Source organism: Lycium barbarum, chromosome 11, assembly GCF_019175385.1.
Source record: "Lycium barbarum isolate Lr01 chromosome 11, ASM1917538v2, whole genome shotgun sequence".
NCBI classification, from domain to species: Eukaryota; Viridiplantae; Streptophyta; class Magnoliopsida; order Solanales; family Solanaceae; genus Lycium; species Lycium barbarum.
Window position 1 is genome coordinate 29353676 of NC_083347.1, and position 72089 is coordinate 29425764.

A 72089-nucleotide genomic window follows, 5' to 3' on the forward strand; every position below is an offset into this window, starting at 1 on the left:
CGGATAATATACCTGTAACCACATTCAGAGATGACTTTAAGTCCTGACGGTCCGATAATGCATATCTACGGTTCTGCTGACCGCCTGAACTAGACGCTCCTCCTCTGCCTCTACCCTTGCCAGTCGATGTCTACCTACTCTGCCCAGAAGGGCGCACTGAAGAAGAAGAAGCCGTTGCAGATGCTGTCGGCTGAGCCATACCACCTCCGCCTCTCCTCGGACAATATCTCATAATATGACCCGGCTGTCCATACGTATAACATACATCAGCACCTTGATGACACAGCCCAAAATGAGCCCTACCACATCGATCACAACGGGGCACCGGAGGCCTGATCTGGCTAAACTCACCTCTAAACTGCGGGCTTGATGTCCGTGAACTCTGACCCTGACCAGAATAAGTGGTCCAATCAAGTCGCTGACCCTGAAACTGCGGTGGTGCACTGGCTTCCGGATAAGATAAACATCTAGAAAGTTGTGGCCTGACTCCACCTCTAAAATCCCCCGAATCACCCGCAGATCGGGCCCTCTTATGCTGACCTCTATCCCGATCTCGATCAACCTGCTGCTACCTCTTACGATCCTCTAAGTTCTGCGCATAGGCTTGTATCCGAGCAATATCCATTCCCAGATTCAGAGCAGCTGTGGTATAATCATTAATCAAATGCGGTCCTAAATCACCTCACGAATCAGTACAGTCAATTGGTCATATCAACTAAAACAGTAGGAGCGTATCTAGCCATAGAGTTGAACTGCATGCTATACTCCCTAACACTCATATTACCTTGCTCTAAACGCAGAAACTGATCCTGTCGGGCACGACAAATCTCAATAGGTAGATACTGCTGCATAAATGCCTCAGAAAATTCTCTCCATGTCGCCGGTAGAGCACGGGGTCCCCGGGACTGCTCCCAGGTCTCGTACCAATCTATAGCAACATCCCGCATCCTATAAGAAGCAAGCTCTACCGACTCAGTATCAGTAGCATGCGTAAGCCTCAGAGTCCGCTGCATAAGATCTAGGAAATCCTGTAGATCAGCATTTGGGTCCGTCCCCGTAAATTTTGGAGGTGCCAAGTTAATGAAGTCTCGTTCCCTTACCCTCACTGATCTGTCACCCGTATCTGGAGCTTGACATTGGGCTTGAAAGGCCACAAATCTAGTTAATAACTGCACTGCGCTCCGCATATCTAAATCCTGATCAGGTGTAACTGGAGGAGGAACCGGAGGTACATCGATTCTCCTCTGCCCCCTAAGAGGGGGTAGAGGTGCTGCTCTAGAAGCCTGAGAGTCAGCCTCATTCTGAGGCTCATGCTGATCTAGATTAGCGGGCAGCGCCTGACTGATGCCTCCTCCCGCCTCGTCATCTAATCTCTGTATAAATTGCATAGCCACCTGTCGTCTAATAATGTTAGGCATCGCTGAGAATATAAATAAAATGAAGGTTAGCAGTGAACACTTACGGATCAGCTCTATCACACGATCTAGATCAAGAAGAAAGGAATTTTTCCTAAATATCCTGCAGCCTCCTGTTTATAGGAGTGGTGCAAAACACACCCATAACCAAGACTCCACTAGATACGGCTTGCAAACTCCCTAGGACAGACCTTCTCTGACACCAAGTTTGTCACACCCCAACCTTGGGAGGTGTGGCCAGCACTCGACACCCGAAGGCCCGAGCGAACCAACCATGGCATCTGTGACATGTAATATGAATAATGGGCCGAAAAGACCTCTATATGACACTAACAAGAACCAACTGTATCAACCTGCATGTAGAAGAACCCAAAAACAACCTATATATATAAAACTAAGGCCAACAAGGCTATATCACGGTCATGCCAACTGTACAGGAGGCCGACAAGGCCAAGCAAAACATATATACACTGACAACTGGTCTGTAAGCCTCTAAAAGAGTAACACAATATCAACAGGTCGGGACAAGGCCCCCGAGATATCCCAAAACTATACGTATACATATGCATCTATACCTATGGACTCAGAACCAGCAACTCTAAAAAAGTGGAGTGCAATACTCAATCACTGATCTCGGTGTCCTACTGCGGAGGTGCGCAGGCCTGTCTATCAGCACCTGTGGGAATGAACACAGTGCACAAAAGGGCGTCAGTACGAAATATGTACTGAATATGTAGGGCGATAAGCGCAAGCACAAATAATGTAAATAATGTGAGAAGGGATTTAGAAACAACCTGAAACTCTGTTCAAGGCCACTGAGGGCAACCATAACCATAACATAAATGTAAATGCATGCTCGTAAAATCATTCCTCACTGTGGGGGCATATATCATATCATATAACAATAATAAATCCCTCTATGGGGTGAGCTTATCATCATAACATCCTCTCTGCCTAACTGATCAGTGACGATGCACAACTATGTGCCTACCTGGCCGCCTACAACACGGCTTGGTAAAGAAAGAAACATGTCTAGGTGCACATATAAGTACCTACCCCGCCGACTATAGCGCGGTTCGGTAATGAAAATAAATACATAGATAAGTGCAACGCAAGACTGACCTCAAAAGAGATATCATAAAAAGAGTCTGAGTGACCTATTGTCGTTATCCTCCGACTAACATTATTGTCGATACGTTCTTTGGTTTCCAATTATGAGATAACCAGCACAAGAAAGATGAAAGTTGCGTTTTAGGTATTTATTTGAAGTACACATCATGTTTAAGCTAGCAGTAGCCATGATCAATATAAACGTCGGAGAAAGAACGAACAAAAGAATCCTCATTATCTTGAGCGACACACGAGGGAAGATGAGAATACTTAAATCTTCTTCGATGTGAGTTATTCATGAGAAAAGAGCTGACTTAATCATATTTATCAATTTGAAGTGGAGCAATTTGAATTCGACGAAACAATTCAATAAACGTTCATTCAAGTTCTAGTCATGCCGAAAGATACAGAGAAAGCCCTACATACCTCGTTGATGGAGTTATACGCGTCTTCCGGGTCCTTGAATACCTTATGAACGACTTCCTACACAAAACGAACTATTCAAGATCAAAATCAAGTTCATAGCTCATGAAAATCTTCATTTAGACATTTAAGCGAGCAACTCACAAGCATAAGTTCATAGGCTCTTTTGTAGCTCAATTTCCATGTAAAACGCTACCAAATTCTACTTTCCTACTCCTCTTTATCAATAGGATCCTATCCATATTCTCACAAATTCAAACAGCACACCAAAACCATACAAAATAGCTCAACAATCAAACTATGTTCACAAGAGCTTCTTAAGTAATGGAAAGAACCTATCTTATGAAATTTTCAACCAATTCTTAGGATTAATTACTTGTAGAAGTTCAAAGAAATCAAAACGAGGTCAAAATATACCTTAGATTATGAAAATCACTTCAAACCCCAAGTTACTTCAAGCCACAAGGTGAAATAGTGAAGAAATCACAATTTCGAAGTTGCCATGTTGTTCTCCACGTTGAGGTTGTTTGATTTGCCCTTAGGTGTGTTTATGATTGATGAAAGATGATTAGAGAGGTTTTCCTAGGGTTTCTATGGCCCTTCAAGGTGAAGAAATGGAGAAAAAATCGTTCCAAGGCATCTATTTATACTTGGGCAAAATAAAGCTACCGAACTAGCACACTATTCCCGCGGCAGTTTGCGTCCCTGGACGGAAATGCGAATCTCTCTATTCCAATATCGTATCGACAAACGGTTAAATGTGCTGGAAACTAGACTCATAGACCTTCGATTTGATAGGTGGATAACCCCATAACTCCAATAGATTGAGAGAAAATTTCTTCGACATCTGACCCAAATTTCAGTGAACGTAACTTGCGACGACCTTTGTCGACTTTCGTATCTCAACTCGTTTGACTTCAAAACTTAACATACGACTATCATACTATTTAAATACCTCAAAACATTACCTTCTTAGCATGCTAGCCACCTTACAATACGATAACGCACGAAAACACGAGGTGTAACAATATAGACAACACATAATCAAAGATATTGATCAAACATAAAAATTGATACTTATCTCTTGAAGCGTGACCATGACCGTGAATCGAACCTTCAATAACGAGCAGAAACCATCTACCAAATAATCCTCCAGTTTCATGATCTTCTACTATGTATCCCGAATAATACCAGAATTTGCGAAATTCGTGTGGGCGATTTTCTATGGAAAAAGTATAGAAACTTGTAAAAGCCATCACCTCATTATGGAATAAGAGTCATTTTATAACTACAGGTTCTAGGGTTTATACCCTTTTTCCAAACCTGCTAGGTCTTACTTTTCCACCAAGAAATAGGGTTCCATTTAATTCTTTATTTTTCGGGCACAACAGAGACTACATAATTTAATTAACGAGGCTTCCTATTATGGAATTAATTCGAAATATCTGAATTAATCCTACCATAATAAATTGCGAATTATTCCACTAAAAATTCGTAATTGCACTCCTCAGTTCAATTTCGAAATCATACATTAAAACTTATTTAACTCCCCATATTAAGATTACACACAACAATCAATTAAATTAAATTACTGAAAATTTAATTCACTGACTAATTAAATCCTTTATATTTTCGCTTAACTTATATCATGTGACGGATACAAAATCCACTTGCAGGGCTTTCACATGAGACTTATAAGCATCCATAAAGGGGTATCATCAATATCAAAGTCGAGACATGGATTCTATCAACTAATTATTATTTCACAAATGTATTTTGCCATTATCCAATTTACCAGAAATACATAGACCCACAATTGAGTCGTACCTTTTAATAAATCAAAATAATGAACAAATCACATTGATCATAATAATCATAGCAAGATTAAGAGTATAAGTACATTTCATGAGCTAGAGAGGTTGTTTTATATATCCAGTACAAAAACACTTATCTCTACTTGGTCCGTTCAATACATACAAAATGTACTAACACAAGAAGACGGAACTATACCGTTCCCATAATGAAGATACATTATATTTAATCTTGTGCTACAATCATACCGATGGCTTTGTCTAATTTTCATCTTAGATTGCGAACATAAATTTTATACATATAAGAACCGATGATTTAATCTTTTGTGTATAAGCTAAACTTTATACACTAAATCATCTACTATATAAGTAAATGACACACATATTAGTTACATGATCTATTTAACTCTTTATTAAAAAAATGAAGGGATAAGACACTATTAACCCCCTGAACTATACCTGAAGTTGTTACGACACACCTTATCTTTTCCTGGATTTTATTACCCCCCCCCCCCCCCCCCCCCCCCAATGCTGATGGCCACTCTCATACGGGAGAGTGGCATACACTCTCCTTGCCACATGTGTATTTATTTGTTTTCTTCTTTTAAAAAAAAAATTCAACTTACGTGTCAATTTTTTTGTAAAAAAATAAAAACAGAATTTTCTTTACAAAAATAGATTTTTAAAACCCGTTTTTAAAAAAGAATAATTGAAAATTTGATTTTTTTAAAAAAAAACCTATTTAAAAAAAAAAACTAAAAACATGGATTAAAAAATATTTTAAAAACTAAATTTTCTTTTAAAAAAATGATTTTTAAAACCCGTTTTAAAAAAAATAAACTGAAAACATGATTTTTTTTTAAATATGAAAAAATGGATTTTTTAAAAATATGGAAAACTTGATTTTTTTTTTAAAATGTCTTAAAAAATATTTATTTTCATGATTTTATTTTCTTAGGACACTTTTATTTTTCAAATAAAATCCGGAAAAAGTATTTTTCTTGTCAAAATGTGAAAAAACTGATTTTTGATAAAATTTTGTAAAAATTAATTATTTTTTTTAAAATGTGGAAAACCCGTTTTTTAAAGCTAAATTTGGAAAACTAGATTTATTTTCATATATAGAAAAAAATAATCAGTTTTCTAGATTTAAAAAATGTCCAAATTTTTTAATAAGACTCAGTTTTCCAGATTTATTTTCTAAAAAAACAAATTTTCATATTTTTTTAAAAAACAATTCAGTTTTTCTTATTTGAAGAAAATACAGATTTTTTTTTTTAAAAAATAAATAAGTTTTCCCCTTTCCACGTCAGCGCTTACGGGGTAATTATTCTGTTTTAAATAAGTTTAGAGGATAATACGACCCAGGGAAAGGCAAGGTATGTCGTAACAACTTCGAGTATAGTTCCGGGGGGGGGGGGGGGGGGGGGGTTGTAATAGTGCCTTATCCCAAAAATAACTAAATAATTGTTTTATAATAAATATTATATCAAAACACATGGTTAATGGTATATACAGTCAAACCTCTGTATAACAGCATGGTTGGGTCCGAAATTTTTCAGCTGTTATAGAGAATGACTGTTATACACCTATAACAGCATTGCCATTTAAACAATACTTCACTGTTATAGGTAAAAAAGATCCATAAAATCAAATTTTCATTTTTAATTGTCAAATTCTAAGCTTAACCACACTTTGTATAACGGAGGAAAATCGTTTAATGATGAAAATATATATTAATATGATATTTTTTGTCATAAATAGTGTATTAAATGATCAAATATTTGGTCAAAATTTCTACTCTTATTATTGGTAATCATAGATATTCTATTTTTATAAAGATGGTTAATTATTATATTACCAAAAAAAGAAGATAGCTGTTATATGGAGGTAATTTTACAAAGAACGTACTGCTATAAAGTTGGTTGTTCCTGTTATAGATGAAATGTTGTTACAGAAAAATAAAATATAACATAAAAAATTGATTCCAAAAAATCTTATTTGTTATAGAGAGGTGCTGTTATCCCAATATTAAAGACCACAAGAACCGGCAACCACTGTTCTGGAGAGCTATAGCGATCTCGTTTACTTGGTCAACTGGTACGTTTCCTTGGCTTCCAAAACAGATTAGCACCACAGAATGTGGTTCGTCCAGCCAATTTTGTTATTTCTGCCTCCTCTTGTAACTAACTTGGATTTTGATTGGTTCAAAATTGCACCAATTGGATAAATGTGTGGCAGGGGGATCCATTCAGATCTTGATATATCATCGTTGTTGTTGTTGTTGTAAGCATCTAAGGCATGGATTTCCAGTTCAGCGGAAGTGTTGATGATGATGCCTTTTACTTTTCTATACCCACAAGCGAAATCAAGAAATCTCCCTAACCATGTGTATCTATCGACCAGGACCATTGGCAATACGCTAGGAGGAACCGGGTATGCGTAACTAGGAAACGATAACAGAGAAGTACTGTCAGAGTTCTTGAAATTAGAAACATCTTGACTGCACTCAGCTTCAAGAAACTGGAAATGAAGCATCAATCCAAGAAAAGCAGCTGGCGAGGTGAAAAACACATAGCTCGGTATCCCAAACTCGTCAGCTACATCCATTAACGGAGTGCATAACATGTCCACAACAAATCCAGCGAGTTTTTTTACCAGGGCGGTGACTTGTTAAGAATTCCCTGGTGTGAGATTTGTGGCTTTGTACTAACCGATAGACAAAGTGTCCTCGGGTTTTGGAGCTCCATTCTGGGGTTGGATCAGGATATGGTAATTCGACGAATTGGAGGCGATCGGAGGAGGATGAAGCAGCTACAGAATCGAAGAAAGGGCCACTAACCGCGTTGATGTAATCGGGGAGTTTCATAATGAGGACAGTGATTGAGAGATGATGATTTCGATTGAAAAGGAGTTTTGCTAACTCTAGCATCTGAGCTTCATGGCCCATTGCTGGAGAGGGTACGAGAATCAGTTCTACTAATTTCTCCATGTAAGCTGATGGTATTGGTTTTCTGCTAACTGAAGTTAAAAAATTTAACGGGAAGAAAATTAAAAAAGAAAATCAAATGTTAAGCTTAGTTTGTTCAAAAGTTAGCCTCCATTGACAAGCACCAACCCCAAGTTTCTGGTTTCTTCACTCTTTTCTTCTTCACCATATACCTCCTTATCTTCACCAGTTTCTTCTCCATCTCCAATACCTTTCCCTCACACCACTAAGATTCTTGCTTCTCGTCTTCATTAGCCTCATTTTTTTTTTCTATATTCTTAAAATTAAAATCTGTTAAGTTTTTAACTTCCGTTAATTTGAAGGATCAAAATCGAACGTTTATATTAATTGAAAGTTAATTATGCTCAATCGAATTACACAAGGACCAAAACTGAAATAAACCTATAATACAGGGACCAAAATCGCTATTTGCTCATTATCAATTAGATTAAACATAGTATGCATGAGTCACGTGTGTTGCCCCCTATTAAAAAACTTTGTAAATTAATTTATCTTAGATCAGCAATAAAGATAGGCGATAAAGAACCGATCCCGCACTCAACTCTTGTTCCAATAAAATGAATACGTATCTTTTATTATAAAATCTTCATATGGTTCATGTTTTATGGCAAAAGAAAGAAACATTTTTTTTTTTTTTTTTAAAAGTGCGTTGATGCATTTCATCTGGTCCGTCATTTATATATAGGGTATTTAGTCTTCTTTTACAAGAAAATATTTATTTAACTAAAAGCAGTATGATTGTATTTTCCCAATCATCATTCTACATTATTGCCACCCATTAACTGATAATTTGATCATTGCACAAAATAGGAACAATGTGAAGAGTGTAATCATTAAAATTGTCTTTGTTATCGAGAATTAGAATTAAATAAATTGGTCAATATTTGATACGACTGACCAATTGTTCATCCTTGATCCTACTTCATTATTACATCAAATAAGACTTTGCAAGTGAATATTTAAGTTGGGATGGAAAAATTAACATCCCATGTCATTAAAAGATTGACATCTACTATGGAGCTCAGTTATGCTTCCAAAGCAAAGAATGATAGTGTTGTTGGCATGCCAAGATAGATTACTTACCAAAGAAAGACTAACAAAGCTGAACATACATGTTGATGACCAAATATGCTGCCTTTGTGATGGGAATAGGAATGAAACACAAAGACACTTATTTGCTGACTGTAGTTGGATCACAGAAGTTAGAGATGCACTGATCACCTGGATGGGAATTACACTACAATGCAATGATGTGTACAACATAATCAAAAGGATCAAGAGAAGGAGGTGGAGGCAGTTCCAGAAAGAGATAGTTGCAGCAGTATGGGGAGCAATGCTATACTACACTTGGCAAGCAAGGAATTGGAAGGTTTTCAAGCAAGCAACTGTAATAAAGAGTATGCTATAATACAGATTCAGAAAGAGATTAGAGAAAGATTAGGCATGCTAAGTTGTTCTAGGAAAGTACATAGGTGTCAGGTTTTGATTCAGCAGTTACGTAACTAGTCTTGTGGTTTTTCTGATATGAGATCTAGTGGTCTGAGCAACCTTCCTAGAAGGTGGTCAAGGACTCTAGAGGCTCCTTAGGATGTAAATGTTTTTTGTTGGTATGGTAATATTTACACAATTTATTACCAAAAAAAAAATTGACCTTTATGGGCGCATGAAGATTGAAATGTTTAGAGATAACTTAGCGAATCCGTAGCAACTCAAAGCCATATATATATATATCTATATATATATATATATATATATATATATATATATATATATATATACATGATGTCATCTCTTGTTGTACATACAAAAATTATGATTGTGAAAATACTATAAAGCAATTAAACCTTTAATTGGACGAATGATCCTTAAGATCTTTAATCAAACTCTCCAGAAAATGGTAAGATGATCCTCCTTGTAACAAGGCTTTCCTGCTTTTTTCTTTCATCTCCTCCAATTTCTTTCTGATACCATTTTTCTCCTTTGTATCGTCCAATATCAATCACCTTATCGCGCTCTCTAGCTCCTCTGCCTTGACTAAAACAGGACTCTCACTCCGATACTCCATCTTTATATCCACGGCCATCTCCAAATCAACCACCAGCTCGAAAGCATTTACTTGTTGCTCTGCATACATAGGCCATGTTGCCATTGGAACTCCAAACCACAAGCTTTCCAGTATCGAATTCCAACCACAATGCGTAATAAATCCTCCAATTGACTTGTGAGATAGCACTGCCACTTGAGGTGCCCATCCGATCACTTTCCCTCTCTGCATAGTTCGTTCCAAGAAACCTTCTGGCAATACTTGCTCTGGAGCACCTATTTTGCCCTTGGCCTGTGGCTGCCGTAATGCCCACAAGAAATGGCAGCCATTTCGGTCAAGGGCTATTGCAATCTTCTTCAATTGTTCCTCGTCAAAGGAACTATAGCGCTCCAAAACAGAGGAAAAATACCGAAGAATCTTGTTGCTCATCTAACCAACTATTGATACCCTCGTCCGGTTCTTGCATCAGGTTTATTATAGGCCCGACCGGGTATAAAGACGGAACCCCATTATCATTAGGGAGGGATTTAATTGAATGAGGCTCGAGCACAATGAAAGTGTTAATTATAATTCCTTTTGCTTGACGCATCACTGGAGCAGTAGACAGAGGTAGGTGCAAACGGCCATGTTTATCAAGCATGGCATTTGGCAAAACCTTTGCAGGAAGAGGATGTAAGTACGTCGAAACGGGCAGTAACGTGTCCGAGTCCTTGAAATTGGATATATCACGATTGTGCTCATCTTTAATGGTCTGTGCATAAAACATGAGTGTTGGGTTTAATTGATAGGTTGAATGGGAAATGGAGGAAAGAGAAATGGAGGGAAAAATGAGTTGTTCCCTCTTGCTTTATGAAATAAGCATTTGTCCCTCATAGGTAGTGGAAAGAAAAGTTCTCCTACTTAAAAGTAGAAGCACTACTTCGTGTTGCTAAAGGGTCAAGAAGAGGGTCTCCCCTCGTGCCGTCGTCGTCGCTCGGCTTCGGATTTGGATTTGGATTTGGTCAAATGATCTGATTGATTGATAATCTTTTTGGACCAAATTTCCTTTAATTTTAATTATTTAATTAATTATTAATTAATTAATTAAAGATCCTGACCCGCGACCCGACTCGTTTTATTTCTTTCCCGGATTAATTTAAAACATTTCCCTCCGTTTTTCCAACGGAATTTTTCTGAAAGGTTGCAAACTTTTCTGAAAAGTTGCAAACCTTTTCCCAAACAGGCTATATATTTCTGTTGATCCTCAGAATTTTTCCTTACGAAATTTTCTGATATTCATCTTCTCCTTTCTCTGCACTTCTTAAAAACTCTCGTGTGATATACTACCTTTGGGTGGTTCGCAGTCACCTGAATTTTTTGTACCGCTATTTTGGTGAGTAAATCGTTCTACCTTGGGAGGAAAGATTCCAAAACCTCGGGTACATTGAGGGGAATAATTTCCTTAAGGACACACTGTGAATTCAGTGGGCTCGATTTGTTTTTTCATAAACTGTTCATACTATTTTTCAGTTTCTGTTAATTTCGGTTTCTACAGTTTTGCAGAAACTGGACAGATTCTGTTTTCTGTTTCAGGAATTAGTCTAACTTACTGGTTCAAAGTATTCTTTGCAATACAGATTTAATAACAATCTTAAGGAAATTATTGCTTATATATTTTAATATGTATTCTGTTTTGGAGACTAAAACCTTCTGGTTTTCTACTCCGTTGGAATTTTTCTAGTCCAACTTGAAGAACATAAAAACTTCGTTGGATTATTAGAGTTCATAACAGTGACACGATTTGAAGAACATAAAAACTTCATCGTGAAACAGATTCTGGAAAAAGAATATATATATATATATATATCTTCTCTGTTAACTGTTCTGTTTTATTTGCCATTTATTAAGCAGTTTGTCAATTATTGACAGTGAAGAATGAAAACAGAAAGTGATGTTAATGCTCCTAATGGAACTGCAACTGTTGGTACGACTGCTGGTACTACTGTTGGCGTGACTGTTGGGCCGACAAATGTTGCATCGTCAAGCCGTCCAACTGCTGCACACGCGATGGCACCGACAGAGAAACCAGGGAAGTTTTCTGGTATCAACTTCAAAGGATGGGCAAAGAATGTTCTTCTGGCTGACTACTCTAGGCATACAGAAGTTCATAAATGAAAATCCTCCTGCTACTGAAGAAGGAATGCCTGAAAACCAGCGCTTTATAATTACTGAGGCTTGGAAGTATGCAGATTTTTTGTGCAAAGGATACATCCTTAGTGCACTAGATGATGATCTGTATAATGTCTACAGTTCTGCCAAAACTTCAAAAGAATTATGGCTTGCACTCGAAAAGAAGTATAAAACTGAAGATGCATGCTTGAAAAAATTCGTGGTTGCCAAGTTTCTTGACTACAAGATGACAGACAGTAAAACTGTTGGAACCCAAGTTTAAGAACTCCAAGTCCTTATCCATGTGCTTATTGCTGAAGGTATAGTGATCAACGAGGCATTTCAAGTAGCTGCTGTGATTGAGAAGTTCCCTCCTTCATGGTGAGACTTCAAGAACTATCTGAAACACAAGCGTAAGGAAATGTCGCTGGAAGATCTTATGATTCGCTTGAAGATTGAGGAAGATAATAAAGTTGTTGAAAAGAAGTCGCGTGGAAATTCAACGATTATGGGAGCGAACATCGTTGAAGAAGCTTCTCCAAAGAATAAGAAAAGGAAGAAACCTTTTGGAAAGAGTAAGGAGCAGAACAAGAAAAAATTCAAGGGCAATTGCTATAATTGTGGGAAAGCTGGCCACAAAGCCCCAGATTGTCGTCTCCCGAAAAAGGACAAAGGAAAGGGACAAGCCAATATAGTGGAGAAGAATGATGACATGGATGATCTGTGTGCAATGCTATCGGAGTGTAATTTGGTTGGAAACCTAAAGGAGTGATGGCTTGATTCTGGTGCCACTCGACATGTTTGCGCTGTAAAAGAAACATTTGCAACCTATGCTCCCGCTGGACCCGAAGAGGAACTGTTTATGTGAAATACTGCAACAGCCAAGGTTGAAGGATATGGGAAGATACTTCTGAAGATGACTTCCGGCAAGGTGCTGACTCTCAACAACGTTCTGCACATTCCAACAATTAGGAAGAATTTAGTTTCAGCCGGACTACTCGTAAAAAACGAGTTTAAGTGTGTGCTGGTTAGTGAGAAAATTGTAATAATTAAGAATGATATGTTCATAGGAAAGGGCTACCTCACCGAGGGCCTTTTCAAACTCAATGTAATGGTTGTTGACAGTATTAATAAGAATTCAACTTCGTCTTACTTATTGGAGTCAAATGATTTATGGCATGTTCGTTTAGGACATGTTAACTACAAAACCTTGCGAAAATTGATTAATTTAGAAGTATTGCCTAAATTCGAGTGTAATAAATCAAAATGTGAAATCTATGTTGAATCTAAGTTTGTTAAACATCCATATAAGTCTATTGATAGGAGTTCAAATCCTTTAGACTTAATCCACACAGATATATGTGATATGAAGTCAATACCATCACGCAGTGGGAAAAAGTATTTTATAACTTTTATTGACGATTGCACTCGATATTGTTATGTGTATTTGCTTAATAGTAAGGATGAAGCAATTGACGCATTTAAGCAATACAAGAACGAAGTGGAAAATCAATTGAATAAAAATATAAAAATGATTAGAAGTGATAGGGGTGGAGAATACGATTCTCCTTTTGCAGAGATATGTTTAGAATATGGAATTATTCATAAACTACTGCCCCCTACACACCACAATCAAATGGAATTGCGAAAAGGAAAAACCGAACATTAAAGGAAATGATGAATGCTTTATTAATAAGTTTCGGTTTACCGCAGAACTTGTGGGGGGAAGCTATCCTTACAGCTAATCGAATACTCAACAGGATGCCCCACAGCAAAACACAATCTATTCCATATGAACTATAGAAAGGAAGAAAACCCAACTTGAAATATTTCAAAGTGTGGGGGTGTTTAGCAAATGTCCAAGTTCCTTTGCCCAAAAGGGTAAAAATCGGACCAAAAACTGTGGATTGTGTTTTTATTGGCTATGCTACAAACAGCAAAGCCTGTCGGTTTTTGGTTCACAAATCGAACAATCCCGAAATTCATTTTAATACGGTAATTGAATCAGATAATGCTGAATTCTTTGAAAACATTTATCCGTATAAAACTGAATGTGAGTCGTCAAGTGAAAGATCTAAATGGCCGCGAGAAGAACCAAAGGAAAGTAAACCAAGTGAAGAGGATCCAAGGCGTAGCAAACATCAAAGGATATCTACTTCCTTTGGACCAGATTTTGTGACATTCTTGCTTGAAAATGAGCCTCAAACGTTTAAAGCACCAATGTCTTCTTCTGATTCAGCATTTTGGAAAGAGGCAGTCAATAGTGAGATTGAATCAATTTTGAACAACCATACATAGGAATTGGTTGATCTTCCTTCTGGAAATAAACCTTTAGGATCAAAATGGATTTTTAAAAGGAAAATGAAAGCTGATGGCACTATTGACAAATATAAGGCAAGACTTGTGGTCAAAGGTTATAGATAAAAAGAAGGCCTTGATTACTTTGACACATATTCGCCAGTAACAAGGATAACATCTATTTGGGTGTTAGTGGCACTGGCAGCCGTGTATGGTCTTAAAATCCATCAAATGGATGTCAAGACAGCTTTCTTAAATGGAGAATTGGAGGAAAAAATTTACATGGAACAACCTGAGAGTTTTGTGGTTCCTGGTAAAGAAAGGAAAATGTGCAAACTTGTTAAGTCACTTTATGGACTTAAACAAGCACCCAAACAATGTTGGCAAATGGATTTAAGATTAATGAGTGTGACAAATGTGTTTACATTGAAAATACTCCAAATCATGAAGTCATTGTTTGTTTATATGTTGATGACATGTTGATAATGAGTAGAGATATTGCCGATGTAAATGCTATGAAGCGTATGCTCGCTAGCAAATTTGACATGAAAGACTTAGGGGTTGCTGATTTGATCTTAGGAAGTAGGATCCATAAAACTCCACAAGGTCTAGCATTATCACAGTCACATTATATTGAAAAGGTACTTGACAAGTTCAAGTATTTAAATTTCAATGTTGCAAAGACTCCAATTGATGTAAGTTTTGCACTTCAAAAAAATGAAGGTGAAAGTGACTCACAATTGGACTATGCACGAGTTTTGGGAAGTTTGATGTATATTATGAATTGTACATGACCAGATATAGCATGTGCTATTAGCAAGCTGAGTCGATTCACGAGTAATCCCAATCAAACTCATTGGATGGCAATGAAACGAGTCTTGGGGTATTTGAAACACACCCAAAACTATGCTTTGCATTATAATAAATATCCCGCAGTAATTGAGGGATATAGTGATGCAAACTGGATCACCGGATCATCTGAAGTTAAATCCACGAGTGGATATGTTTTCAGCGTTGGTGGAGGAGCAGTGTCTTGGAAATCATCAAAACAGACATGCATCGCCCGCTCTACAATGGAATCTGAATTTATAGCTTTAGACAAGGCCGGTGAAGAAGCTGAATGGCTCCGAAATTTCTTGGAAGATATTCCATTTTGGCCCAAACCTTTGGCACCTATATGTATACATTGTGATAGCCAAGCGGCAATAGGTAGGGCAGGGAGCGTTATGTATAACGAAAAATCGCGTCACATTCGACGGCGACACAATACTGTTAGAAAACTACTCTCTAGTGGTATTATCACTATTGACTACGTAAAGTCAAGAGATAACGTATCGGATCCGCTAACAAAAAGCCTATCTAGAGAGGCTGTTGAAAGATCATCGAGGGGAATGGGGTTAAGGCCTAGGACAGGTCATGATGGCGGTAACTCTACCTAGTAGACTGGAGATCCCAAGAACTAAGTTCAAAGAGATCAAACAAAGTTATGAATGACGGTTCAACATTGTCAAATAACTCAACCCATTCTCGTGATGATAACAATGTTCAGAAACAAGGATAAAACCTTAAGGCTTTTTAATAAGTTAATAAAGCATTAAAGTTTTTTAATGATTATCTAAGTTTGGCAGAACATGACCAGATAGTGTGTCTATAGGACTACATGTTTAGAAATCACCTATGTGAGTGTGAAGTATAAGCAGCTTCAAGGGGAATGATGGTAAAGGCCCATTCTCTATGCATTCACGAAACCAGGCGGTGTTCATGGCTGAAACGAACACAACCGTGAGAACCATAGATGGTTGAGGGTTAATTGTGTGACTTATGTTGTCTAGTTATACAACAAAGTCTGACGGTTCAAAGATATCACATCTACCGATTGATTGAGTATATCCGATATAAGTTCACTACGGAAAGTTCAAAGGGAAACCTACTTATCTAGATGCAATTAATCTTCGCTTGTATATCACACACTTGTCTGTGCATTCCTTTATCTTATAGCCATTCCCCATTCATGTGGGGGATTGTTGGGTTCAATTGATAGGTTGAATGGGAAATGGAGGGAAGAGAAGTGGAGGGAAAAATGAGTTGTTTCTTCTTGCTTTATGAAATAAGCATTTGTCCCTCATAGGTGGTGGAAAAAAAAGTTCTCCTACTTAAAAGTAGAAGCACTCCTTCGTGTTGCTAAAGGGTCAAGAAGAGGGTCTCCCCTCGCGCCGTCGTCGTCGCTTGGCTCGGCTTCGGTCTCGGTCAAATGATCTGATTGATTGATAATCCTTTTGGACCAAATTTCCTTTAATTTTAATTATTTAATTAATTATTATTTAATTAATTAATTAAAGATCCTGACCCGCAACCCGACCCGTTTTCTTTCTTTCCCGGATTAATTTAAAACATTTCCCTCCGTTTTTCCAACAAAATTTTTCTGGAACGTTGCAAACTTTTCTAAAAGTTGCAAACCTTTTCCCAAACAGGCTATATATTTCTGTTTCAGGAATTAGTCTAACTTACTGGTTCAAAGTATTCTTTGCAATACAGATTTAATAACAATGAGGCCAAGAAAGGAAGCACTAGAAGTGAAGAATACGTAGCTTGGTAGACCAAGATCAGTCGCTACTTCTATCATCTTGTCACTGAATATGTCAACAATCACACCAGCTAGTCGAGTACTACTACTGGACCTACTCTTATTGGTCATAAAATTTTGGACTATTGTTTCTCTTACTAGCTGCTTGGAATTATCAAAGGTTTCAACAAGAAGAGCTTCTTGATTTGAAAGATTGCTATTTTGAGGTTGAGGAGAAGAAAGGTGCAAGAATCGCAGACGTGAGGAGATAGAATCATCTATTTCTAGTGAATTTGTATAGGTATGTACACCGGTTTCAATTGGAAGATCGATGATGAAGAATGTAATTGAAAGCCAATGGGCTCGGCTTGTGAGTAACTTGCCAATTTCCACAGCAGCAACGAGGTGACCCATTCCTGGCCCTGGAATGAAAATCAACTCTGTTCTCTCCATGTTTGTTAATGATCTAGTACTTCGTTTCAACTGCCAACTTAAAAGACAAAAGCAGAATAGAGAAGAGCCAAATTAAGCCGTTGCTGTCACTGATTAAGACCTTCGTCAGCTGTCGTGGATACATTGTAATCAACGAAAGCAGATAACCACAAAATAACTACTACATTCGTTGGTATTCACTCTCTAGGACAGATAACCGCAATAATACTTTTTTTAACAACAGGCTGTAAATAAAAAATGCGAAGTTTTTTTTTTTTTTTTTAAGTACTTTTGAAGTCTATAATATTAAACGTGTTATAATATTTGTATTGTTATAAAACTTTTGAAATATTATAGTAGTTATTACAATATTTGTTTAAGTATAAGAGCTTCTCATTAAAGATAAAATGAAAAATTCAAAGTTAATTATTTTTAAATACAAAAACATGTAATTCTTTCTAAACAGATTAATAAAAAGATATTGTCATACAAATTATTACAGTAGTTGTACGGACAACAGGGCAAAATGCCTCGTGGTAACAAAGGCCAAGCTACTCGTGAAAATCTTGTGCCACAAGATGAGAGCCTTAGACCGCTAAATAAATACTTCCTATGTCTCATTTTATGTAATACACTTTCCTTTTTAGTTCGTTTAAAAAAAATAATACATTTTCTTATTTGACAACAATTTAACTTTAAACTTTACCTTTTACGCTTAACGAGATGATTTATAACCACACAAATATCTTTGACTTGTTTACACTTTGTTTGGATCGTTGTTACCCATCGTTTCATAATGTACTTTACCGTGTTATATTGTATCATACTGTACTGTTTTGTAAATATAATGTTTTGATAGACTGTATTGTTTGCTGCTGTATAATAACATTTTTTTTATTTGGATTGATTATATCATACTGTATTGTAACTGGTAAGTTTTACTAAAATGCCCTAAACTATTGTAAATTGAATTTATTAATACAATGTGGATGGGTAGCATATGAGAGCGGTTGACAACAATGTTCATATTTTTTTTGTCTATCCATACATGCCCCAAATTTCAGCCAAGATAAGCAATATCATCATTGCCTACAATGTTCATATGTTTGTTGAAGCTGGCAATATGGATTAACAGTAGGGATAATTCATAATTTCCTTCTACTAACATCATTTTTTTTTAAAACTTTATAGTGAAAAATGTATTCAAGAATAATAACCAAACACCGATGGATTTCAGGGAAAACAACAATGTTTGGTCTTATCCTTTTTCTTGGATAGATTTTGGTAGGGTCCGTTTTGAAGTCATCAGAAATTGAGTTTGCAAATTTATTTTCTTAAAATAAGTAAAGCCAAAACGTAGAAGGAGATAGAAGAAGAAGGAAGATGTAGGGAGCAGATAAACCAAATCTAGAAGGAGACAGAGGAACGTAGAAGACGTAGGGTAGGACATTTGGGTGAAGTTAAATAATATAGGATCATATGGTGAAGTTAAATAATATAGGATAAAGGGTAAAATAGAATTATGAAATATTAAGTAAGGACATAATTGGAAAGAGAAATTAGATAACAATGGGATAACAATAAATCGATTGTTACATAAAATGGGGTTTTTCATTATTACGTAACGACGGAATTTAACAATACAATACAATACAATGGGTTTTAACTAACAATCAAAACAAACATTGTATTTGTAGTAACGATACGATACAATACGATGAGTAACAACGTTCCAAACATAGTGTTAGACCACAAGATTCAAAAGTGTCATTTATTTTTTAAACTTCGTGCCCAGTCAAACTATATCACATAAATTGGGATGGATGGAGTACATCTAAATTGCAAGTGTACCCATGTACAATGCTCTAGGTTCATGTTAGGAGCAAAAGGAACAAGAATCCAACTTTTATTCTGTAGAAGAGCATTAAATTCATCTGCCATTTGCCACTTTGGGTTTTTCATAGCTAGAGAGAAGCGGGTGGATGAGGAAAATAGTTTGCCACCTACTTAGTGGTTTCATGGAATGCAGGGCAAGGTTGGATGAGTAGGTAGTAGCAAGCATCGAGGTAGACAAAGGTGGTGAAGAACTAACGGCGCATGCCTCACTAGGGTTCAAGGATAGTTAAAGTATGCTCACTAGTAGAAGAAGAAACATTAGAATCTGTTTGAGATGATGGCAAAATAGGTGCTGAGATTGTTTTGTTGCGTAGAAGTAGCCATATTTAGGTAAAACAATTTCCAGAAAAGGAAGAAGAGTAGGCTTCTGGCAGCCAAAGGCTATCTGATGCTATGTATAGGAGTGATATTCTGCCAAACTAAGGATCTTAACATGAGCTTTACAATATGTACAATAGACAATGGTGCAAAGTAATGTCAACAAGCACAATTTGGATCCTTTTAGAGTAAAAACTGTAATTCAATAAGAACTTTATGTAATAAGAACAATTTGGCAAATGAAGTTTTTCTTATATCCCAAGATAAGAAAGTGAAGAATCTGGTTCAGAGAAATGGAGGATATCTTACTAGATAAAGCAAATTACTGTTATGACGCTCCTAGGAATAACCAATTAATAAATATAACTACACTCACACCTTAGGGCAAACACCAAAATGATGCAAATTAACTCCAACTCATTGCACTATTTTTTGCACCAAAAAAGAATATTCCTTTATTCTTCTCTCTCCTTTATATTATATTATTTTCTTTTACTTAAATTTTATTTTTAATTTCATAAACAAAATCCTTTCTTTTTTTTCTTTTTTACATATCCATCCCATGTAATTCATAATCCTTTGTTATATAATCATTTAATATAAAATTATTTTATACCATAAAATTTTAAATAATATAAATTGTAAGCAAATATTATACGTTATACATATTAATGGATAATTCAAATAAAAGTGAAATCATTGATAAAATATAATTAAATAAATACTATTACATTAAGGTAGAATTTATTTTAATTTCTATATAAATATTCAACTTCCATGATTAGTACGTTGCTCCCATAAATGCTCTACTAATGCATTACGAAGTGCAAAATGAGCATCTTTGTTCTTAATTTTTTGTGTCGAGCTAAAAATTGTTCAAATCGATAATTTTCATCTACTACCATTTCCACTGTTGGAGTTGGACCTTCACAAGCATCTTGAATTGGTGCATTAAGATCACGCTCATCCTCGATTATCATGTTGTGCAGTATAATACATGATGTTAATATATCATGTAGTTGTTACACCCCGTAAGAGTCCGTGCTATTTTAATTAAGACAAGAAAGAATGAGTTAAGAAAGTTCAAGGAAAGTTAATCGAGTTAGTAATAATATCGTTATATATATATATATGGTTGCCTTAAGTATCCCGAGGTGACATCGTAACCTAAAGTATTTGAAATCGCGTTATGAGCGTATATGAGGTAATGTGAGTGCCCTTTTAAAGTATTTGAGATTATTAGTAATGATATAGAAGATGGATAAAAGATATGAATATATTTTTGCGATTGGAGTTTCGTCGAAGCTTCGTAAGTTCTCTAGTTACGTTTAAGGTTATTGTGATTCTCCGGACCCTTCGAGATGTGTATGGATTGTTATGTATGTATATGAGTATGTATATGTATGTATAAGAGGTTACATGAGGGTCGGAAGAGGATTAGAAGTTAAACGAATCTGAACGAAATGAATCCGAACAACTTCAGAAAAATCTCGGACCAGATTTTTAGCCCATATTGTTGGAGGCATATCTCCTAGTATATAAGGAGTTTTAAGGTATTTCAAAAGCCTAAAATTAAGTTCATCACGTCTAGTTTCCAACGCAACAAACCGCTCGTCAAAATGATATTTGGATAAGGACATATGGACGATGCAATTTGGGCTGGCAGGGCAGCAAGTTTGGACCCGACCCAAACACTAATGTTTCGGCCCATTAACGTTAATATATATAGCAAATTCATTTGAGGGCTGATCATTTTCAGCTAAGATCCTCCAAAAACATTAGAGAGAGAGAGGGAGAGAGCTCCTAGGCTAAGGAAGCCATTTTGATCAAAATCCGAGCCCCGAATCCCGAAGCTCATGAAGAGAAAAGCGTTGTACGTTGCGTTGCCTTCAATTTGAGCTAAATATTGGTCTTGGGGAATGAAATTTTCGTGGTTGAGCTGCTGCTAAGGTATTTATAAGATTCCTTTTATGTTATTAAAGTGTTTATTTAGAGTTTTAACGAATTAGAACGGAGAAAATAACATTATAAACTCGTTTGTTGTTTTGTTGAGATTTATGGATTAGGGACTGTTTTAATTGAAATTGATGGAATGATTTGAATTAATATTTTGGTTGTTGTAATCATATATTATGTGATGAGAATGAAGGAATTTAAAGGTTAGAGTTGGAGTTAAAATTGTTGTGGGTTGTTGTAAGGATTATAGAGATAATAATGTGGTTTAGTTGCATATGAATAGATGATGTGGTGTCGTGTGGCTGCTGTTGTATTTCCCTGAAATTTGCTGAAAAGATTGCATGAAATAAGGTATAAGAAGTGCATATGGGCTGCTTGGTGTATTGTAAGTGTTCGTTAGAATTTCGGGCATCGTTATGTTATAGTTGGGGGCTGTTTTGATATGTTGTTGTTCTTGTTGAAATAAAAGAATTGAAGATATGGTTGTGTCCATATGTTATTGTTGGTATTTCTGTGTCAACAGGAGAGCAATTGGAAATTCGGATAGGCGAATATATAGGGGAAATGCTGCCGAAATTTCTGTAGACAAGTACCAGTTAGAATTGGATTTCTAAGTATTTGTAGCTAATATTTGGTAATTGATAATATTATTGTAGATATTGAAGAGCCCGAGACTTGAGTCGGGATTTGGTTAGCGAGCGATTGAGGTATGTAATGTAACGCCTACCTTTCTTTCTTTTGGCATGACCTTTTTGGAATGAACAAATAACGTATAAGTATGCTCCTAAAGAAAATCCTATTCTTAGAGCCACTAGGATGGCTAACATCTTTGACTTCCATAAGCTATTCCATATGGCTAGATACATATTTTATGATGTTCAAAGATCCTATTTGTTATGTTCCGAATGTTGTTCGAAAGAAAGAAAAACGAGAAGACTAAAGCCTTTGATGAATATTTCGACATGAAAATATGGTCTTAAAGTCTCCATTTTATTTGATCCATAATGTTATCCGCAAGTTTCCTAGTATGATTATGTGATCCGTAATGATGTCCGAAAAACATTTGATATGGCTAAAGTTTTGGATACATATATTTTGATACATACATATGATCTTAAAGGCTCCATTTGATTTGCTCCATAGTAATGGTTGAAAGTTCCCCTAATATGAATGTCACTTGAAATTCCGAAAAGAGTTTCTGAAATGCTTTTAGAAAGTTCTGTACTTCAAAAGTTTGTAACTTTCGTATACTAACTCCGATTGACCCGAAACTGATTTCTGAGCCGTCGGATGCAGTAAATATATTTGTTCATCGAGTTTTGAAATTTATTTTATTTTTTTATTATGCATATGGTTTCCGCACTACTCTGCTCGTGCCTACTACTATGATATCGTTCGCCGGATCCCAGGCCGGTTTTGTGATCGTGCGCACCATGTATATTCGGCAGTATGATGTGTTACGGTTCCCGAGTTCCTCGTCATAGGGCCGGGTACTGCTTATATACGGCGTTATGATGTGATATGGCATATGATATGTTTTGATGTTGTGATATGATATGATGATATGATATGTTCGGGGATTGTACGGAGATTTGAAACCTTCTGGAGTATGATGTGTTGTGGCGCTAGTGTCGGAGTGGCGACCACGTTCCTGAGCCTTATGCATGATTTTTATTTGCATTACTTATGTTTTTAAAACAGGTTTGATATACTGGTTCTGTTAACCGCTTTCCATACTCTTTATTTCAGTTCTGATTTGGATTACTGTACCTCATGCTTTACATACTCAGTACATATTTCGTACTGACCCCCTTTCTTCGGGGGCTGCGTTTCATGCCCGCAGGTACAGACATTCGTTTTGGTGATCCTCCAGTATAGGATACATATTCTGCCACTTGGAGTACTCCTTTTGATCCGGAGCTCATATTTTGGTACATATCTTCTGTTATACACGTTCTGTATATGTATGGCTGTTTGGGTACGGCGGGGCCCTGTCCCGTCATATGTTTCTGTTATGTTTTGTAGAGGCCTGTAGTCATATGTGTGGGTCATGGGTCATGTTTGTTCGTTTCTGTTTATGATCTGTGCCTTAAGCGGTCCCGGTTGCTGTTATGGCCAAAACGACCCATATGTTTGTATATGTTTGTAAATCTGGGCGATGTGTATTCCGCCAGCCTACCGGATTTGATATGATATTTCTGTACGGGAAACCGCTTAAGATGACATTTGTTCTTAGTATCTGTTTGAAATAAAGTATGTTAAGTCTGAATAAATCTTTGATATGTCGATTTGGTACGTAAGTCAGTTTGGGTGTCCAAATAGGACACTAGTCACGGCCCACGGGGTTGGGTCGTGACAGTAGCACTTCTTTTCTCCAAAAACGCGACGGCCCTGCAACAATTGCAAAACGAGATTGCAAAACTCCGAATGAACATTGTTATGTTATTGATCATTGTGTTGTTATTGAACATTGTGTTATAATTGCGTTATATATTGACCACAAGAACCTAACCCCACTTCGTTCAAGTGCAATTGCCATGTCGATTAGCTGTGGTGGCTCAAAAATACCCGCGCTTCCAAAGCACAGAAAAAGAACAGATGAAGGTGGCTGCTGGTCTAGCCATTTCATGATTTCTTCATCTTCAGTCTTGGAATTTCCCTTACCTTTTTGTCCCTCAAGGTCATTAAGAAAGCCTACCGTGTAAACTGGAGGTAATTCAGGATCAGATGCTAAGCTATTTACAACATGACTTTCGAATTCTGCAACTGTGTTGATGAGAATTCCTGTGGTTTCTTTGAACCTGACACCATGTTCGCGAAATGAGTCGTAACCCTCCTTGCTGAATGCAAACGTAGGCAATGCTTTTGAGGGTACTGGATGAGCATAGGCTGCTATCTTTAAATCAGCATCGGATCGGTCAAATTCCCTCCCAACTTGGTCATGCCAAATAGACAGATAAAACAGGAAACAAAGAAAACCTGCACTAGAAGTGAAGAAAAGATAGGAAGGAATGTAAAGTTCATTTGCTACATCAATCATTGCACTACAAAACATATCAATGACTAGTCCAATAATTTTCGGGCTCGGATCAGGCCACTTGCTTCCTTCACAATGGGCCGATAATTTGCTATTAATAGAGAGAAATAGTTCTCAATGGACTTGGCTAGTTCTTCTGCAGGTGGCTGTTCAGCTTGAGGAACAGAGGAAGTGTGATATATCAAATTCGTCTGCCCTTCGGAGCAGAGGAGCTTCGTTTGATGTAGGCATCTATGCCGACATCCCATGGTGGGGGTGGCCTTATGATCAGAATTGTTATACATAACCTTTCATCTCTGTCAAGCAACTTTTCTGCAAACTTGCATGTCGAAACAAGGTGACTGACGGCTGGGGCAGGCACAAACACCAGCTCTAATTTGCTCATCTTTGAAACAAGCTAATCAGATGATGAAGATGAAGATGTTGATAGATAAGAATGGTATCTATGTTGGATATGCTAATGTTTTTATAGTTATGGTTCTGCCTTTTTCTTGTAATGCCAAAATTTGGACTTATATATGTTAATTTGACTATAGCTTGAAAAGGATAATACTCGACCCAAGTTACAAGATATGAGGTATCATCCTAATTTGATCATAAGTGGGAGAAGAAGGCAAATAAACTGATTTATTGTGTGGTTATTGTAAGGCCTATTAGCTATTGGCTTATGGCGGATAGGCGTTATCTTTAAATAGGAGCCACCCTGTAGGAAATCAATCTGTGATCTGTATTGATATATGAAGTCATTATATACAAAGTAGGTATCTCACTAGCAGGCTAAATTATAAGACCTAATTACTATACATAAGGAAGAGAATATTTACAATATTTACGTAGACTTATTACATAGTCTATCACACCCCCGCAGTCGAAGCGGGAGGTTGTCGTACGCTTAGACTGTCCCTGAAATCATCAAAGAGCACGCGCGGAAGACCTTTAGTGAAGATGTCTGCGATCTGGTAACGGGACGGGACGTGAAGAACACGGACTTCTCCACGGGCAACTTTCTCACGTACGAAATGTATGTCCATCTCAATATGTTTAGTGCGTTGGTGCTGAACTGGGTTACCTGATAGGTATATGGCACTAACATTATCATAATAAACCAATGTAGCTGTCCGGATGGGACAACAGAGCTCCAACAGAAGGTTGCGAAGCCAACAGGACTCAGAGACGACATTAGCGACGCCACGGTATTCGGCCTCGGCACTGGACTTAGACATAGTAGGTTGCTGTTTCGATGACCATGAGAGGAGATTATCGCCAAGGAAAACACAGTAACCGGATGTGGATCGGCGAGTGTCCGGACAACCACCCTAATCTGCATCTGTATAAGAAACCAGAGAGGCAATGGAGGATTTGTACAGATGGAGACCAAACTCAATAGTACCTTGAATGTATCGAATTATGCGTTTAAGAGCATGCATATGTGCAACCTTTGGATCATGCATGTGAAGGCATACTTGCTGAACCGCATAGGATATATCTGGTCTTGTGAATGTAAGGTACTGCAACGCGCCGGCCAACTTGCGATATTGTGTGGGATCATCACAAGAAGGTCCGGCCGTGGCACCAAGTTTGGCTTTGGTGTCGACCGGTGTCTGACTCGGCTTACAGGCAGTCATGCCCGCACGCTCTATAATATCTGCTGCATAATTTTTCTGAGAGAGAAACATGCCGTGTGAAGTTCGGGTAACAGCAATACCCAGAAAATAGCTTAAAGGACCCAAATCTTTCATAGCAAATTCGACACTAAGTAGAGACATGATGGATTTTCTAAGGGGATCTGAAGAAGCTGTGAGAATAATGTCATCAACATATAGCAGAATGTAAGCTGTGTCAGAACCTCGACAATAAATAAAGAGAGAGTGATCAGATCGGCTATGTGAAAAACCAAAAGTAGAGACATAGTCTGCAAAGCGTTGGAACCATACACGGGGAGCTTGCTTAAGTCCATACAACGATTTCTTCAAAAGACAGACATGATGGGGATGCTTTGGATCCTTAAACCCAATAGGCTGATGCATATAAATAGTCTCATTAAGATTACTATGTAAGAAGGCATTCTTGACGTCCAACTGATGAATGGGCCAAGAGTGTGCGAGTGCAATGCTCAAGACAGCGCGAATAGTAGCCGGTTTGACAACCGGACTGAAAGTCTCGTCGCAGTTAACTCCAACCTGTTGAGACCTGCCATCACAGACAAGACGGGCTTTGTGTCTCTCAAAAGAACCATCAGATTTATTTTTATGACGAAAAATGCACATAGAACGAATCAAATTCACATCAATGGTACGTGGAACCAACTCCCATGTCTTATTTTTAATTAGAGCATCATATTCATCAACCATGGCAGCTTTCCAATTGTGGTCATTTAAAACACTTATAGGATTTCGTGGGATAAGCGAGATGGTGGCAGTGTTTAAGTTAAATGGTTGTTTGGGATTAAAAATCCCATGTTGGCTTTTAGGGACCATGCGGGTGGGCTGCTTGGCTGGCACGGGCGGGGCAGTGGGGAGAGGCTGCTGGGCAGTGGACGTGCGGGTGGACTGCTAGGCAGTGGGGGGGGGCTGCTGAGTAGTCACGGGTGGAGCAGGAGGGGGGAGGAGCTGCTGGGCAGTGGGGGGTCGGGTTGTACCGAGGGAACGACGGGTGGAGTAGGCTGCGACAGAAAATGCAGGGTGTATGGAGAAATCCCATGGTCCAAAAAATCATAAGAAGTTTGGGTTGGGGAGTGCAACTTTGAGAAGGGAAATTGAGTTTCCTCAAAGATGACATGTCTTGATATGATGATTTTGTTGGCGGATAAATCATAACATTTATATCCTCTATGATTCAACGGATAGCCCAAAAATACACACGGGGTGGATCTTGCTTGCAACTTATGAATAGTTATAGATAGGAAAGTGGATAGCATAGACACCCAAAAACCCGGAGATGAGAATATGAGGGGGTTCGTTGATAGATAACTTGCGTTGGTGATTTATACCCAAGGACTTTGGTGGGAAGGACATTAAGGAGGTATGTGGCCATTTGGAGAGCATGATGCCAAAAGGAGGGGGGCATGGAGGAGTGGACAAGAAGAGTGCGCACTATGTTGTTAATGGATTTAATTTTTCTTTCCGCTTTGCCGTTTTGAGGAGAGGTATGGGGGAAAGAAAATCGGAAATTTAAACCATTGGAGGCGCAAAAAGATTAAAAATGCCCATTGGCGAACTCCCGCCCATTGTCACATTGAATGTTTTTAATGTCTCTTTCGAATCGAGTCCGTATTAATGCCTTAAAAGATAGAAAAGTGGAATAGACTTGGGACTTGTTAGAAATTGAAAAAGGCCAAAGAAAATTACTATAATCATCAAGAAAGAAAACATAATAGCGGTGCCCATTAGAACTTAAAACAGGAGATGTCCATAAATCACTATGAATGATATCAAATGACATAGTAGTAGATGACAATGAATCATATAATGGCAATTTAACATGTTTCCCCAAAGGACAAAAGGTACAAAAAAAATTTCGGGCCCTATTACATTCAATTAAGGCATTACTACGAAGAGAATTAAGGATAGCATTTCCCGGATGGCCGAGTCGGGAATGCCACAAGCTAGGTGATGCGGCAATGAAGGTGGATGGTGGAGTGGTCCGTTTTGTGGCAGTGATAGGATACAATTCCCCGGTGCTCTCACATCTCATTAGGCAGCTCCCCGTCGGTAAATCCTTCACAGAAAACCCAAGAGGATCAAACTCAACAGAAACATTATTGTCCTTAGTGAATTTACGTACGGAAATAAGGTTTTTAATGAGTTTTGGAGCATGCAAGACATGTTGGAGACGTAATTGGGGATTAGGTGGGGGTAGAGATGTATGACCATAGCCACGAATTGGAATAGTGCTACCATTACCAACAATGATTCCAGAATTATTGCTCAAATTAAAATAAGACGTGAGAGTACCTGAGTTGGTAGTCATGTGGGAAGTCGCTCCGGTGTCCATGTACCAATTATCATCCGGTTGATGCATAGACAGAGTGTGCATGGCTGCCTCCACATCTGTTGGAGTGTACCCAGAATACGTCGGACCATGCATGGAATAGGCCTGCTGAGGCCGTGGACCCGCTTCGAGAATGCCGCTGCCGGGCCGCTGTGTGGTGGGACGCTGCTGCCACGGTCTCGTCGGATACGGGCAGGGGGGAAGTGGCCACTGCTGGGGCGGCCAGGCTGGCCAATAGTAGCCCCCTGCCGGTGGCTGTCCCGTCAGCCACTGACCGTGGCTGGTCTGTCCGCCGTCGCCGCGGCCGGATTTCCAGCGGTTGGTGTTGTTGTTGTTCCCCTTTCCCTTGTTCCTGTTGGAATTTCTGCCACGATTATTATCACGACGGTTAGTTAAATTAGTGTTGCCGCCAGGTGGCGGGGAGGGAGTATCATTATCAACAAGTAGAGCCGCGGGACTAGAATCGCGGGCACGTTCCTTGGCTGCGGCGTCTTTGAGCTTGAGTCTGGAGCACACTTCAGAGAAAGAGGGCAGCACATCCTTCTGCTGGATGGTGGTGACAAAGTGTGCATATGTCTCCGGTAAGCCTGCAAGGAGGCGCAAGACCAAACGTTGGTCGGACACCGGCGACCCCATGTTGGCAAGCTGATCCGCGAGAGACTTGAGCCTATTATAATAGGCCATAACTGAGCCGAAGTCGGCCATTTTTGTGGTGGTGAACTCGGTTTCAAGGTACGCTGCCCTTGAGTGCTTGTTGTCTTGGAAAAGTTGAGCAACTCGACTCCAAGCCTTCTCCGCAACATCATCCGCCACGAGAATAGAGGTAAGAATATGATGGGATACGGTGGTGTATATCCATTGAAGGACCACCGCATCTTGCCGTTTCCAGAGTGGAAGATTAGCCGCCTTCGTTGCGTTGTACGCGGTGAGTTTAGTGGTGTCAGTTGGTGGTATGATGTGCTCAAGTACGGAGTGGACACGGGCTAGAACTTTGAATAGTGCCGCTCATTCGTGATAATGGCCGGTTTCCATGTCTAGAGTGATTGGGATTAAAGATTTCACATTCGTGACGGTTAAAGCAGAATGGAAATTTTTGTTGTCAGCCATTGAAGAGAGAAGAGAGAGGAGAAAGGAGGGGGGGCGGCTACGGCTAGGGTTAGGAGAGAGGGAGGTGGACGGCTAGGGTTTTGGATGCTAGGGTTTTTAGGAGAAACCTAGTCTGATACCATGTAGGAAATCAATCCATGATCTGTATTGATGTATGAAAGTCATTGTATACAAAGTAGGTATCTCACTAGCAGCATAATACTAGGCTAAATTATAGGACCTAATAACTATACATAAGGAAGAGAATATTTACAATATTTACGTAGACTTATTACATAGTCTATCAACCCCCTTTCTCTAGTAATTTTCATAAGAATAACCAGTAGCAGCAATTTTTGTTTCCTTAATTACATGGTTAAGAGGTTGTTAACGACTCATTTGAGTCAATTTTTCGGTGTTGGAGAACACGATACCTTGATCGTAAAAGTTGGTCTCAAACTTAACTGCTGATGTTGCTGAATCATGAAGTTAAACAGTATAGATGAAGACAAGGGTGGGATAAGAATGATAGCTATGTCCCTATGTTGGATATATCTAAGTTTTTGTGGTTTTGGTTCTGCCTGTCTCATTGTAAGTCACTGCCTTTGTTTTCTTGAGGGAATTAAAATATGTGATGGAAAATGAATATGCTTCAATAAGCTATGATATATGGTCCCGTTGTGTTGTATGTTTGCAGTGAAGTCAGTGCTTACATAAGGAGAAACGTGAGAACTTTTTGCACTTTTCTCATTAGTGAAAAATGTACAAAAGACTGTTGTGTTAGTAGAATGGTAATAACTTTATTATGTGTCTCACGCGATTAATATTAGTCGTGCAAGACCGAATTTTTTATATACCGGACCTAATTCTTATACTTTTAGATTCATTAAATTGTGAGACAAAAAGAAACATTACACAACTCTTAACAGTTGTGTGGAAAAAAAATCGTGGAAAGGAGAGGGACGTTTCATCTTTTACTCGACTGTTCCCCTATAGGTTAGGCAATGCAATTTGTTGTTTGCCCTCTTGTCTTGGATTCACACAAGGTGAATACTAATTCTAACCAAACATTAGGTTCTTGATGTAAAGGCAGAAATAGCGACATTATCTCTTTCTCCACCCACTTCGCTAGCTCAGTGTCATGTTTCACATAAAAAATGTCACCATGCAAGATTTTGATTTCTTAAACCATGAAATTTTTTAATAGGTCCCAACTCCAACACTATTAGAAATAGATATTTTTTCCACCGATATTCAGTGAAAATTTGTGCTATAAAACATGATTTGCACACTTCATTCCCACTGAACCAGCTCACTGGAAACGCATAGGGAAACAGGTCTCATTAAAATGCTGGAAACATTCTAATTTTTCCGCGGAAAAACATTGCTATTTAGGTTTTTCTCACTGACATCCGGTGAGAAATAACCACGGAACATTTTTCAATGAAAAATCAATGGGAAAATAGATTTTTTTTTTCTTTTTTAGTGCAACAACGCATCATATTCTCGTGAATCATTCAGAATGCATCAAGCTAAGTGGTACCCAAATAGTTTGCGTGGAGCTTTGGAAAGTAATTGTTTAAAAGAATTGGTACAATGAATTATGAAAGTATACAAGGCCATCACTGTTGTCATGAAGCTTTCTGGTTAGTAAGTGGTGACAGGTGTTGGACACACAAAGGAACCAGCTTAATTAGGGAGCTTGCGAAGTCCAGAAGAAAAGCAGAACACATTTTAAAATGGCGGACTACATAGATAACCCTAAATTTTTCAAAGTAAATTTGATTTATTCACTTGAATTATGACTTATTTCAATTGAGCACATTAACATATGGTAAATTGTTAGACATTTTTACTCAATTTTTGAAAAAGCATGTTCTTAAGTGCCTATTACGTAATAATTTAATCAGATAAGATATGTTACCTTGTTTAATAATACACATCAGCCTCAATTGAAACAGGCTGGGCTTTTGAAAACACGTGTAAAGGTTTTCAAAATTCAAGGAAGAAGAGTCTGATAGGAACACTTTATTATGTGTTCAGATACTCATCGGAATGAACCGTAATTTGAATGTCTAAATGAAATTCTTTTACTGACAAGTTTAAAGAGCTGGCAATGTATTTCGAGTTTAAAACCTTCCACCTAAATTATTGCTTGTCCTTTTCTACAGAGCATAGGTAGGTGGACTGGGTGACCAATTCACTACTCTAGCTGCATAATCCTTAAATATGAACCCCAGGGGTTAAATATGAACTATGGTTGCTAAACTCGTCAATCAAAGACTCCCACTATAATGAATAGGACTAATAGTGTTATGAAATATATTATGGATGTCCAATACACAAATATAATGTTTCTCCTCCTTCATCTTAATGGTTCCTCCATTTTCCTCTATCATCTTAATGGTTCCTCTATTTTCCTCCACCATCTTAATGGTTCCTCCATTTTCTCATATATTGAATGCATATGTAGCACTATAAATAGAGGCATAAGTTTTCATATGAAATACACTTGTAACACATTTTGGAAGAATAGTAAAAATCTCTCCTCTTTTGTCATTCTATTTCTATGGTTTTCATCCTTTAATATTGTGACTCTTTTAGCTTCATTTTATAACACGTTATCAGCACGAAGTTCTAACCAATTGAGATAGTAAAATGTTGTCAGTAGGATCCTTAAGTGTTGATAATACCGTGGCTTTATGCGAGGGTTCCAGGTAAGTAATACTCTTCAATATATTCACTGAATACTTTTGTAAACTCTTCAAGATAAAACACACTTTAGTCATCGAATGTTGAATTTTTCACGTTGCCATGTCTAATAGCCAAAACATCTTTTATGTTGTTCCATGTTTATCACGAAAGCTTATGCCATATTTGGAATCCAAATTTAATTCACGTATGAAACAATCTTATATATGGATGAGTATGCTGAAGTTATAAACATGGATATTTTGATCTATATATGGCTGGATTTCCATTTTAGGAGTGGCTAATCTATGTTTTGTTATACTGCTTGAATATGTCCAGCTAAAGTCATGCCCTAGCTCCCCTTATTTATATCTTTTGAATTCTTCAAGTTATATACCTTTGATTCTAACTATGAGCAGAAACAAATTTGCTAGCACTTCGGCAGAACTTGAATAAGAGAAATCATTATTGCTCCTGAAAAGTAATACGTGATGAGGCAGCAAAATTATGGTTGATGCAATTTTTGGTTACTGTCTATCAATATGTAAATTTATTCTATAATAATTTTGTAAATTTAATATATCACGGTGCTACATATTAGCTCCTAAAGTAATAATTGCTTTGAAGTCAGGCATACTCTGAAAGATATGTTAGAGAAAATTTCTCTACATCATATTTATGCCTCGATTTGCTCCAGAAGTAACAATATGTTAAAAGAGGTACTAAGCTATCATTATTTGATATGATTAAGCCACTTTCAGATATATTTCATTCCTGAAGAATGAAACTTCTAATAAATATTACAAATACGGATCTATTCCCTGAAGTGAATGTGATAGTATGTAGTAAAGCTTATAAATATGGACGTGCTCTTGGTTGTGAAGAAATCACGACTCAACTCCAGAAGAGGTAGAATAATTGAGAAGAAATATTTCGAATATTCTATGCTTTACTCCCGAAGTAGTAAACTCATAAATCTGCTCCCGAAGTAGCAAAACTTTGAACTCTACTCCGAATGTTGTAACCTCCGAGCTCTACTCCCCAAGTAGTAGAATTCTGAAATTTACTCTTGAAGTAGTAAATAACTCCGAGATCTACTCCTGAAGTAGTAAGACCTTAAAATTTACTCTCGAAGTAGTAAACATTTAAAATTTAATCCCGAAGTGGTAAAATTTTAAACTTTACTCATGAAGCAGAAAGAATCGGTAAAATATTTGAGAAATATTCTGAAGCAATATCTTCTTGTGCTTGAGGAAAATAACGAGTTATTGATGAGTGTCGTATAGCAAGCATATTTGAATAATCAGGATTCATTTCCCAAAGTGAATGAAGAAATACCACAACCTATCTCCTGGAGAGATAAAATACAAGGAATATACATTTTATTGTGTGGTATGAAATTAAGGCATTACAACACGTACCTGTCGTATGTAGAAACATCTTGAATAATTTTATTAAAGTATCATTTTAAAGAAAAAGGAAGCAGAGTAAAGTGCTTTCTACTATAACCACATTGATAAATTATGGTTAGTTGTTATTGATTTCCTTGAAGGAAATAAACATTGGTGTATCCCTTTCCTGAAGGGTGTGATTGCTGCTTTGATACAAAATATTAAGATGTTAATGGCTAGTCTTCTTGAAGGAGATATTTGAAATACTGAAGTTAGAACTTAATGTTTACTTTTCGTAATTTACAATTTATAATGTCCATTTAATTACTGTTTCTTTTATGACACCAGTAGTGTCTAACCAATTTTTTTCCCATGATACTAGCAGTATCTACGCAATATTTGGTGATACAAAAATCAAGGACTCCAGAAGAGATAATTGTTTGTTTACGAGTATCATGACACCAACAGTGTTCAAATAATATCTGATTATGAAAAATAAATTAAAGTCTCTTGAAGAGGTTATACATGATTGCACCATTTATCCCAGATCGTAATTGTTATAAATCGTAGTAAACCTGAAGTTTACTAGCAATAAAATTGGTTATCACATTGGGACTACAAATGATTGAAAAATTGAATATTTTTAAGTTACTACGGGTAAGGAATATGTATATGAAACGTTACCCGAGTATGATGGATCACATGTCACAATAAACCAGAAGTTTATGACATAAAATCTCATGCAATATTAAACCAGAAGTTTACTAAAATAAATAGCACTCGTCATGGTAAACTTAAGTTTTACGGATATAGATAATTTTATTAGTTGGAAATACCATTTTGGTTGTCCTGATTTAAATCTGATGTGCTAATTGAGTATTAAAAACATATTGAAGAACTAGAAGATTCTTCAAAAATTTGTTTGTGTTGCTTGTTCTCATGATAAGTTGATTACACCAGCTAATGTTGGGACTGGATCCCCAAAATTTTGAAAAATATAAAAGGTGAATGTGGGCCCCTTCACCTGCAATGTGATGTCTTAAATAGATGCATCTATGAGACGGTCACATGTATGTTTATTGTCAACTGGCAGTTTGACATTTACGAAGTTGCTTGCTCAAAATGATTGAGTTGGAAGCACAATTTTCAGAATACATAATCAAGACAATCATCTTGATAATGCTGGTTTATATCTAAGTTGGTTTGGCATTAGATGCTTCCATAATACAGCTAAACCATTGCTTATGAGAACAGAGTTTCAGATGTTGGTCTGAGATATGATATATTGCATACAACAACATTTGTATGCTTCAGATCAATTAATTTTGATAAATTCTCCCCTCATATTTGGTTCAGGGTCAGAAACTAGATATTTCCATTTTTTAGCATTTGATGTGCGGTACATAATTAATGGATATACCATGATGCACACAGATGGATTTTCCTAAAGAAAATGGGGACATATGTCACTAAAATAAGGGGGAGAGAATAAGCAACTAAGAAATATGTTGTGAATTATCATCAGTATGATCCTCAGATAATTCAAGTCAAATGCTGGAAGCATTTGCTGACCCAACTATTTCATATTTCATCTGTAAAATGCTCCTAATGTCCCTGAAGGACAGAGTCTACAACATGCACGGAGCATGGTAGAGCAATCGGTTCTAAATATAATAATCCTTGAAAAAGGGAGGAGCAAATGATCATAATAAGGAGGCAAAATGCTCTTGAAGAGCCGACGACATAACACTTCATGAAACCTTATGCGAGGTTCAAGTACCTGAAAATGATGAAGTGATGAGATCTCAGTAAGTTATGTCGAATTGCGAACCGATACAAAATGATATCTTGTCGACGATATCTTTGACACAATATGGCACGCAATATTGTATAAGATTGTGAGGATCTGAGTACTACGTCTCTTAAAGCATGTTGATGTAGAAATAATTACCAAGTAAAATGATGCATCTTGATAAACGTAATGTTTATTGGACCAGCAGTCCAAACATCAGAAAATGTCACATTATTTATACTGATGGATGCTGTCACAGCCTATGTGGCTTACTTGATGAAATTTATATGAAAATTCCTGAAGGATATAAAATGCCTGAAGCATTTGGTTTAAAGTCTCGGGAAATGTATTCAATCAGATTACAAAGATCATTATATGGTTTAAAACAATCAGGGCGCATGTGGTATAATCGCCTAAGTGAGTACTTGATAAATGAAGGATATATAAATGATGCCATTTGTCCATGTGTTTTTATTAAGAAAGCAAAATCAGAGTTCATTATAATCGCTGTTTATGTTGATGACATAAACCTAATTGGAACTCCAGAAGAGCTCCAAAAAGCGATTGAATATTTAAAGAAAGAATTTGAGATGAAAGATCTGGGAAAAGCAAAACTTTGTCTTGGTTTGCAGATTGAACATTTGATTGATGAGATCCTTATCCATCAATCTGCTTATACCGAAAAGGTTTTAAAAATATTTTACATGGACAATGCACATCCTTTAAGTACTCCAATGGTTGTTCGCTCACTTGAAGTGAGTAAAGATCCGTTCCAACCTCAAGGAGAAAATGAAGAGCTTCTTGGTCCTGAAGTACCATATCCTAGTGCAATTGGTGCACTTATGTATCTTGCTAACGCTACAAGACCTGACATAGCGTTCTCTGTTAATTTGCTAGCAAGATATAACTCTTCTCCTACACGAAGACATTGGAACGGAGTTAAGCATATATTGCGATATCTGAAGGGAACTAGCGATATGGGTCTCTTTTATACTAACAAAGGTTATCTGTTTACATGCGCAGGTACTGCTATATCATGGCGATCCACAAAGCAGTCCATTGTTGCTACTTCTTCGAATCATGCTGAGATAATAGCTATTCATGAAGCAAGTAGAGAATGTGTGTGGTTGAGATCAGTGATACATTTCATCAGAGAAAGATGTGGCTTGAAGTGTGATACAAAAATACCCACAGTATTATATGAAGATAATGCTGCTTGCATAGCTCAATTAAAAGGAGGATTTATAAAAGGAGATAGAACGAAGCACATTTCACCAAAGTTATTTTTCACTCATGATCTCCAGAAGAATAGTGATCTTGATGTGCAACAAATTCGTTCAAGTGACAATCCTGCAGATTTGTTCACCAAATCTTTGCCAATTTCAATTCTTGAGAAAATGATATTCAAGATTGGAATGCGAAGACTCCGACATCTGAATATTGGTCTTCGTCAGGGGGAGTGAAATACGTGTTGTACTCTTTTTTCCTTAACCAAGTTTTGTCCCATTGGGTTTTCTTGGTAAGTTTTTTAATGAGGCAACTCTCAAAGCGTATTACTAGATATGTGTACTCTTTTTCCTTCATTGAGGATTTTTCCCACAGGGTTTTTCCCAATAAGGTTTTTAACGATGCACATCATCAATGGACATCCAAGGGGAAGTGTTATGAAATATATTATGGATGTCCAATACACAAATATAATGCTTCTCCTCCTTCATCTTAATGGTTCCTCCATTTTCCTCCACCATCTTAATGGTTCCTCCATTTTCCTCCACCATCTTAATGGTTCCTCCATTTTCTCATATATTGAATGCATATGTAGCACTATAAATAGAGGCATAAGTTTTCATATGAAATACACTTGTAACACATTTTGGAAGAATAGTAAAAATCTCTCCTCTTTTGTCATTCTATTTCTATGGTTTTCATCCTTTAATATTGTGACTCTTTTAGCTTCATTTTATAACAGAGTAGTCTTTATTGTCAATTTTTTTACTCCAAACAATCATTTGTCTCAACTTTCATATTAATACGTTTATCTCCACTGCTGGATCCACCTACTTTTGAATACACTAGAGTACCATTTTGATCACAGTCGTGTCCAAATTATACACCCACATTGAGAGGTAAGAACTAATTTAAGAAAGCATTGCAAAGAAAGTAGGCAAATTGATAGTTTTGCCAGATTCAGTTTTCTTATTGATTTGGAATGTTTTGTGTTGTGAACCAACCTGACACCATAAAGCCTTATGGGCTAGAAGTGGTAAATAAGACGGATCCTGTTGAAACTGTTGGGCCTAGTAAAATATTAGAGTGTTTTCTTTGGGATCCAGGCCCAATTAGCAACTGATTAAAAATGAGTAGCGGTTAGAGAGGAGTTTATGCGTATTCTGATGAAAACCGTCTGTCCCTCTTGTCTCCTTTCTCTAAGTTTCTCATCCCCTTCTGGTTTCCTCTTCTCCGTTTTCCATTAATGAAGAAGGGTTCCTCTTCTCAGTTTCCCATTAATGATTGTTACTCGTTGATTATTTATCGTTTTCCTTTATCAGTTGTCATTTGTATTCTCAACGGTTATAATGTACATTAGTGTTGTGTTGGTTATTTCGGGTTCGTTTCATTGGTGCTTTCATCCAGAGGTCTTCAATGGAGGACCAAATATCTCGAACAATCGAAGATTCAATTAAGTTCGTGAAGGATTCATGGTCGAAGGAACTTGCTGAATTCGTTCAATGTTACGAAATCTTGCAACGAGTAAACCTACCCCGGTGGAATTCCAACGATTCTATGTTAGGATTGGAAAAGTCTTCTATTCATAACCGGAACAGAATTACAATAGGAGGAGCAACTCTCACACTCAACTATTACAAAAAACCAATCCTAAACTTAATACCTATATCTCACTCAAGTGTTTTCCTTACTGTTTTTCTCTCTTGCTCTTGGTGATGCTACAAATGATAGAAGGCTTCCCTATTTATAGGGATGAAATGAACCTATTGATGTCATTTGTGACTCAAGCAAGCACTTGACAATTTGTCAAATACAAGGAAGATGTTTTCTTCCTTAAAAGAAGGAATATGTTTTCTTCCTCAAAACAAGGGAAATGTTTTCTTCCTTGTTTTCTTCCTTAAAATGAGGGAGATGTTTCCTTCCTCAAATTATGGGATGGACCCAACAAATCTCCCCCTCCAGTCCCATACACCTGAAGGAGAGTACACTGGCTTTTAGTTTGAGTGTATGCCGACAAGTTCTTTGTACAATTCGAACTTGTCTCTCGGTACCACCTTGGTCAGCATGTCTGCAGGGTCGTCGTTTGTGTTGATCTTGGAGAGCTTCAGTTCATGTTGCTCGACTGCTTCTCTGAGCCAGTGATATCGAACATCAATATGTTTTGTGCGTGAGTGGTACCTCGAGTTTTTGCTGAGATCCATAGCGCTTTGACTATCACAATGAATTGTGTATTCTTCTTGTCGGAAACCCAGTTCTTGAAGGAAACGTTTCAGCCACATAAGCTCCTTCCCAGCTTCAACTGCGGCAATGTATTCGGCTTCTGTGGTTGATAGTGCTACACACTTTTGTAACTTGGATTGCCATGACACATCTCCCCCTGCAAATGTGAATATATAACTCGAAGTTGATTTCCTGCTATCATAATCTCCTGCCATGTCAGCATCAGTGTAACCTTCCAAAATCGGCTTAGCTCCCCCATAGCACAAACATAGTCTGGATGTACCCTTCAGGTACCGTAGTATCCACTTGACATCTTCCCAATGTTTTCTTCCTGGATTTGATAAGTATCTGCTCACAACACCGACAGCATGAGCAATGTTTGGCCTTGTGCACACCATTGCATACATCAAACTTCCAACTGCTGAAGAGTAGGGCACTGCTTTCATCTTCTTCTTTTCTTCTTCGGAAGAAGGACAACTTTCCTTGCTCAACTTGAAGTGATTTGCTAGTGGAGTACCAACAGGCTTGGTTTTTTTCATGTTGAACCTTTTGATCACGCGTTCAACGTATTCCTCTTGTGACAAGAACAACTTCTTTTCCTTTCGATCACGAATGATTTTCATGCCCAAGATATGTTGTGCAGGGACTAAGTCTTTCATATCAAAGAACTTAGACAAATCTTTCTTCAAGTTGTTGATCATAGTTGCATCCTGGCCTACTATCAGCATATCATCCACATAGAGCAGAAGGATGATAAATTTTCCATCGGGGAACTTCTTCAAGTACACACAATGATCTGCAGTTGTTCTTTTGTATTGATGTTTCAGCATGAATGAGTCGAACTTTTTGTACCATTGCCTTGGGGCTTGTTTGAGACCGTAGAGACTCTTCCTTAACTTGCAAACGAGATGCTCTTTCTTTGGGATTCAGAAACCATCAGGCTGCTCCATGTATATTTCTTCCTCCAAATCACCATGCAAAAAAGCTGTTTTCACGTCCATCTGCTCAAGTTCAAGATCCATACTTGTAACCAATCCGAGAACCACTCGGATAGACATCATCTTCACAACCGGCGAAAAAATCTCATCAAAGTCGATTCCTTCCTTCTGTTGGAAACCTTTGACTACGAGCCTTGCCTTGTACTTCACGATATTTCCGCTAGCATCTTTCTTGAGCTTGAAGACCCATTTGTTCTTCAAGGCCTTCTTTCCCGGAGGAAGTTTCACCAACTCATATGTTTGATTCTTTTGTAAATAATTCATTTCTTCCTCCATGGCCTGTCTCCAATTGGATTTTTCACGATGAGATTGAGCTTCTTGAAAGCTCTCTGGCTCCCCTTCGCTGGTAAGAAGGATCGATTCTGTTGGCGAGTATGACCTTTGAGGGATTAACCCTCGTGCAGAACGTCAAACTTGATTATTTCCAGCTGCGTCTTGGGGTGAAGGCTCCCCCTGCTCAAGAATTTCTTCGTTTTGATCATCATCAACATCTGCCGGATCAATGTTTTCTTGTTCATCATGGACATTATCATGAAGTTCCTCGTTGTTGAGAGGAATGTGTGGTGATTCAGGGACATCATCTGGAGCATGATAACTTCGGTGCTTGTTGATTGTTGGAGCACACTCATGAAACTGGTTTTCATGGAACACGGCGTCTCTACTTCGAATCACTTTCTTCATTTCGGGATCCCACAGCCTGTATCCGAACTCTTGATCTCCATAGCCGATAAAGATACACGGAGTTGATCTGAGATCAAGATTCTGCCTCAACTCTTTGGATACATGCACAAATGCCTTGCACCCGAACACTTTCAAGTGAGAATATGAAATATCTTTCCTAGACCATATCTTTTCTGGAACTTCAAAGTTCAATGAGACTGAAGGTGACCTGTTTATAAGATAACAAGCTATCAGAACAGCTTTGCCCCAGAATGGCTTTGGCAGTTTAGCCATACTGAGCATGCATCGGACTTTCTCAATAATAGTGCGGTTCATTCTTTCAGCTACACCGTTATGTTGTGGTGTTCGTGGCACCGTTTTCTCATGTCTGATCCCATGTTCAGCACAATATGCCAAAAACTCCCGGGAAGTGTACTCGCCTCCATTGTCGGATCGGAGGCATTTCAGCTTCTTTCCAGTCTCCCTTTCTACCATAGCATGGAATGTCTTGAAACGATCGAATACTTGATCCTTCGATTTGAGACAATAAGCCCAAACCTTCCGTGATGCGTCGTCGATGAATGTCACGAAGTATTTGCTACTACCAAGAGATTCTTCTTCAATGGGTCCACACACGTCAGAGTGGACAAGGCTCAGCAACTCGGAACGATTCTTTCTGGTGGAACTGAAAGAAACTCTATGTTGTTTCCTGAATAAACAGTGATCATAGGGATCCAAAGTTACGTCTTTATCTATTGAGATGGCTTCTTTCTTTGCAAGAGTCGTCAATCCCTTCAGACTCATGTGGCCTAATCGTCTATGCCACAAGTTTGGCGATGTCTCTTCTTCAACTGCATTGAGACTCGGTCGATACAACTTTACATTGGTTTTGTAAAGAGTACCACAAATATGTCCTCTAGCAATAACCATAGAGCCTTTGGACAGCTTCCATGTACCATCCTTGAACAGATTTCCATACCCCTGTCGATCCAGAGCTACTCCTGAGATCAGATTCAATCTCAGATCCGGAACATGACGAACCTCTTTTAACACAAGTGAGCTTCCATTGCTGGTTTTTATGTGCACATCACCAATGCCAACAATGCTCGAGAAACTGGTGTTGCCCATCTTCACAACGCCGTGGTCTCCAGATTTATAAGTACTGAACAAATCCCGGTGTGGAGTGGCATGGAATGATGCAGCAGTATCAATCACCCACTCAATATCATTTGTGCCCACATGTAGGCATGCTTTCTCTACGCATGTAACAAGTGCAATGTCTGGTGACACGGTGACCATGGTCTCACCATCTTCCTTGCTCGAACTCTGGTTAGTTTGAGGCTGCTCCCGTTTAAGCTTTCGACACTCCACCTTCTTGTGTCCATAGTTGCCACAATAGTTACAATAGCCCTCGAACTAAGTGTTGGTATCGACGGACTTTCCCCGCTCTCGTGATCTCCCTCGAACTTGAGATCTTCCTCTACTTTGACCTCGACCTCTACCTTTGCCTCGGCCTCTTCCTCTACCTCCGCTTCTACCCCCGTTGTGTCCACTATTTTCAGAAACAAGGGCATATGATTGATCTACCCCGACTTCTTTTCTTCGCGATTCCTCGTTTATTAAGGCGTCCGTGACCATCTGCATGGTCACCTTACCATTGGGGGCAGAATTACTTAGAGTGACGACAAGAGTCTCCCAGCTATCAGGTAGAGAACTTAGGAGCAAAATTGCTTACTCCTCATCTTTGAGAACCCATTCGGCTGCACTTAGCTGGTTCACGAGATCTTGGAACTGACTTGTGTGTTCTGTGACAGAGGTACCGCTACGTAGCTTGTGATTTACCAATCGCCTCATCAACAATGTTTTATTTCGAGCCGTTTTTGCTTGGTATATGCTCCTATGCTTTTCCCAAAGTTTGTAAGCACTCGTTTCCTGCGCGACATGATGGAATACACTATGGTCAATCCACTGTCGAATTTGTGCGACCGTTTTCCTATTCATTCTTGCCCATTCTTCGTCTGTCTTCTTGTCGGGTTTGGCACCTTTATTTTTGAGTGGCTCGGCTAAATCCTTCAAATTTAACAAGTACTCCATACGAGGTTTCCACATGTTATAATTTGAGGATGTTAGCGGAATCATGGTATCCGATGATGATTTCTCCATGATAAAGTGCACCTAATCTGCTTGTACTGGACTGTGAAAGCAGAATCAGGCAAAACGGGACTCACGGTTGAATCCGGAATGGTCTAAAACCGGACAAAAACAGAGTGAACCGGGCTGCACTAATTCAAACCGAATCGGGCCGGTTTAATCACTGGCTGGTTGAAAGAGTCAACAAAAGGATGATGTGGCAATTGGACTTTGACCAGATCTGGTTCTGGTCAAACGGGTTGGTCTGGACAAAACGGGTTGGTCGGATCGGGTTTCTCCGGTCGTCTTCTCCGGCGAGCTGGTGGCCGGAAGGTGGCGGAGCAGCGGCGGCGATGGTGGACAAGGAAACTTTGACTGGTCTTTTGAAGGTCTTCCGGTGGTCGAAAAATTCTGAAAAATATATATTCGGAATCCTCAGAATGAGATCTTTCTAATGGTATACTCAGAGTACAATTTTGGGACAAAAAATTTTTGACTAAAAATTTTACGAAACTTTAAAAGATTGGCCTGGAAGATTAACCAAGCTCTGATACCACTTGTTAGGATTAGAAAAGTCTTCTATTCATAACCGGAACAAAATTACAATAGGAGGAGAAACTCTCACACTCAACTATTACAAAAAATCAATCCTAAACTTAATACCTATATCTCACTCAAGTGTTTTCCTTACTGTTTTTCTCTCTTGCTCTTGGTGATGCTACAAATGATAGAAAACTTCTCTATAAACTATTTATAGGGATGAAATGAACCTATTGATGTCATTTGTGACTCAAGCAAGCACTTGACAATTTGTCAAATACAAAGAATATGTTTTCTTCCTTAAAAGAAGGAATATGTTTTCTTCCTCAAAACAAGGGAAATATTTTCTTCCTTATTTTCTTCTTAAAATGAGGGAAATGAGGGAGATGTTTCCTTCCTCAAATTATGGGATGGACCCAACATTCTATGGCCAGAATCTAGAGTTATGGATATCTCAGGCTAAAGGCTACTTTGACATCTATGAAATTGTAGAAAACCACAAGTAGTCTATCGCCTCATCCTATCTTGATGGAGCAGCTTGAAGTGGTATGAATGGCTTTTCTAGAACAAGCAAGTGGCAGATTGGGAACATTTTACTGTGAAAGTATTGATTCGTTTTCGTAATCGGCATCTCGAATAGCCGGAAGATCGCTTGGCCAATCTCCGTCAGGTGACCTCAGTGACTGAATACAAAAGTCGTTTTGAGGCTTTCTCATCGAGCTTTGGTAAGTCAGATGTGCTTCTTCCGTGCCCAGCATATGTTCATCCACATGGGAGCAATATAACCAACTCACCATTGTCGCTATGTCATGAAGAGCAATCTGAATGCAAAAGTGACACCTATGCATGCAAGGTATTTGATGAATCGTCTGATGGGTCCAAAAAGGCAAATTCTCATGGTACAACTACTGAGGAATATGCTCCTAATGATCTGATATATGCTGTCTCTATTTATATGGCAAATGGTTATGATGCTAAATATGAAGAAAAAAATGATGAAGAGGAAATTCATACCAGTAGAGATAAACTTTTAGGCTTCGGTAATATAGTAGCAAAGAAGCCTTCGTTACGGATTAATTCTACATTCTCTACTCCGTGTGCTCTTGCCATGTTTAATATTCACAAAGTTTCAACTGATTGTTGGAGTTATTTACTTGTTGAACACCCTCGCAAAGTCTACTGTCAACATGGATTTGGGCTTGCCCAACACTTGGAGATGCCTTGTAGTCTTTCCGTTTGCAGTTATGCCAAGCTTATAAGAAAATGTAGATTTGATCACAATCATGTTGCAGTTATGTTACTTTTGCATCCGTTTTTCCCTAATTAGTTCAAATTAGACTTTCCATTTGATCCTGGTTCTAGTTTGCTTACCACATTTCTTGGCGCTGCAAGATATTATTCATTCATGGTTATCTGTGTCGCTTGCGTTACTTCATTTCCATATCGCTTTGAATCTCTTAACATTATCTGACCTCTTTTTATGCTTTTTTTATTGAGCCGAGGGTCTTTCGGAAACAGCCGTCCTACCTTGGTAGGAGTAAGGTCTGCGTACACTCTACCCTCCCCAGACCCCACGTTGTGGGATTTCACTGGGTTGTTGTTGTTGTTGTGGTTGTGGCTAACTTCAAGGAGATAATTAGCATATTAACCTGTCATATTGATTCCATGTCTAACGATCAATGTATTTTAAATCAATGCCCATTTGATTCCGGTGCGAATATCATTGTAACCCTCGGTGGACGCCTCCCAGTTCATCAATTGCCATATGGGACATCTGGACACTCTCTTCCTAGTGAAGGACACATTTCAAAATTTTTGGTCATTGTCCTACATTCGTCACACTGTTGGGATATGCCACAGGGATATTAAACATCACAATCTTTCGCTGAATACCCATGTTCCTTCAGTTAATTTAAGCAACTGGGACATGCTAAAGCTCTGGTTATACGAGAACTAACTATTTCTTCGACATACTCTCTGTGTTACAGAGAGACAGTTTATTTTTGGGGCAACAGGGTACACTACTCCTATTGGCATTTGGTTTGTTGGTTGTGACCTCGCAGGAAAGAATGTTAAAGATGAAATAGTTAAGGAAATCATTGCTGCTAATGTTGATATTCCGGGGTTAGATATTAGCTTTTTGGCGCATGTAAGGGAATTTGCGGCTGACTTTATATCATCAGGTCCCTCATTTAGCATCCTACTTATGCATCTACCGGAAGGGCTTCAGCTTTTTATGGATTTAGCAAACTGGGATTACTGTGGTTCGTGTAAGTTGGGTGAAGATCAAAAGCTTTTTGCCTGGATAAATCGCAACTGTGGCGGAGCTGAGACAAATATGCCTAGTTGTGACAAGGAACTAGTTTTCTCTGATCCTTCTATTTCACCTTGTGGAAATTTTATGTTTCAGCATCCGAGAACAACCTATTGTTATTTACTGGCTCAGCAACCTAAGATGGATATGTAGGTTTGGGATCCAGGAATATATTCCAAGTCCATGGCTCTAACTGAGTTGGCAACAAGGGCAACTGTATTTCCTTGGAGAAAGACATTCATTGTTTTGCTATTTGCAATGCATCATGTGAATAAGGTGCAACACTTGAAAATGAAAGCTTCAGAGGTGAATGTGCAAGGGAAGTCTCTTCATGCATATAAGTATCGTTTATACTTGTCTTTCCATGTTTTCAATTTGTCATGGCAGTCATACAATGAAGAAGCAGCATCCCATGACAATCAAAAAGGGGCCTTGGTTATTGAAGATGGTGATGTTGTTCATATTAAGGATGGTGGTGTATAAATTTATAAGTTTGACAGGGCTCAGAATAACCATGGTGGTACTGTTATGTTTGTTTCTATTCAGTGGGTCTTATTAACTGCTTCGATAAGTTGGCAAGCAAGGTCGTGTCAATATGCACATCAAATTATGATGACACTCAAGTTATTCACTCTGTTATTGTCTACGAAGAGCTGCAATGACCGCGGTTTTGATTGGTTCATAGCATGTTCTCAAGTCACACTCAAGTTTGACTAGCTCACACATTTTTCTCAAGTCACAAAGCACTCCTTGGTATTGAGATAGTTGGTTGGGAGCCCACGAGCATCACTGTTCTTGACTCGAACCTTGAGGACAAGGTTCTTTGAGGATGGGAGTATTGTTGTGAACCAACCTGACACCATAAGGGCTTATGGGCTCGAAGTGGTAAAACAAGATGGATCCGGTTGAGACTGTTGGGTCGAGTAAAATATTAGAGTGTTATGTTTGGGATCCAAGCCCAATTAGCAACTGATTAAAAAGGAGTAGCGGTTAGAGAGGAGTTTATGCGTATTCTGATGAAAATCGTTTGTCCCTCTTGTCTCCTTTCTCTAAGTTTCTCATCCCCTTTTGGTTTCCTCTTCTCAGTTTTCCATTAACGATTGTTACTCGTTGATTATTTATCGTTTTCCTTTATCAGTTGTAATTTATATTCTCAACGGTTATAATATACATTAGTGTTGTGTTTATATTCTCAACGGTTATAATATACATTAGTGTTGTGTTGGTTATTTCAGGTTCATTTCATTTTGCATTAGTTGGAAGATCGAAACTTTGAAGTCAATTCCACCCCGCACCCCCTCTTCCCCAAAGAAAACAAAAGCTCTCAACTTTGATTCGTCGTCTTCTTCGATTTTGCTATTTTAGAGACAATCTCAAATCCCCCCGAGACTTTGATTACAAGTCGAAATATGGTTAGAGCCCTTATGTGTCTCGAACTTATATTGAATGCGATTAATATAAATTTTGTAATAATCTCTTATTTTTTGATAACCGTCAATGAAACATTTTCTCAATTTATTTGTAATGGAGGATGGTTCGTTTCATATTGAATGCATGAAAGTGGAAAATATTCAATACGAATTTCCACCATCAACTTTTCACTTTTGCTTCAATATCATCAATAAAATTGTAGTAGCACAAGAAATACTTAGCATTTAAGAAATCATACTATTACAGGGCAGAGCCAGTAAACTCCTTGTTTTACCAGCAATCACAGTAGAATTGCTATTACATTAGTTAAACATACTCTAAATTACAGTAGAGATAACACTTTTTTTTTTCTGCAACAAATGCACTCCTTCAGCAGCACAAATACTGATTACATTGGAATTTCAGGTATTACAAACACATTTGTAAAAGAAACAAGACAAATGCTCTTGCCTCATCAATCCAAACACCATACAAACTATGGATATGTAGAACTTCGCAGAAGACTACGGTCAATCAAACATTCGGAAAAATTAGCATCACCTATGGAATCTTTCTTATTATTCCTCTTCTTGAAATGCTTCGTAGCCGCTTTCAGTACCTTACCCCACTCCTGTACACAATAACATGCTCTAGTTAACGGCTAGAAAATTTAAATTTAAAAAAAACAAACAAAGCAAACTCAGCAACTAAGTGGGCGTTTGGACATAAAAATGAAATTTGAAAAGAAATAGTTTTGGGAAATTGAAGGTATTTTTGGACATGAATACAACTTGGAAAAATGTTGTATTTTTGTGAGTGATCTGGAGTGAAAAATGTAAAAATAGGTATTTAGAGTTTTTTGAATTCTGAATTCTGTGAAATTGTAACAATTCTATGTCTAAACATGATTCCCGAATAAAATTCTGGAAAAAGTGAAAATTATCCATGGCCAAACAGGCCCTAAAATCTCAGATTGATATTACCTTTCGTGGGGTTAAAGTAGTGGAGTTAAGTTTATATGAAGATGGTAAGCGAGTGAAATCAAAAGCCTTCTTCTTTCTCTTCTTCAATCTGTGACATTCCCTCAAATTCTCTGTAACAGCATTGGACAACTTCCTCTTGATTTTTGTTGTCGCTTTCTCGAAATCCAATGCTGAAATGTCGGGAAATTTGCAAAGCAGATCTTTGGACATGGAACACTGTAAATGCTCAACCACCATATGGGTGCCCATATTTTCGTGACTGAAATCCTGGTTTAAGTTTAATGGTGACTCTGGAGATTTGATGTGAAAATAGTGGAGCAATTTTAAAGCACAGAAAGTAGCCGTTACAAGATCCCTCATGGACTCCACGTGTCAAGACCATGTTGATGTTCTGCATCTCAAGATGTAAGTAAACTGTTATTTCTTAAGGAAAATTATAGGATTATATTTTACTTCCGAAAATCTATATTTTACTCAATCCATTTTATTTTATGTGTCTTACCTTGATTCAATACAACAATAACATACTCAATATAATCCTAATTATCCTACAAGTGGGATGAACTTGATTCAATACGAAATGTTATAAAACTTAAAAATATAAAAAAAAGAAATTTAAAATCTTATCATCTTATATTTTAGGACCCATTGACACGAATATGTGTTTTTTTTTTCTTTTTCAAACAAATATTTGGTTAACACACTAAATTCTCATTAGTTTTTAAAGATGAGTTTTTCATATTTGAAGTGAATTTTTCTCACTCACGTGACTTTAATTCTTATTTACGTGAAATTATTTTCAAACACGACTTTAACTTTCAAATATTATTTTCAACTTCAAATATTATTATTTCTCAAATATCATTCAATTCATATCCAAACATGAAACGCCTACTTACTTTTGTAATATATTATAAATATTCTTTTAGTTATGACTCTTCTATCACGAGATCAGCAAAAATAACACATGAGATTTTATCATTTTCTTCTACTCAAATTATAAATGGTCATCAAAGATTATATCTTCTCTTAAACTAAAAGTGTGTAACAAATGAACAATTCCTTCAGATTTTGTGAAAATGAGAATGTTAGAAATTAGAGACTTACTAAATATAAAGTGACGTTCTACTAAAGTAGAAAACTAGAAAAGTGGAAATATAATTAATTCCTCTGTTCCAATTTATGTGATATACTTTCTTTTTTTGTCTATTCCAAAAAGAATGATACATTTCTACATTTACAAATAATTTAACTTAAACTTCTCATTTTACTATACACTTAATGAAATGATTTGCAGTCACACAAATATTTATGGCTTTTTAGATCATAAGTTTCAAAAATGTTCCTTTCTTTTTTAAACTTCGTGCCTAGTCAAAGTATATCACACAAATTGGAATAGAGGGAGTATGTGGGAATAGTTGAAAATATAAGAAATGAAAGGTGAATTAATTGTGATATAAGGTCTTTGTAGTCATCACATGGTGTACTCTTAAGTAGAATTAAGAGACAATGGACATGGGCCACACAAATATTGACTTGAGCATTGTGATGTGATCTTGGAATACTTTCTAAGATGGGATATGCACATATATCCGTCGTTAATAAGTGCTAGTATATGATTTTAGCTAAAGACTAGACTTAGTAATTATAGTGCTAAAAGATGGCACCAGATAGTCAAATTCTTCTGTTAGAAATACTGCACGATAAACTCACACTCCACCAACTAGACTGATTCATTTGAACCTCCATTGTTTCATTACCTCCGAAATCACTGAAGTTCACCGTTGCTGTGAAAAAGGTTCTCTTGGTTCATCAATAACAAAATTTCAATTTTAAAATCGCAACTAAACTCGGATCTAAAATATTTTTGATTTGAGTAAGTGCTTTTGGGATTCGCCGGAAGCACCTATATGATGCTATCTATATACAGAAAATTGGAGGCGATTTAGCTCAAATTCAGACCTGGAATCCATCACTAGGGAAATGCGTATATCATGTATATCCCCACATATCATACATATATTCTCGTGGATATAGATAGAGATACATGATATACAAGAGATAAACGGATGTATAGTGTCATATACACTAATATACATGGTGATATACATATATACAATGCGAAGTACACGGATGAAGACTTCGTCTACCTCAATTTTAGATGAAAGAGATTAATTCCGTGATCATTCTCATTGATTGAGTTGGTAAATATACCATAGTTACAATGTCCTATTAGGATACAAACTATACTAACCTAAAATAGAAGATTTACAAAATATTCTTTTACTACATATTTACACTATTTATCACACCCCCGCAGTCGAAACGGGAGGTTTACGAACGCTGAGACTGTCCCGAAAATCTTCAAATAAGACCTGTGGTAGTCCTTTAGTGAAAATATCGGCGAGCTGATATCGGGACGGAACATGAAGGACACGGACGTGGCCGCGCGCCACCTTTTCACGAACAAAATGTATATCCATCTCAATGTGCTTGGTGCGCTGATGTTGGACTAGATTTCCTAACAGGTAAATGGCACTAACATTATCACAATAAACTAAAGTAGCCTTAGGGATCAGACAATGTAGTTCCAAGAGGAGGTTACGTATCCAGCATGATTCAGAGACAACATTAGCAACCCCCCTATATTCTGCTTCCACACTAGAGCGGGAAAGAGTAGGTTGGCACTTAGATGACCAAGATATCAAATTATCTCCCAAAAACACGCAATAACCCGACGTCGAGCGTCTGGTGTCTGGACATCCCCCCCAATCAGCATCAGTGTATGAAACCAAATCAGTAACTGAAGATGAGTAGAGATGCAAACCATGATCAAGAGTACCCTGAATATACCGAATAATCCGCTTAAGAGCAAGCATATGCGTATCTCGTGGAGCATGAATATGAAGACAAATCTGCTGTACGACATAAGAAATATCCGGTCTGGTGAAGGTAAGATACTGAAGAGCACCTGCAAGGCTCCGGAAATGAGTGGGATCGTCACACAGATCGCCAGAAGAGGCACTGACCTTCGGTTTAGTGTCAACCGGAGTGGAAGAAGGCTTACACGAGGACATTCCTGCACGTTCAATAATGTCCGTAGCATAACTTCGTTGTGATAGAAACATACCACCCTTGTGACGGGTCACCGCAATGCCAAGAAAATAGTTCAAAGGACCTAAGTCCTTCATAGCAAATTCTGAGCCAAGAAGGCCCATAATAGAACAGCGGAGAGCATCTGAAGAAGCAGTAAGAATAATATCATCCACATATAGTAAAATGTAAGCCAAGTGGTGCCCTTTGCGATAGATGAACAAGGAGTGGTCAGACCTGCTATTAGCAAAACCAATGGAAGAAACAAAGTCAGCAAATCTTTTATACCAAGCTCTCGGTGCCTGTTTAAGCCCATATAAGGACTTGCGCAACAAACACACATAATCGGGACGAGACGGGTCTCTAAAACCCATAGGCTGATGCATATAAACCGTCTCCTTGAGCTCGCCATGAAGAAATGCATTTTTGATATCCAACTGATGAATGGGCCAATGTTTAGATAGAGCTAGACTTAAGACAGTGCAGATCGTTGCTGGCTTCACGACCGGACTGAAAGTCTCACCACAATCAATGCCAACCTGCTGTGTTTTGCCATCACCTACAAAACGGGCTTTATGCCTCTCAAAATCACCATTAGACTTTTCTTTATGAGTAAAAATCCACATAGACCGAATAACATTCACATTAGGTGGACGGGGGTACCAAATCCCACGTCTTATTTTTAATAAGAGCATCATATTCATCATCCATGGCCAATTTTCAATTCGGGTCACGTAGCGCATCCAACGGTTTAAGAGGTATGGGGGACTTGGTAACTGTCGCATGTAGATTAAATGGGTGCTTGGGTTTGAAAATCCCACGCTGACTACGAGTGACCATGCGTGTGTGGGTATTGGGCTGGACAGGTGGAGAAATGGTCGAGTTTTGCGGGGTGGTGGGAAGCTGATGGGGGAGAGGGGCGGACTGGTCCTGCGTAGAGGACGATGGAGGCTGCTGCCCAGGTGGGGAGGGGTCGGCGTGGTCCTGATTCACGGGCAGCGACGGAGGGGAACAGGGCAGCGGTGGAGGGCTGGCGGCTATATGATGGATCAAGTAAGGAGAGAGGCCATCATCAAGGAAGTCATAAGAGGTGGGAGCCGGAGTATGGATTTTGGAAAATGGAAATTGAGTCTCATCAAATAAAACGTGACGACAAATAATGATTTTATTTGAGGATAAATCAAAACATTTGTAGCCACGATGGTTTGGTGGATATCCCAAAAAGACACATGGAGTTGACCGAGGGTGCAACTTGTGAATAGTAGTAGACGGAAAAAGGGGATAACATAAACACCCAAAGACTCGGAGATGAGAATAAGATGGTTTCCGTTGGTAAAGGACCTCTAAAGGTGATTTGTGACCCAATAGATTACTTGGTAAAATATTAATGAGATACGTCGCCATTTGCAATGCATGATGCCAAAAAGACGGAGGAATAGAGGCATGAACAAGAAGAGTCCGGATGACATTATTTAGTGAACGAATTTTTCTTTCTGCTTTTCCATTTTGAGAGGATGTATGAGGACACGAAAGACGGAAAGACATCCCATTGGATGCACAAAATTTTCCGAATTGACCATTAGTATATTCCCTCCCATTATCACATCGGACATTCTTGATAGGACGTTCAAATTGAGTAAGAATATGGGTCTTAAAATCCATGAATTTTGAGTAAACATAAAATTTTCTAGCCAAAGGGAAAGTCCACAAATAGTTGGTAAAATCGTCCAAAAATAGAACATAATAACGATGGCCCATAGAACTCAAAATTGGAGAAGTCCACAAATCACTATGAATAATGTCAAATGGAAACAAAGTTTCAGAAATAGAACTAGCAAATGGCAACTTAACATGTTTACCAAGAACGCAAGAATGACAAATACTAGATGAACTAGAAATATTACATTCAATGCTTTTATTACGCCTAAGAAAATCCAAAATAGAAGCTCCCGGGTGGCCCAAACGATCATGCCAACGGGTAGAAGACAAGGCAGCAAAAGTCGACGGTGAATTGGTGGAAAATTTGAAGGTGGACAATGGATAGAGAGCACCCCTACTATTACATCTCATGAGAGCCATCCCCGTCCGGAAATCCTTCACAGAAAACCCATAAGGATCAAATTCAACACTCACATAGTTATCAGTAGTAAATTTACGAACCGATATCAAATTCTTTATGAGTTTTGGCGCATGAAGGACATTGTTTAACAATAAAGGAGGGTTCGGGGGAGGCAATTTAGCATGACCAAAACCTCGAATTGGAATTGAATTACCATTACCAACAACAATGCCAGTATTACGATTGCTCAAATTAAAATAAGACGAGAGAGTACCTTTTGTGGATGTCATATGGGACGTGGCGCCGGTATCCATATACCAATTCGAATCGGGTTGGTTCAACGTCATCGTGTGCATGGCCGATTCAATATCCGTCGGAGTTCATTGCGTCGGGGGGCCCGCAGCTGCATATGCCTGCTGCTGTGGCTGAGCCCACTGCGTGGTAGGATACGGGCAAGGGGGAGCCCACTGAGGCATCCAACCCACTGCCACGGTGAGGAGGGATGTTGCCACTGCTATTGGTCACCTGAGGGGCGTCCTCAACGGCGTCGGCTGCCACTGCCACCGCCCGAACCACGGCCACCGCCGTTATTATTCCCGCCGCTAGAGCCGCGGTTTTTGTTGTTATTTTTGCCCCGATGATGGTGAGAACGACCAGAATTTTCCAGATGAGAAGAGTCATCAAAATCACGTTTGGAATTAGCCACCATAGCCGCGGGCGAGTCATCGTGCATTTCAGCCAACGCCTTTTCCTCAAGGCACAAACTTGACTGAGCTTCGGAGAATGGTGGAAGAGGCTTACTTTGGCGGATGTAGGTACCCAAATTCTTGTATGCCTCTGGGAGTCCAGCCACCAGTTGGAGAACGAGGCGGTTGTCGGTCACCGGAGCCCCCACACTCTTAAGTTGATCGGCCAAGGTCTTGAGACGTTGGCAATACGCCGAAGCGTATAGAAAATCCCGCATCTTGACATGAGAGAAATCATGTTCCAAAGCAACGGCACGGGAGTTTTTGTTGTCTTGAAAAAGATTACGGAGGCGATCCCAGGTCTCCTTTGCCGATAGGTCTTCTTCGATGATTGTATGCAATAAGTCCGTGGAGATGGTTGCATATACCCATTGAAGTACCGTGGCATCCAAAGTGGACCACAACTCCTTTTCGTCGTCAGTGGTAGGAGCCTTCTCCTTTCCGGTTGGCAGAATGTGGGAAAGGACACGGTGAGACCGGGCATGAAGTTTGAATAATTCGGCCCAAGCCGAATAATGATCCGTTTCCATCTCAAGAATGATTGGGATGTGATTCTTGATGTTGGAGACAGCCAAAGCAGGATGGAACTTGGTGTCTGCCATTGATGGAAGGCAAGAAAAATGGACGGAAATCGAAGAAGAAGAAGAAGAAGAAGAAGAAGATGTCGGAAAAATGGGTAGAGGACGTCGGAGAATTAGGGCAGCGGAAGAGAAGGAAAAGAAACCCTAGTATCTGATACCATAAAAGAGATTAATTCTGTGATTATTCTCATTGATTGAGTTGGTAAATATACCATAGTTACAATGTCCTATTAGGATACAAACTATACTAACCTAAAATAGAAGATTTACAAAATATTCTTTTACTACATATTTACACTATTTATCATTAGAATTTGAAAATTCATCTTAAATCTGCCTCACCTCAAAACACCTAGAAAATTGATACTCAAGCTTCTTAAGACGTTTCAACAAAATCCAATCTCACCCAATCAAAATAAATCACAATTACATAGATAAAAAAATTGAACCAAGCTTCAATGGAGAAAACTTTTTATCTTATATTCGAAACTTTACTTTCTCTAAAGGTATCATGGAAGGGTTATAGGGGAGTGAGGGAATATGGCGTGTTGGTTATCAAAGGAAGAACAATTTTTTTATGAAAGCAAAATGGAAGAGAGTGGAACGAGTAGTCAATTTGGTGTAGGATTATTTTAGGTTGGGTAAAAAAGTGTAGATGAAAGATTGGGCACAAAATATTACAGAGAAGGGAGGGGTGAGAAAGAAGCGTCAAGGAAGAAGTATTTTAGAGTTGGCTATAATTTGCTAATCTTTTTGCCAAATTGAACTGAACCTTGCTAATAACAGGAAGTTGAATATTTTTTGTCAACTTTTTATCCGACTTGTACACTGTACACAGTACTTTTATTTCAATTTTGATGTAGATTAAAGTGACACTAATTCAAGAAGGCATTTCACAAGGAGCCAAGCTAAGAATCTTCAAACATTGCAAGCTTTATGGATCAAGATGAAACCTTTGGAAGGCTCCAACATGGAACACTTGAAGATATTTAAAATATTAAGAGTTCTACCAATTTAATTTGCTTGTAACTTTAATGAAGGGCAATTGAGTCTTTCTTTACTACTTTTATCCCTTAGTATAAATAATACTGTAGAATATTAGGGTTTCATAACTAGTTTTTGACATATGATGAATTGTGCCTCTTGTGAGTGCTTGAAAATCCTTTGTTGAATTTCAACATTTTGTCCTAAGATATGGAAAAAAGGTTACTACTTTCTTGAGGATTCTAACAGATTAGGTGCTCTTAAGACCCAATTAAGTGGTGTTTTGGTTAGTTTCTCCATTACATCTTTTAATTGTTTGAAATTAGTTGTGTGTATTTCTCTTTAATTTCTACCTTTACATTTTTATCTTGTTCTTATTTTCTTGTTTCACTTCAAATTGGTATCAGACCTTTGGGATAAGTCGGTATTCTTATACTCAATTATTTCATTGGTTTTGAATCATCAAAAAAACAAAAGAGAGAGAGAGATCTGAAAAAAAAATCGAAAATACCAAAAAAAAAAAAAAGCTTTGCTAGATTGGAAATTCGTGACTGAAAACTTGAATTTTCACCATTGTGCTTTGTTGATTGAAGCTAGAAAGGAAAGAGGAAAAAAAAAACTCCATGAGCCCCATTGATGGAGCTTGAAGAAGAAACTTAAAAAATTGGTATGTCAAAATTTCTGATTGTTAGGAAAATTGATTATTGGGGTTTGATGATAATGATATTGTGAAGCTATAGTTCAAATTTCAAGTCATTTGGTAAAGATTTGAAGTTGTTTTGATCAAAATCTTTGAGCCAAAAATTTGTAGAAGCTTGGAAGAAGAAGAACACTACAAAAATTTCAAGGATAGCCACTTTTTGCACAATAACCAATTTTTTAACCAATTTACAATATAGCCTTCCAACTTGTTTTTCTCATCTTTTCTTCTTAATTCTAGCCAGGTTACTTTAAGTATTAGTTCATACTTAATTCTAAACTAGTTCTTGTACGTTCAATTTTGTTTGTGCCAAATCATTTTGTGCATTTTTTTTTTATTTCGTTGTTTGTTTATTTGTTTCCTTGTCCTTTAGCTTTTAATTATCCTTTTTTTAATTTACATAAACTCCACTCCATCCCGAAGAAGCAGTACCACTTGTGAATTATTTGGGCTGTGTTGATTCTCAACCTCAAGTTATTCAAGAGTGGTAAAAGGCAAGAGTGAAGTGAGTTCATTCGAGAGTTTCCTCAAAAGCCTTGGCCTTGGAGTGATACATGAGTGTGACTGATAAAATGAGAGATACATTAAGTGAGTGGTGAGGAACTTTTTCTACTAACTCTTTGTTTGTTTTTGTAGGTACAACGACTCAGTTGGAGGGAGAACCCTCTGAAATGGATTCAAAACTTATTGGAAGAAATGAAAGATATGAAGAGAAAATTGGAAGATGCGGATGGAAGGGTGAGACACCAAGAGATAGCAAAGCAACCACTTGAGATCTTCAATCCTATTGGTCAAAATGACGAGGGATCGAGTCACACTCCTCTTGATGCAACTCCATCACACGTGATTGTGCAAGATACGCTTTCCCCTAATGCTACTTTTTACCAACGAGGGTTTGCAATCAAGCTACACTTCCACAAGGAGGATGTCCATAAGCAAATCTTCCACAACATGCCACTAGACCTTAAGTGAGAGCCAGACATCAACAACAAAACCTTGAAGAGCATGATTCTTTTGATGGTGATAATTATGACTATGGGGTAGAAGATCAAGTTCAACAAGAGAGGTAGGTGGAAGAGGAAGAAGAGAAGGAAATAGAGATTGGCAACCTTATTGATGGTAATGATGATGAAGATCGAGGATTCAACAACATCAAGGTTACATTTCCATTCTTCAAAGGAAGCAGTGACCCAATGAATACCTTGATTGTATAGTGAAGCTTCAGAGGCAATTTAATCTCAACAATATGGGTGTTGTTAAGAAAATGAATTATGCTATAAGTCACCCTGAGAGTTTTGCTTCTACATGGTGGTTGAAAATTGAAAGAGATGCTTTGGTCACTAGAAATTTTGTTACAAGTTGGGATGCTATGAAGAGGCGTATGAGAGAAAGATTTGTGGGTCAAAATTATGAACAAGATACACTCAAGAAGCTTTTCAATCTTCAACAAGAAGACAAGAGTGTGGAAGAGTATTATGAGGAGTTAGAGCATACTAGGCTTCGAGCTAATGTCGATGTAATGACCCACTAGGTCGTTATGGGCATTTTGACCATTTTTACCCCTGCTAGTTCCTTTCTGAGAATAGGAGCTAGTCTAGTGATAATAGTTAGGGAAAGGATTAAAACCCTAGAATTAGTAAACCCATGAATAATGAATGGGTTGTTGATTTTATTGTTATTTATTCATCTAATAGTGTAGAGTATCACTTTCTAGGATGATAAGTGATTATTAATGGTGGAAATTGCATATTGAGACTTAGGGTTCTAATAAAAATGGAAACTTTAGCATAAAAACTGCTTGAAAGGGGTTGAATCGATTAGAAACCCATGAATTGGAATAATATGATTATTGGGACTAAAATTATGATAAGTTCATCACTAAATGATGGTTTCACCATTTGAAAAGGGTAGAAGTAATTGGGTTTTCTTCCCCAGTTGTTGTTTTTATTTGAGTAGATGATTCAATACTCACTTAGCGTTATATTTCTAGACTTTGAATGTTCCGAAGCTTTGTGAAAGGGAAAAGCTCTTGCAGAGCAGCGTGTCTTGTTCTAGTTCTGCATTTGAGGTAGGTTATGATTTACTTGAGTTAGACTTTAATTAGTTGAATGTATATGTAATAGATTTAATGGGAGAAAACATGTATAGGTCTTCAGACATGGAGTCTGGTTGGGAATTCCTAGGTTGGTACTGATTGATTGATTACGTGGGCTTTGTCGCCAGTACTTTATGTACTGAAACCTGAGGTGTAATTGTTGTGTTATAAAAAGGAAGGAGTTCATATATACTCTTCTTGTTGATTGAGATGATTACATATTCACTATGTTGATGAGTAAATTTACTTGAGTCTTAATATGACTTGTGGCTTAATGCCTTGTAATTCTTGACATGATATTGTTGGCTGATCATATTCCATATTGACTGTTGGACTGAAAATACGTTGAGATTCATATTATGATGAGATACAAAAAGAATTCATTTAGAAAGACACTTTTGACAGGGGGTGAGGATGTGGCCTAGTTATGGGCTCTTGATCTGAGGTCAGTTCTGGAGCGAGTAATACATGGACACTATAGGTCCCCTGCAGGTCATGGCTAATTGGGCAAACATTACCAGTTGACATGTGTGTACACGGTTGAGAGACTATCATTTTTGCATTGCATTGCGCCGGACTTATATTATTCTTTTGATGGTTGTGGCCGGGCTTATCTTATTCTTGTGTCGGCTGATTTATGTTGATGACATCATTTATTTATGTGATGTTGTGCTTATCTGCCTATCTTATTAATTTTATGAATGTATACATGATACTATCTTAGTTGGCTTATGATATCTACCGATACATATTGTTTGTACTGATACTACCTTGCTGCACTTTTTATTTGAGTGCAGATTATGTACCTGACCAGACCTCATATTTAGCTTGAGGTCAGATCCTGATCAGATTCGAGGGTGAGCTCCTATCCCTGTCATGCCGCCTGAAGATCTTTCTTATTTGATGTTTACTTTCATTCGAGACATTATTTACATTTATAGACAGTTGTTCATTAATTAGATAGTTATCTTTTAGAGTCCTTGTACGATGACTTTTGGATTTTAGGGTTGTAATTGTATGGATTTCCGCAGTTTATTTATTTATGGCATGATTAGAAAGATTTATGATTTAATTCTGGTTATTGATTTATAATTGTTAAAATGGTTAAGACATTGGATAAGGGGATAGTTCACCCACTAGGAGAATTAGAGTGGGTGCCACTCACGGCTAAATGGAATCATGACAAAGTTGGTATCAGAGCTTTAGGTTTGTCGATCTCGTTGTACAAGGACATGTCTAGTAGAGTCTTGCGGATCAATACGGAGACGTCTGTACTTTTCCTCGAGAGGCTATGGGATAGTAGAAAAATTCAAAGTCTTTCTTTCTTTCGTGCTACTTGATTCCAATTAGTATCTAGACGATTCAAATTGGTATCTGACTTTTCTTTCTATTCTCTCATAGATGGTGAGGACTCATGCGGTAGCAGCAGCAAACAAGGTACCCGACCAGGCCGCAGGTCACGGTGGAGGCCAGGCCAGGGGCCGTGGCAGTGGCAGAGGCAGGGAAGCAGCAACACCAGCCAGGGGAGCAATTCCTGCAGCTGGTCAGGATCGCGCTGGGTCCCCTGAGCCTCAGATAGTTCTAGATGAGGCAGCAGAGGTTGCGGCAGCACCAGCTCAGCCAGAGGTAGTGGTTCCTCCAGTGGTGACAGATGTCATGGGCTGAGTGTTGGACCTGTTAAATGGTCTGACTAGGCAGGTGTGCTACCAGCCGTTCCAGCTGGCCGGGGTATGAGATTGGATGGTTAGGCTCCGGACAGAGTTCGTCCTCTGGGGTACAGCATGTTGCAACTGTGGCCCCAACTTGTTTCTCCTAAACGCACTCATAAGTATACGCGGTCGTACAAGTAATATAGAAATTTTAAGTCCAGATATCAATCCACAAAGACTTAGATTCTACTGTTGAACTAATTCAAATTCGAATAAAACTATTCAAGAAAGTGAAAATCAGAGTGTTTGTTGTGACTAAACTGAAACTGAAAAGTAAACAATTTATGATGGGTGTTTTTATGATTGAGAATATTTCGACAAAGATTGTAAGGTTTATCAGATGGTGGAGAGTTCCAGGGTCATGGCTTTCGACAATCCAGATGATCTTCTGACAATTCTACCTATCTTATTTCCTAGATTATTAGTTAACGGGTTAATTATAACTTTAAGAGTATATTCTGAGTTGTTCACAAGCCTGTAGATGCTACTATAATGCCTATATCCCTATGATCATCAGAGGTAACAAGAACGCATTTAATTCTCCGTATTCAACTAAGCAAGGGTAAAGGGGATATTCCTATCCTCATTAGCGAAACGATAATATCGAACAAGCCCTATTTATTCTTATTACGCATGCAAATTCCCTATCCCTAGTTCAATTCACACACCACAGATAGTGTTCAACTATTGGCCAAACAATCAAACAATTAAGACCAAGAATAAATAAATAACCCAAGAACTAAAGAGTTTAGCTCCACATAGATGTGGAATAAAAACAACAAATCATCCGAATAAAAACGTAAAAATAAATATTACAGAGAAGAAAAGATAAAACCCTGTAACTCCAGCCTCCACGATGGCTCTAAGCCCTCTCTAGGTCAAAATTTCCGAACTAACGGTTTCAAGTTATCCAAAGTTATGTAAAAACCATGTAGAATATGTACTTATAGGGTACCAAAAGACCGGGGATTTTAAAATCCAAATCCAACTCGGACCGGGGAATACAGTGAAAAAATGGCTTGGTGCGCCGCCCCAGGAGACGCACCAAGAGGAAATTTCAGGGAAAATTATTTCATCCAACTTTGCTGCCAGGTATGTTTTCTTTTCCTTTTTTTTTGTTTTGCCTTCTCTAATTTGTTTTCTTTTTATTTTGTCTTCAAATTGGGGGAACAAACTCTAAGGTCTATCCCCCATCTTGTCTCCTCTTCTATTCTCCTTTCTTTTTATTCCACATTTTATTTAATTTTGCTCCAAATCTCTTCAATTTTACAATTCTTTATTCCTACACAATAAAATATAATATTAAGCACAAATTAATATAGTAATACTCAAAAGACGATTAAAAGTACTAGAATGTGAGGCAACTAATAGCTAACTATATGCATTTTAGGCCGAACATCACCCCACGTTTAGATGAGGCTCCAGGACTTGATGTATTTCCTAGACCAGTGGCAGGGTCTGTGTTGACCGTGATGAGCATGATTTGTTTTGGATGTTCACTAAGATGAAGCCTCCAGGCTTCTATGGCACTGAGGCTGAGGATGCTTATGAGTTCATCATGTACTCTCATGAGAGGCTCCATCAGAAGGGGGCGGTGGAGAAGTATGGTGTTGAGTTTGTGACCTTCCAGCTCTTGGGTGATGCTAAGTTATGGTGGAGGGCTTTTATGGAGTGTAGATCAACGGGATTGCCTCTGTTGACATGGACTCAGTTTTATCAGGTCTTCTTAGAGAAGTATGTTCCTAGTACCTTGAGGGACAGAAGGCGTGATGAGTTTATTAATATTGAGCAGGGTAATTCGTCAGTCGCTGCTTATGAGGCCCGGTTCCATTCTCTGTCTCATCATGGTCTCCAACTATTATCTACTGAGGAGGAGAGAGTTAGGAGATTTGTGAAAGGGTTGAACACTGCTCTCCAGTTGTCAGCTCTTCAGCTTGCAGCCTCAGGTGCTTCCTTCCAGGAGGTGGTGGATCATATTAGGATCGTCGAAGGTGTTAGGCAGGATGGTTATAATAAGTACGCGGAGAAGAAGGCCCGAAAGGGTGGTAGTTTCAGTGGCTCTTTCTCTAAGGGCCAGAGTTCCCAGGTCTACTCGGGACGCCCTATTCAGTCAGCCATGCAGGCTTCAGTTGGAGGCCCATCAGGGGGCATTCTGTACTATTCTAGTCAGCCAGGGGGTTCGCAGGCCAGAGTTCAGTTTCTGTTTCTGTTCAGCTTCTTCAGTTTCTGTTCAGCTTCCGAAGCTAGACCGCGGATGCTTTGAATGTAGTGAGATGACGCATTTCAAGAGAAATTGTCCCAGACTTAGATAGGGTGGCCAGGTCACTTAGTATCAGCCTCCCAGGGCTCCAGTTTCATTAGCTTGGGGAGGAGGATCTTATGGTGGAAACCGTGCTCAGACTGGGCGTGGAGGTCACACAGCTGGTAGAGGTGGCACCCAGCCCAGCATAGGCGGATTCTAGTCAGGCAGGGGTGGACATCAGCCCAGTAAGGGTGGAGCCCAGACAGGACAGGTTGATTGTAGAGGTTCGCAGGCTAGTGGTGGACGGGTTCATTGTTATGCCTTTCTTGGCAGATCGGAGGCGGAGGTCTCAAATGCAGTCATTACAGGTAACATCTTAGTCTGTCACTGTTGATACCTAATTTTCACCTCATAAAACGCGTATTTTAATTTTCAAATTTTCCGAGTCCAACACGGAGTAAGGATGCCCTTTAAAAAAAATTAAAATTTAAAAATTCCTAGAAAATTGCAAAAGTTGACGTATAATTATTATTCCATAAAAATTAACGCTTACAAGAAATTATGAGTTATTTACTTTCACAAACATGATTTGAAAAGAAGATACATATCCTGCTCCGTCTAACTCGGGAAAATTGTTAATTAAAACGACGTAATAATTACGACTCATTTTTTACCGCATTTTTCATATTTTTAAATATTACTCGGAAGTATATCAATATTGGGCTCGTTTTGAAGCTCGTGTTTTAAAACAACGTATTATGATTTTTATTTCGTCGAATATTATTTTACGTGGGGCATATTAGACTAATTAACCTAAAACTATATAAAACTATGCTACATTTTTATAAAAAAAATAAGGAAGGGATTTTATCCATTTGTACCTTTGTTGGTACTATTTGGATAAGGTCTTTTTTTTGGGTGGGGGGGAGTACTGCCAATTAACCTATCTTTGTCCATAGAATTCTAAATGCTTAGTTGGATGATTTTTGAAAATTTGAATAAGGATTTTGGGGGGAGAAGCTATGGCCACATAACCTATTTTTGTTCATAGAATTCTAAATTGGCTTGCCTACAAATAGAAGGGATGGACATTAAAGAAAGGGTGGTCACGTTTTGTTTTAGAGAGAAAAAAAGAGGAAATTTTATCTTTCTATTTATGGGGATGGGGACCACACAATAGAAAACAAAAAATATCCATCATCATCTTCCTAGAAAATGGTCATGGATGAAAAAAAAAAAAAGGAGGGACTCATAGCAATAAAAAACATATCACCACCTTATTTCCCTCCATTTTTTTACCTTCACCATTTTCACCACCTAAAAACCCATTATTGAAAACACACACAAGAGAGGAAAAAAGAAAACAAAGAAAGGGAGTTCGAAAATTAGCCAAAAAAAAAGAAGAAGCTAAGATTTGATTTATATATTCAAAAACTTAGCAGCCTATACACACTCTTACTAAAAATACACAAAATATAAATACAATAGATATATATACATAGAAGAATACGGATATCATCCAAAAAATTTAAAAAGACAAAGGGGGTTTTCAAAGATTTGTGAAGTGTTGGTGCTTGAATTTGGTGGGCTCAATCCCTCCTTTTGATCTTTAGGTTGCCTCATCAAAAGGTAACCTCTTATTCCATCTTTTATTTCATTTTTAGTTATGATTATATGTTATTTATGATGCTTATGTAATTGAAAAGGATTATGTGCTAGCCTAACTTTATTTACATGATTAAGTGAGTATCCTATGGATATATTACTATTTGAAAAATGAAAATAAATTAGAAGTTTGATTTAGACAATGTTAAGCGATTTTAGGTTTGTTAAATTGATAAAACAATAAGAAAAAGAGTAGCTTAAGTTAGAATTTTGACATCGTGTTGGTAGGCTTAGTATGATTTATTCAATATTGTTAGCTTTTGATATAAAAAAAAGAGAATTTTACGTTGCGATTCATTTTATACAAGTTATTTGCATTAATAGTAGAATTTTTTAAATATTTCAAAAATAACGTATTATATAACAGATTAAGCCAATAATTACACATGAGTAATGTCCCAAATGAAGGGATGAATTTTACTCTCTTTCTCCCACTAAATTAGAAATTGAAGGCTAGAAGTTCTTTTTTCCTCTTTTCTCTCTTCTCAAACGAAATTCAGATTAAATGCTAGAATAATATTTTCTCTCTCATCCCTATTTTCCACAAATGCTAATACCACTAAATTAGGGGTTGGATGATAAAATATCATAAAAATCATGTTTTTTATTTTGATGGTATAAGTACAATATAAGTAAGATCTTTGAGAATATGCATGATTATGCTTAATTAATACACAAAATTATTGACAAAATTTATGGTATATTCTTGGTATGTTTATGATATTAAATATTTATACCAGAAAATATGTCATAATTATGAAAAGCTTAAAAAAATTATATGCTCATATTTAACATATTTGTGATATATTCACCACTTAAAAATTTAATTACAGCAATATATATTTGGGATATAAAAAACATGTCATATATTTTCTAGATATATATACGTAAAATACACGGTTACTAATTTAACATACATCTAATATTTTTTTTATATATTTTTAAAAAGATGTGTACATTCTTTTTTTGAACATATATTGTTTATATACTTGTGTGTGTGTATATATTTAGGATTTGTTTTTTTGATGAACTATATAAGGAAGTTATCCTCTCTGCATTTGTCTTTTTTGTTTATTTATAGGGATTATTAATTGGTGTCCTTCTTAAATGGAATGTAATAAGTTGTTTTAATTATGGAATAAATCCTTAAATCTGTTAAGTTACATTAATTCTGCCAAGACACGGGTTACGTTTTTTTTGGGGGCGGTCAGATATTATTTTGCTAAAACTGATATGTTTAATTTTGTGCTACAATTATGTAATGTCAAATTTAACATTTTCTAGTTTTGAAACTTACTCAAAAAAAAAAAAAAACCTAGTTCTTGTGAGTTTGTTACTAATTCATAGCCTTGGCTTAAAAGCATTGTAATTCATTTTGGCTTTGTAAATTAGGTAATTGGCCTCGGCATATTACTAATGTTTTGTACACCTATCTTTTGTGACCTCCCAAATTTGTTGGTTGGTCTTTCGAGGCCCACTAACATTTCTAGATCGAGTCAACCCCTATCATGGAAGGACTAAGGCATTGGAGTATAATTTGGAGCGGAAATATTTACTTATGCATTTTTCTGTTGGGTTTGGTCCGCCCAACTCCCTATCTCTTCACTATTTATTTGTCAAAATTGATTAAATGTGATTTATTGGAACCCTTAAAAATTGTCATGTGTTAGAGTTGCCAAAAAACCGTTTTCTAAATATAAAACTGATTTTTACAATTATTAGCATATAAAAATCATTTTTGGGACAAAATAATAGCCTTGATCAATTTTGCGGAACTAGAGACGAAAATGATTGCGGACCGTGAATATGGACATTTTGGACAAAATTGGACTTCAACTATTTTTTTGATTAACTTGGACAAAAAGGATAAAAATCTAAAAAATCTAAAATTTGGATAATAATAGTATGCCAAAAAATGATATTTTTTTATAAAACTTAAAACTAAAAAACTTTTTTCTAAGCTCGGGTGGGCTTACGTAGTGTTCTACATAGGTTAACGCCTTCGGGTTTTAACCTAGTTGTTCTAGTCCGAAACCCAAAACGCCCAATTTTGGGCAAAACTCTATCATTTTCATTTCTTGAAAAGTGAGTAATTTTGCATAAATGACACATCTTGATTTGCGGAAATATAAACAAAAGAAGTTTTTTATCACAAACAATTTATGTCTACAAAGGCATACTATTAGAACCGGTAGGTCAATCGTATTTTACGGATCCTTAATACCGGGGTGCCTAACACCTTCCCCTGGGGATCACCAGAACCTTTACCCGAACTTTGGGCAGTTTAGTATTCTTTTAAAATTTAACCGTTTTGAATGAACCCTTTTCGAGCTGATTTTTCTAATTTCCTAAAATTTATGTGGCGACTCTAAAATAAAGTCCATTTAGAGCACCATCCACGTAGAAGTATATTTTTTCCTTTTTTCCCGGTACGATTGACAACCGTACTTCCCCGGGACACCTTTTTTTTTTTAAATAAGGCAAGTGCAAATACGAATCGGAAAAAATAGAACCGCTACAGATGGAGACTCTGCTAGGAAAAATTTAAGGTTCTAACCATAAGGGTTCCAATAATTTGTGTGTTTGTATGATATAAATTGTTTAAGTGATATAAATTGTTTATTTGTTTAAATTTCCGCAAAATATAACTATCATTCATGCATGCATACTCCGCCACTCCTGGCATTTTATTTTACACTTTGTTTCTAAGGGTGATGACGCGGGATGAGCTGCGGTCATACTTTCACTAAAAAACCCATTGCTAAATTTCTTTGGAGGTCTCTAACGTCGAGGAGGGATGCGGTCAACCCACGTCCTTAGAGAGCCCACCCCCAGCTTGTCCGCTCGGGATAACCTATGTCATTTGCTTGAAAAATCACTCTAGAATAACTAGTGTAGAGCGAAGCCAAATCGCTACTGGTATAGCGCATACGGACCGTAGACTGGTTTGGGTATCTCAGACCTACCTAAATCTGACAGGAAGACCGTTCGCATCCAACTATGTGAAAAATTGAAGGTTGTACATGCCGTTATATGAACCGTTTGCCCTTGGGGTTTGGATTTTTACTTTTTTAGTTTAGGAGTTTGATAACGTCCAAATCCACCCTATTAATTAGAATGGGCACGGTCGTATGCAAATATAATTTACCCAACTATGAGTCGGGGTCGAATCCCACAGAGAACAATATATAGGCGATTAGGAAAAGTAGGAATTTTCACCAACTACGCTAAAGCCAAACAATGGATGATATTTTGGTTTTGTTTGAGAGAATTATAACTAATGCAAAAATGTAAACTAATCTAGAAAGCAAGTAAAATGATCAATGGCCACAAGCATGGATACAAGGGAAACTACGCTCAAGTAACGATCCAATGTACATCATGATTTACAAATAATGGTGAGCTTATATTACTTAGCCTTGGATAATGACTCTAAATTAGCTTCTTCCGAAGACTAACTAGACTACCTAATTGAATATCCCTAAAGCAATTAGGAGCATTAAGAACACCCGAATATGGCTACAAGTGGTGTCGCCTATTCCTAGGTCGATTTCCATTAGATGAGGGTTAACGCCCCAAATTCTTGTTAATTAATCTTTCCCAATCCCGAGTTTGCCTCTTCCAAGTTTAAACCGAAATAAATGGGCAAGTCTTAGGGTTAGCTACTCCCTTAAGAATCATTCAAAATGAGATTAATTAAAGAAACAATAACTCACTTCATTAGGAATAAAATCATTCAACACATAAGCAAAACAAGAGATTCAATCCAAACTTAAACAAGGTATATTTCCATAAACGAAATTCAAGTATTGAAATGAAATACTACACACATAAATATTCAATACATAGCAAGAGTAGAAGAAATGGGTAAAGAATTTCTCATTGGTGTCTCCAAATCTTCTCTTCCAAAGTGTTGGTGATGAACCCTAGCCTCCAAGAACTTGTGTGTTGTGCCAAAGATAAATGTTTTCTGCCCTAAGCCTCTATTTTATTCCCCATTTTTCAGATTTGCAATTCTGCCCGTTTTTGCAGATCTGGCCCGTTTTTGCAAAACTGTCCAGTTTGGACAGTTTTGCAAAACTGTCCCATTTGGCCTCTTTTTGAGTTAATTTTCACTTGGTTTCTTCCGATCACTTCTAAATCACATAAAACCTGTAAAATAGATGTAAACGATATTAAATGCACTATTTTCTCAAGCAAACATAGCAAAAATATAAGATTAAAGAAGAGATAAGTTGGTAAAATACCAACTTATCAAACCCCCAAACTTAAACTATTGCTTGTCCTCAAGCAATTCAAAACATAAAATTTCTTTCTAAGGAATTGACTCAATAGTGCACCAACATCATACCAAGTTAAAAAGTCTACTTTAAGCACAAAAACATGACTTTGATTGGTACCAACAATTAATTCAAAACATATGAATCACCAACTTCTTCTTAAAAACTTTATTTTCTTTTCAAGTGCTCAAACACCAAGTTAATCAAAGTAGTAATCAAGTCATGACACTAAAGCTTCAAAATTTGTCTCCTTATCACAAAACAACTTTCTTTTGTTCATTCCTCTAAATTGGAAAATGGAACAATTTCACAACTTAAATTCTCATGTGCCCTCACACTCAAGAGAGAATCCCACACTTAGAAAATGTAATTCAAAACACAAATGGGATATTTAAATAGAAAGAATTAACTCTCTTCTCTCACAAAGATGTTCAATTGCACAAGTAGTACCATAAGCTTGCCCTTCATGTATTTCTCCACTAATATAGACACACTTGGTTCAAAATCAATTAGGACTTAAAGGGTTGTAATGTAGGCTTTTGGTTAAGGTAGGAACATAATTTGGAAATAGTGACTCAAAAACCTCCCTAAGCACTACAATTTTCAACAATCAAAGCATACTTCCTTTGAAATTTTTCCACCCCTTTCTTCATTTTTCCTTTCACCACTTAGTGTTCCCATTATTCACACACTAGTTTTTTTTTTTTTTTTTTTTTTTTTCATTGCACCGTAACACCGTCGACGGACCGTCGATCGTGTTACGGGCCGTATCGCCAACCGTAACTCAAGTTATTCATTTATAGCACAGGAACCGTAACTCATTCGACGGACCGTCACACGTGTTACGGTCCGTAACACCTCACCGTAACACCACCCAAATTTCCAGAAAGTTTTACATGGAAATCAATGGTGTTACGATGGGTGTTACGGTCCGTAACACACGTTACGGTCCGTAACACCTCACCGTAACGTCATCCAATTTTCCAGAGAGTTTACTTGGAAATTTAATGATGTTACGATGGGTGTTACGGTCCGTAACACACGTTACGGTCCGTAACACTGAACGACGGAACCATTTAACAGTTAATTTTTTTTTTCCGCCTTTAAAGTAACTCACACATAACAACTTTTTCCAACCATCACCCCCAAACTTAGGCTTTTCGCCTATGTTTGCACTTTCAACACACTTAAGGAGGTAGGGTACCAAAAGATGGATCAATGAAGAACAAAAGGTTAAAGCTTGTAACATGGTTGCCAAAGAAAAGGTTAAAGGCTCAAAAAGGGGTTGACTAGGGAAAATATGCAAAGGTAGGATATTTAAGGCACAAAAGCGGTTCAAGGAAGGCCTAACATCATTTTTCAAACCAAGTGTAGTCTAGGATTTCGCCTTGAAACTCATTCCGGGCAAGTTCTAGACCACAAATAATGCAAAAGAACTCACAAATAAACCTCATCACACATGGCACATGAAAACTCAAGTAGAATATGTATCCAAGAACCAATTGAAACAAATGAACTCAAAAGGTCACTCATAGCCTAAAGAGACTAATTAGTGAAAGTAAGAGCCAAAAATTAAATCTAAAAGTCACAACAAGAAACCTTACTTCAATCATTTTTCTTTTTCAACAATCAAGAGTTTATATGTTAAGGTTTAAATAAGTTGGTACCAAGCAAGCCAAAAATTAGCCAAGGGGTAAAAAGAATCACATCCCAACACCATTTTTACTCCTAAACTACCTAACTAAGAACATAAATAAAATAACAAAAGTGACTAATTCACAACATGCAAAACGAACGAAATTTTCAAGAATTTGAGCAAGTTCCATTTGTAACGTTTATCCACAGCCACACCAACAGTCACAAAATAAGCCCGACAAGGGCACACAATCAAGCATAACCAAAATATAGCGTGCTACCACATGCCACCCCCAACTAAAAACATTGCAGTGTCCTCACTGCACAAGCAAAAACTGGACAGTTTTGCAGAAGCAAAAACTGGACAGTTTTTCAGAACTGGACAGTTTTGCAGAAACTGGACAGTTTTGCAGAAACTGGACAGTTTTGCAAAAACTGAACAGTTTCTGCAATTTTCAGCAGCTACTGGTTTGGGGCTGTCCGAAAATTCGACCTGCTCAAAACAACTCCAAAAATTCTAAAACTTTGCAGATTAGTCAAAAACCATAACAAAACTATTCTAAAAAATCAAATTTCAAAAATAATTTAAAATTTTTAAAACGATGGGTTGCCTCCCACCAAGCGCTTAAGTTAACGTCGCGGCACGACGGTTACCTGTACCACTTTTCCTTCCATTTGGAAGATATGAATTTGCGCCCCAACTTTGAATCAAGATTATGATGACGCTCATGGGGCGGTGGTAGAAAAACAAAGAGACCAACTCTCGGATGTCGCATTTTGCACTTTTTGGCCTTTGAGTGAGGAATGTCCTTTTGTCTTCTTGGCATAGCAAACTTCAAAATAAAAACGCTTTCTTCTTCATATCCAAAATTCTCCATTGGCTTGTTTGGTTCAACTTCTATATCATCAACCAAGCACAATGTTGAAAAATGGTTCGAATGTGGTCCAACGCGCTCAAATTTCAAATTTGCATGAATTTTGACATCCTTACCCATAAATGAACTAGAGTCTTCAAAAACGATTTCATGAACTTTTTTATGCAACTCTAGTATCATTTCTTCAATCTCGGCATCATTCACTATTTTTGGATTTGTTGGTTGGTAATTTATCATTAGCTCTTGAAAATCAATAGTGACCACTTCTTCATTGGAAACCAACTTAAAACTACTATCCATGGCCTTTTGATGTTGAGCGTCACATGCCTCAATCTTTGCATTCAATTCGGCCTCCAATTTTTTTATAGCAATTTCAAGTAACTCCACTTCTTGACTTTGCTCAACATGCATTTTTAGCAATTCTTCTATCATCCGTGAAAAGCCATCACGGTGATCCCTATAGAGTTCAAGTTGTTGAGCTTGATTCATTAGCCAATCTTGGCTCACAATATCCACTTTGTCAAGTTTTTCTTCATGGTGAGAATCGTCCAAAGCTTGTAAAAATCCTAACATGGTGAAATCCATGTTTTGGATAGTTTCATCATCTCCATTTTGAACTACTTCCCACCATTTGGCCACAATTTTCCCATATTTTTCATTTCTCTCCATAATGCCACTTAACATTTCCTCAATTTTCTTTTTTCGAGTGTTGGAGATTTCTTCTTTATGACTTAGCTCATTTTCTTCAAGTTGAACCACTTTTTCAATTTCACAACTCTTGTTGTGGTCACAAGAATTTTCGGGCTCATCTTGTAAATTTGAAATCTCTTCTTCAACTACTTCATTTTGAGGAATAGGCACATCCATGGAAATTGAAAAATTTTCATCCTCAAGTGATTTGTTCATTTTCAAAATGGATTGCCCGACGAGTTCTCGCTCCTCCTCCCTTTCCCGGTCAAAGTATGCTTGGAGCAATTCCATGATACCTTCATATTCGGTACTTTGCCCTTCGTTTGCCATATCATTGTTCCTATCAAACTCAAAAGCACAACTAGCATTCTCGTTAGAACAACTAGGGGGAGGGGAAGTGAAATAATTGAGACAATCACCCCAATGTCCACCTTGACCACCACATATATTACAAATACTCTCATCATAGGATTGAGACGGTGCACACATCTCTCTCCCGCGAGCATATTCACAATCTTGCCAAAAGTGGGGTCCTCCACAATATGGACATGGGTCATCAAAATATGGATTACAACCATCAAACCCATTTTCATTGCAAGATGCCATTTTTTTTTTTTTTTAGCAAAAGCAAAAACTGGACAGTTTTGCAAAAACTGGGCAGTTTTTCAGAACTGGACATTTTTTTTTTTTTTTTTTTTTTTTAGAAAGCAAAGAAAGTTTGGACCAAAGCAAGTTAGCTTAAATCCCAAACTAACCTAAATACGCCAAATTGTTCCCCGGCAACGACGCCATTTTTGATAACGTCCAAATCCACCCTATTAATTAGAATGGGCACGGTCGTA

At 37.7% G+C, this 72089-nt stretch overlaps 2 protein-coding genes and 2 pseudogenes across 2 annotated transcripts; all 4 read right to left on the reverse strand.

Annotated features, from left to right (window-relative positions):
- Positions 1-6681: 6681 nt before the first annotated feature.
- LOC132616710 (UDP-glycosyltransferase 71E1-like) lies at positions 6682-8150 on the reverse strand (annotated as a pseudogene).
- Positions 8151-9615: 1465 nt separating this feature from the next.
- On the reverse strand, positions 9616-17281 carry LOC132619653 (anthocyanidin 3-O-glucosyltransferase 2-like; annotated as a pseudogene).
- Positions 17282-23873: 6592 nt separating this feature from the next.
- On the reverse strand, positions 23874-24956 carry LOC132619654 (putative UDP-glucose flavonoid 3-O-glucosyltransferase 3). The gene is made up of 2 exons (XM_060334492.1): positions 24657-24956; positions 23874-24403 (listed from the first exon to the last, which is right to left on the reverse strand). Exons 1-2 carry the CDS (start codon positions 24844-24846, stop codon positions 23874-23876), a joined length of 720 nt encoding a protein of 239 aa, XP_060190475.1. The 5' UTR covers positions 24847-24956.
- A 22177-nt stretch (positions 24957-47133) lies between these two features.
- LOC132618788 (uncharacterized) lies at positions 47134-48264 on the reverse strand. Its single transcript, XM_060333797.1, has 2 exons — positions 47894-48264; positions 47134-47541 (listed from the first exon to the last, which is right to left on the reverse strand). Exons 1-2 carry the CDS (start codon positions 48251-48253, stop codon positions 47407-47409), a joined length of 495 nt encoding a protein of 164 aa, XP_060189780.1. The 5' UTR covers positions 48254-48264; the 3' UTR covers positions 47134-47406.
- Between the last annotated feature and the right edge of the window lie 23825 nt (positions 48265-72089).

Coding starts and splice junctions, on each gene's coding strand:
- LOC132619654 (XM_060334492.1), bottom strand. CDS start 24,846: ATGAGCAAATTAGAGCTGGTGTTTGTGCCTGCCCCAGCCGTCAGTCAC. Junction 24,404..24,656: donor AAGCTCCTCTGCTCCGAAGG/GCAGACGAATTT, acceptor CTTCTAGTGCAG/GTTTTCTTTGTTTCCTGTTT.
- LOC132618788 (XM_060333797.1), bottom strand. CDS start 48,253: ATGAGGGATCTTGTAACGGCTACTTTCTGTGCTTTAAAATTGCTCCAC. Junction 47,542..47,893: donor CTACTTTAACCCCACGAAAG/GTAATATCAATC, acceptor TATTGTGTACAG/GAGTGGGGTAAGGTACTGAA.